The sequence below is a fragment of the Mustela erminea genome, chromosome 3 (assembly GCF_009829155.1).
Source record: "Mustela erminea isolate mMusErm1 chromosome 3, mMusErm1.Pri, whole genome shotgun sequence".
Classification (NCBI taxonomy): Eukaryota; Metazoa; Chordata; class Mammalia; order Carnivora; family Mustelidae; genus Mustela; species Mustela erminea.
The window spans coordinates 15,114,968-15,175,173 of NC_045616.1; the positions used below are offsets into that span (position 1 = coordinate 15,114,968).

Genomic DNA, 60,206 nt, shown 5'->3' on the forward strand with positions numbered 1-60,206 from the left:
AATGTAAACTGTGCAGAGCATACCAGGAACTGTAACTGTGTAAAGAGGTCACTGTGATTGTGGCTTTGTGCCAAGCCTTTGTCTAAAAAATGTATAAAAACCATATGTTCCCCTTGATCAGGGCTCTCAGCCTCTGCCTGATCTTCGGGTATGCTGCAGAGCCCCAGCATGCTGGAACAATAAAGCCCGTGCTGTTGCAGAAAGAGCTGCCTTGGTGTTGTTCCTCTGCGCCTCCCTAGGTTGAGGTCTTCTCGACCCTAACAGTCACTGCTCAGCAGGGAGCCTGCTTCCCCCTCTCTCTCTGCCTGCCTTTCTGCCTACTTGTGATCTTTCTTTCTGTCAAATAAATAAATAAAATCTTTTTTAAAAAGCAAAGAATATATCTTACCCATTTTGGTCTTCTAATCATGTCTGTCACATACTTAGCACTTTTTAAGTATGTATGAAATCAATGAAATTTATTTCATTTAAATCTAATGTCATCACTGGAGATCTATAAAACCTATGATTGTTTTGAGTTGCAAAGATTTTGTTACTATGTCACATTTTCATGTCCATTAGTGTCTAGCTTTTTCTCCTTCTCACTTTGACACAGAGTATGGTACAAAGATACATGTTTGAATCCTATGTACTTAGAGACTATATTTAGGTTACACTGTTTTCTAAATAATTAGCTTGCTTAACAGTAGTTTAATGACTATTAATTGAGAACTCAAAATAGCATGCTATTGCATTATGATCCGTACAATTGTTTCATCACCCGGTAGCAACCAGCTTATGATTTACGGGAGAAAATAACAGCACGGGAGACGGGGGAGGGACATGGATGGATAATAATAGGATTTGGTAGAGGTAGAGAATTTTGACCCAAACATCCAAGGAAACCAGATGGTGGAATAGAAGCATCTAGATAACACATATAACATGGTAAAAGATCAAGGATTTCCCAGTGTCGGTTATATTTATAGGTTCATAGCATTTTAGAATTAATAGGGACCATGGAGACCTTCTAAATTCAAAATCTCTCATTTACCAAATAAGGATACTGTGACCTGGTGAAAGTAGGTGACTTGTCCAAGTTAGTGGCAGATCAGGACTACATACCAGGTCTTTGGGCTGTCCAGTTTAGCATTCTCACCTTTTCTCTCCAGTGTGAAGTCTCTGATATCCAAAGATCTACACTATGACATACAATAGAACTTATCTTCATGAATCTTCTTTGTTTAGAACATTAGCTATTTAAAGCTTCTGGTGTAAAGGAATGTTTTACATTCTGAATTACAATTTCTCTATTCTATATGGTTTCTTTGCAGTGGTATTATCTGATATAGTAATTTATACTTCACCTAAAAGATTCCTACAATAATTACATTTATTAGGTTTCTGTGTTACATGCTTTATCTGATTATCACTGAAGAGTTAATCCTGGTGAAGGGTTCAATGAAAAAACTCATGTATGAGTTCTCTGATGTCGTGTAAGGTTTGTACTCCGACTGAAGGCTTTTCCACATTCATTACACTGATAGGGTTTCTCTCCTGTATGAGTTCTCTGATGCACTATAAGGGATGAATTCTTAATGAAGGCTTTTCCACACTGATCACATTCATAGGGTTTCTCACCAGTATGAATTCTTTGATGTTCAATAAGGTATGCACTCTGGCTAAAGGCCTTTCCACATTCATTGCATTCATAAGGTTTCTCTCCAGTATGAATAACCTGATGTACAGTAAGGGAAGACCGCCCAGTGAAATGTTTTCCACATACCATACATTCATAAGGTTTCTCTCCAGTATGAATTCTCCGATGTTGAGTAAGAGATGAATTCTTGCTGAAAGCTTTTCCACACTGATTACATTCAAAAGGTTTTACTCCAGAGTGAAGTCTCTGGTGTTCTATAAGGTATGTACTTTGACTAAAGGATTTCCCACATTTGTTACATTTGTAGGGTTTTTCTCCAGTGTGATTTCGTTGATGTAGGGTAAGGGTTGAGCTTTTACTAAAGGCTTTTCCACATTCACTACACTCATAGGGTTTTTCTCCAGTATGACTTCTCTGATGTACAATAAGGTGCATGCTCTGACTAAAGGCTTTCCCACATTCATTGCACTCATAGGGTTTTTCTCCTGTGTGAGTTCTCTGATGAACTGTAAGATTCATGCTTTGGGTAAAAGCTTTCCCACATTCATTACATTTGTAGGGTTTCTCTCCAGTATGAATCCTTTCATGTTGAATAAGGGATGAATTCTTACGGAAAGCTTTTCCACACTCTTTACACTGATAGGGTTTCTCTCCGGTATGAGTTCTTTGATGAACAGTAAGGTTCATGCTCTGGCTGAAGGTTTTCCCACATTCGTTACATTTGTAGGGTTTCTCTCCAGTATGAATTCTTTGATGTACAGTAAGGGAGGAGCGTTCAATGAAGTGCTTCCCGCATACATTACATTTATAGGGTTTCTCCCCAGTATGAATCCTCTGGTGCTTAAGAAGAGATGAGCTCTGGCTGAAGGTTTTCCTGCATTCATTACATTCATAGATTTTCTTTCCTACAAACATACTTTGAGCTTTAATTAATTCAGAATTCTGTTTAGTGTCTTCGCCACATGAATTCTGATTATGGGGCCTTTGTCCCACAGGAACACTTTGTTGTATATCAAGGATTGACCTCTGACTAGAACATCTTTTAAATTCATGACCACCATATGCCCGCCTCTCAGGGAGGGTTTCCTTATGAGTAAGGGCCACTTGGTATGGATGTCTGTCCTGGTTTTTCTCTTTTCCATCTAACCAATTATCAGGTTCCCACGCTTCCCCTAAAGAAGGCCAGAGACCTCTTTCCATTATTACCCCATAGGAAAAATCTTCAGTAATGGTGGGCTTTGTCGTTGATTCTCTGGTTTCAAGTCTTGTCTCCCAGTCTGGGGGAAAAAAAAAATCAAATATACATTGGTTTCTCTGCTGGAAGACAAAAAACTGTATATGATGGGAATGAAAGAAAGAAACTGAAAATAACTGTGGGGCACATGTGAGAGCTTTCAGAGATGTCTACAGTTAGGAAGAAAAACAGAAGGGAGGGAAAGAACAGTGAACTAGTTCATAAATAACAAAAGAACTAGAGGAGGTAGTAAGCAGAGAAAAGAGTAAGCCTGAGTATGCAGAAGGGATGGACACTGAAATCACTGACCTCTGGACATGGCTGAGTAATGAAGATGGAATGAAGGGGAAATACAGATAAGCTGGGATCGGGGCAGGCAGATCAGAAAGTCCTGGTATTCCCACCAGCAGTTTCTCCTCCCCTGCAGTGCTGCCTCTGATTCTGACACTAAATCTTTGTACAACACTACAGTGTGACACCGTCAAAAACTGTTGGCTCTGGAGTCAGACACACTTGGCTTTAAACCCTGGCTGTTAACGTACCCTCTTAACTAGTTGTTTCTCTGGATTTTAGTTTTTACAGATATAAAATAAAGATAAAAATAATCAGATGAGGATTAAGTGAGATAATGCATATAAACTACCCTTCAGGAACACACTTGTTTGGAATATAAAATACCACAACCTTCTTGAAACTTACAGGACGATCACACAATCTAAAGGTTCCCCTTACCACCAACTTTCAACAGGCTGTAAGTTTCTCATTCTCTTTAAGTAAGAGGGGCGTATAGGGCCCTACCATTTCCTAAATACCCATTCATTAGAGATGTGAACTGGTTGCAGGAAGAGGCAAAGCAGGATCTGTTGAGCTGCTTGAGATAGGGCCTTGAAGGAGGGACCTTGCGACCACTCAGACTTTTATTTTCTCACATCCCACTTCTTATCCTAGACAAAGCGGCCAGGGGAGATGAAAGGCAGAGGACAGAAAACTACAGTCTGAGAATCAGCTGTCAGCTTGATCAAAATTACGAGAGCCAAGATCAATACTGAACCAACAAAAAGGCCTGTGGACAGGAGGCTTTACTATGAAGCATGAGGTATGCATTAACTAAACCACCTCCTTGCAACCTGGCCTGCTTATGTAAAAAAAGAGAAAAAGTGGAAAGCCATGCAGGCTCCACTTCTAAAACACACACACCACTGCGTAACCCCAGAAAGGACCTATCCAATCAAGTGTGGATATCGACAGGCGACACATGAACTGGAGGCTGCCTCCTCCCGTCACTATATTACATCCAACTGTCCAACCAAAGCTCTACCCAGTAAGCAACATAAAGGGCAAAAGAGGAGCCATTCACACTGTTAGACAAATACAAACTCCAGACCAAACTGCCCTCATTCAAGATAAGTGATACACAGAAAATGACAAATTTGGAAACTATGTAGAGGTTTAAGAAATAAAATTTTTAAACAAAAACAGGAGAATGAGGAAAAAACCATAAAAACCACCTGGAAAATAAATACTGGAAGAATAATGAAATGCTTCCAGTCATCAAAAGGTATCGAAAAGGAAGTAAACAAAAACAGTGACATACTGGGAGGAGATCTTTGCAACACATGGCCCATACAGGACTAGAACCTAGATCTGGAAAACAGTGTCTGTGGAACACTAAGCCCACCAGAAAAATGGGCAAATGACTTGAGAAAAGGAGACATGGTGAGTAAACAAGCAAAGATACCCAATCTCAACAGTAGCCAGGAGAAGGGAGATTAAAGCTCCAGTGAGTAACATCTACTTGAGGGAAAAGAAAGTGCAGACTGATAGCTTCATATTTTAGAAAGATGTGTTGTAATGGAAATATCACATACCACTGGTAGAAATGTAATTTGGTTCAGGTGTTTGAGAAAGTTTAACACTACCTAGTAATGTAGGACAGGTACAGAGACTGTGATTTAGTAAACCCACTAGTAGATATATAATGTTTAGGGAATCTGCTTTGCAAAGGTGCACCACAATTCATAATTTTTAAGGTAACATTGTACATAAGAGCAAAAAACTGGAAACCACCCATATGTTACCAGCAATAGAATTGATAACTAAATTGTGAAATATTTATGACAACAGAATAACTGAAAACAGTGAGTGTTAAAAATGTCATGTTTATGTCTCCCCAAAACTCATGTGTTGAAGCCTAATCCCCAATGAGATAACTTTAGGAGGGGGAGGTCCTTTGGAAGTCATTAAGTCATGAAGGTAAAGCCCTTATAAGAAGTGACGCACATGACAGAGCTTGCTTCCCCTCTCTATGCTCTCTGTCATGTGCAGATGCAGTGTGAAGGCAGCTGTCCATGAAGTAGGAGGTAGGCCCTCACCAGGAAGCCAACCATGCTGGCTCTCATCTCAGACTTCCAGCCTCCAAGGAACTATGAGAAATAGATGTCTGATGTTAGAGCTACCAAATCTGTGGTGTTCTGTCATAGCAACCTGAACCAACAGAGAACATTAGCTAAAGCTATGTAAAATAATCAGAATGAGTAAATAATTTAAGCAAAGTCACACAAAAAAATGTATGTAGTAAGAGTCCATTTAGATCGAGTTTAAAAACGACTAAAACTAAATGTATTGTTTAGAGATTCCTTTATGGATGGCAGTACTGTAAGTAAAAGCGAGGAAAGGGAATTATCACAAATGTGAGAAGAATGGTTCTGTCTTGGGTAAGAGGACATGAATAAGGAGGCTCACACAAAGCATTTCTAATATACAAGCAATGTTCTGTTTCTAAATCTGGGGTCTAGTGCCTTAGTGTTTGCTTTCCTTATTATTTGTTCGTCTTTATCATCACGAACTATAAAGAGAAGCAGTATGGCATAATGGTTAAGACAACAACTTTCGAACCAGGCTACCTGGCTCCACTTAGCTGTGTGACCTTGGGAAGGCTATGTTAACCTGTCTGTGTTCCTGTTTGTTCAGCTGTTAAATGGCACCTAGTGTATAGTGTTGATGTAAGAAAAAAAATTAGTACTTATAAAGGCCTCTTCTGTGTAGACTTTTGCTAAATAGTATATGTATTGTCTATAGTATATTATATTGTCTATAAGACATTTCTTAAAATGAGAACAACAAAATATTTGCAATTTTGGAAAATACTAGTAATTTTAAGTTGAAACATCATTATGTACTAAAGAAAACTTAATAGACTCCATATATCTTCATGGAATTTGGAGATCTAATTTAAAAGTTAATTTTGGAGATTTGCTGCAGGAAAAGAAAAATGGATTACCAACAATTTTCTTTAAACTGACTGAAGCTATTGCTCCAGAAAGACAGTGAAGCCATGTCTTCAGGGACTGAGGAAAGATCAATGTGACTCAAGAATTGCACATGGCCAGTACTCCATACATGTTGTAGAGGAAACCAAAACACATTCTTAAATATGAAAGATTTAGTAATTGTAGTACACTGAAGCCATTCCTGAACTACTGCTTAGATATTTGATTTGAACAAAGGATTTATCCAGGAGTTCCAGAATGTCACTATCAGGATGCTACTAATTAGTAATATAATATGTTATATTATGTAATATATATAATACATCATATAACATTATATACTATATTAATATTATATATTACACAACATATATCTATTATATATTGTATATAATATATACTATATATTAATTATATGAATATATTGACAACATATATAACAATATATTAGTAGGACATGAGGGATGCTTCAAAAGTATTTGATAATATCCAACGTTGGATCCTGATTCAAAAACAAAAGTATAAGCAATGTATCAAATACACATAAAACACCAGAATTCACACTAACAACAGAATCAAGGAACAGATGCTTACTATTTAATAGTGTTCCCAAAGTGTGACCAGCACATTAGACAACTTAGAGGAGAGGAAATTTTACTTTTCTCAGATCACATGACTGTCTCCCTGGAAAACACAAAATTGTTAGGGTAACTGTACTCCGAATTAGTGAAGTGTTGAGGGGTTGGGATGGGAGCACTAAGGATCAAAAACTGTAGCTCTTCTAGGACTGGATGAGGTTTCAGATGCTTGCTACTTTGCTGTCTCATTAAACAAGGACCCTGTTAACATGCACAGCAATATGCTTGGTCATTGATTGTTAGCTGTTATCATTACCATGATTATTTTGTGTTAAAAAAATATATAGCCCTCTCTTCATTTTTTCCTAAACAGGACTTTGGAGTGATAGCTCATTCTCCTTATTGTCTTAGAATGTCTAGTTACAGGATTTATATATATAATCTTGGTACTCCTCAGGACATGAACAAGAGCCCCCAGGACCTTGGGAGAACACAGATCCTTCAGTCTTTATGGCTGACACTGGTCATAGAGGAGGCCAAGAGCCTCTACTGTACCCACTGTACCCGCCCCAAGAGAACTGGGGCAGGTACAGCCCTCGGGCAGCAGGTCCTGCTCTTCCTACGGCAAGTTTTTATTTCTTTTTGTCTTTCTTCAATCCCCTGTGTAGTTGGTAAGTTACTCCTTCCACTCCACCAGATAATTTCAGTATTCACCTGACTGGACTTCCTACTTAACACTCTCGCTACTTACTGTACAGTGCATTTTCCATCTAGCAGCCAGACTGACCCTCTGAACATGAATTATCTCTTCAAGAATCACTATTGACCCAGGTGCTGATTAGAGTGCTAATGATGAACAAAACACATTTCTGGCCTAAGGAACTTTTATTTCCATGAGAGGAAGAAAGGCAACCAACATAATAAATAAGTAAAATACTTAAAATTTAAGTGGCATGACTTTCAGAAAAAAATAAAAGCAGTAAGATGGAAGCAGGGAGCATGATGGGTGAGGGGAATGGTATGTAATTTCACAGAGAGTCTTCAGGAAAGACCACAGTGAAAAAGTGATATTGAAGCCAAGACTTTAGAGGCTAAGGATGGACTCACAGGACTATCACAGGGAGAGCAACCCACACAGAAAGAACCACCAGTGCAGAGGCCCCAAGGCAGGTGTGGGTCTGCGCTGTGTAAAGATCAATGCACTTTGGATACCTCTACATTTATTATGATCTTTCAGATTAGTTTTCCTACTGATGGAGGCAAAGACAGGGCTGTAGTAAACATGAAGGAGGCTCAGCTTAGCAGAAGGAACTCTGTAAATAGGGACTCCGTAACAGTATATAAATTCTGTGTGTTTGTGTACATACATGTTAATGTACACATGCACACACACACACAGACATAGAAACACACACACAGATTGTCACCCAGTACATTTCTGAGAATGATACAAAGTCATGTATAAAACACAAATAATAGGTTTCTACATTTAGGGGTAGTAAAGGGTGGCTTCCTGGAGGGCTTAAAATGTTACAGGATCCCTAACTGTATCTTATTTCATAGACAAGATCTTTGGTAATAGATTTTAATACTTTGCACATGTTCTTGTTTGTTTTCTTCATGACTGTACTTCACCAACTGATTTAAGTCTAATGACCACTGATTAGAGGCTAAAACCTCACTTCTTTCCACATTGCTAATAATTCCCATCTTTGTCTCAACATTAACAAGTTTACTAGTGATAATGCTGTCTCTAGCAGAACTTCTATCTGCACATTTTCTACTTAGCTTTTATCAAATATAGGCAATATCTAATTCAAGACCTATACACATGAAAACCTTTGTACAGAAAAAGAAAATAATTAACTGGGGTGCTTGGGTGGCTCAATTGGTTGAGCATCTGACTCTTGATTTGGGCTCAGGTCATGATATCAGGGTGGTGGGATTGAGCACCATGTCAGGCTCTGTGCCAAGCATGGATTCTTTCTCTCTCCCTCTGCACCCCACTCCCCCGCCACCAAACTCACTCTCTTTCTCTAAAAAAAAGTAAGAAAGAAAACAGTCATCTAAAAGAAAAATTGGGCCAGGACATTAAGGTTCTATTTGTCACAGCAAGGAAGGGAAGGAAAGTTACAACTTTTTTGTTTCAGAATTAGCATTAAACTTGAAGGCAAAAACAAAACAAAACCAGAAACCTGTGTTCAACTTCTGGCATGTCATTCCATCTCTGAACTGGTCTCTCCTAAGAGGGGGTGCTGCAGTACCTACCCCTTTAGATGGTTACAAAGAGTGAGTCAGGATGGCTGGACAAGAGCCGAGCACAGCACTCAGTCCTCCACACTTCTTTGTCTTGGTTTTGAACAGAAGACTAAAAGGTAGCTTTATCTGGCAATAACATCAAAACCTGGAAAAAACAAGACCCAGAGTTAGCACACCACCAATTTTCTGGGCTTCATCCTCTGGCTCCACTTTTCTGGGGCTTTGGTTTCTCCTCTCTACTCTTGTAAATACACTTGAGTTGTTTTGCTGGTAAGCAAACCAGAGGTACCCAACCTCCATCTTATCTCAGTTCTTGCCCTTTCTTCCTTGCCCTCTGACGTGAACCCTGTTGAAACAACTAGTTGTAATGTCTTTACTTGTTTGCTTCTTTATTCATATACCACAGCCCATTTCCCTCTGCAACAAGAGTGCCCTTCCCCACGCCACATCCTTAGCATCCTTCTGGCTAAGGCCAACAGCACCCTCCAGTTCTTGGTTGGCATGTTTACTCTCCCACTTCTTCTCTCTTCCCTTGGCTTTCCCTACATTTCTCCTCCTTTGATGACTCTTTCTGTCCCCTTCACTGGGGCATTTTTGGCCCCAAATCAGTCTTACTGTCCTTTGGGGTCCCATCCTTGCTGCTTTGCCTTTCTCATTCCCTCATCCTGATAATTAATAATGCTCATGATACCAAGTCACAGATAGGATTGTAAATTTCAAACCTGTATTTTCACCTAATTTCTAAAAATTCTACTTGATGTCATTCAGTATTCACTTAACAAACATATATTAAATACCTACTCTGGCAGGCAACATGCCAGGCAGGGGATATAAAGCAAAGTTAGCTCAATCATGACAATTCAGTGAGCCTGCATACTAGTGGCTAGACAGACATTCAGAGAGACAAGGCAAAATATAATGTGAAATGCAAGCATAAACAAATGAAGAGTCTTTAGGTTTGGCCCAACAGAGCAGCCTGAACAGTAAAGAAGAGAGAGGAAAACCCAGGATCAAGAATACATGCGTTTGCCTCCGCTGCCCCAATAAAAATGACAGTGGGATAATGAAAAAGGCATATATAAACCTACTAAAGTAATCTGGAGAACAAGGGGAAAAATGCTGCAAACATATACCAAAAAACGAAGCAAAGAGAAAACAACAACAACAAAAAGCAACCTAAATATTCCCACACAGACAAATAAATACATGCATTAAAAATAATGCTGTTAAGAAAGAAGGAACACTCAGGGGGTGCCTGGGTGGCTCAGTTGGTTAAGCGACTGCCTTCAACACAGGTCATGATCCCGGAGTCCTGGGATCGAGTCCCATATCGGGCTCCCGGCCCCATGGGGAGTCTGCTTCTCCCTCTGACCTCCCCTCTCATGCTCTCTCTCTCTCTGTCTCTCTCCCTGTCTCAAATAAATAAATAAAATCTTTAAAAAAAAAAAAAAAAAGAAGGAATACTCAGGACGAGAAGGTGGCTCATACAAATTTAAAGATATAGATATAATAGAAAAAATTTTTTTTTCCCAGAAAAGGACTGAAAGACTAACTTTAAGGAAATCTTTACATCTCCTGGCATTCTTCCCATCAAACAAGGCCATGTAGGATGCACCTGCTGCTCCCTGGACTCAAAATGGTTTCCTACATGGCCCATCACTTTGTGAGTTACCTGTTCAACATACAGCTTCAAAGAGAGGCCCTCTCTGATCACTCCTTCTACAATAAAGCTTCTGTTAACTGATCTAGTTCCCTTACACTGCTTGCTTTTTCCACATAGCACTAGGACTCTACGCTATTCATTCCCTCCCTTTCCTTTCCCTTCTCCTTCCATGCTTGCTTGCTTTATTAATTTATTGTCTACCCCAGTAGACTATAAGCTGCATGGGGAAGCTGCCTGTCTTGTTTAGTGCTATAGCCACAATGCTAGGAACAAGGCCTAGCGCTCACAAAATGTTTGTTGAATAAAAAGATTATTTACATAAGATTAAATACAAATAGCAGTAATCAAACCACAGAATCTATAGTAAAGGCAATTAAAGCTACCTTCAGGGATCATTTTATATCTAATAAATAAGCATTAAAAGGCATAAAATATCCAAAGTTGTGCAATGTGTGGCAGGAATCATAAAAAATACATCTTTTGACCCAGTGATTCTTGTAAAATCCTATTCTTTATTTTTTTTTTTAAAGATTTTATTTATTTATTTGACAGAGAGAGAGATCACAAGTAGACAGACAGGCAGGCAGAGAGAGAGGGGGAAGCAGGCTCCCTGCTGAGCAGAGAGCCCGACGCGGGGCTGGATCCCAAGACCCTGAGATGACCTGAACCGAAGGCAGAGGCTCAACCCACTGAGCCACCCAGGTGCCCCAAATCTTATTCTTTAGAAAGCTTACTGGAAACTGGCATTCATAAGATTCTTTTTCTTTTTTTCTATCAACATGTTCTTTTACTGATTTCTTTTATTGCTTTATACTTAGGTAGCCATATACTATTTATACAGAGATTTTAAAAAAATATGTGCCTATCCCTTTAATTTAAAAAAATGTATAAGAAGAAATGCTTTCATATTGAATAGAGAATAAAAGACTGTAAAAAAATTTTTTTTTCTTTCCAGAAGAAAGTCAATGATAACCTCTGACAGAAATTTCATTTCTAAGGGGGATTAAAAACCTGTTAACAAAGACTAAAAAAGACATTAAATGTTTAGAGGAGAATGGAATCCAGATTGAAACCTGAGGAATGAGAAAGGTTACTAGTGAAAATAGAAAAGCTAACGTCATCTTCATTTGTTTTCAAATGAAGACTAAAACACATATACAAGTTTGCAACTCAGGGAAAAAAAACCTCAGTTTCCTTTAAGAAAGCTGACAAACATTTAAATGAAAGAAGTCATGGATACAGATTACGGCTGAGAAGAAAGACTCATGAAACAGAGGAAAGAGAATATAAAGTGGAAGAAGATAGAAAGATAGGGATTCAAACTACAGATAAAGACAGAAAAGCAGTAATAATTGGTACATTTACTGATGTTCACAGCAATAAATAAGTGCTACAAATGTAGTACTCATTTGATCCTCCTACACTCTTCCCTCCATGGTGAGGGCTTTTGCGAGACGGATGAAGGATGAGTGACATGAGTAATGCAGAGACCTTTGAGGGAATAAATGGCAGGCAGGGTTGCTGTCACTCCAGGAGACCGAGGGAGCTCCGTGGGGATTTCCTTGGGTACACACTCAGTAACAAGTCCTTGCAGCCTGATGTGTACCTGGAGAGGCACACTCTTAAGTCCATTTGTCATCCAGCTCAGTTCTGCAAGTTCCAGCTGAGAAAACACATTTGGTTTGGAAAGCTGATGCCCTGCTCTGGGGGAGAGACAGTACATTTGGGTTCTGAACTGAGTATAATAACCACTCCTAGTACCTGTCCTTGTCCCTTCCCCATCCGGTCTTCTGAAGATCCCGTTTTCCATTCCATGTCCAGAGAGGACACCAAGCAACCATCCTAAAACAATGACCTATCAATGAGGATTGCAAGTGTACAATCTGTGGTTGTACAAGGTTGTACAAGGTGGCAGTAGGTGGGGAAAAATGTCAGTAGGGAGATTTTGAATTAGAACAAGAGGTCTTACCCAGTGAAACCAAGTCTCACTGTAGTTCTGTAGCATCACTGTCCCATACAAGTTCCTCTGAGCAGAATCCAAACAAAGTCACTCCTCCTAAGTGCAATCCACAGACACATCCCTGATGGTCACTGACTCCTGAAACTATAAATTCTTGCTCAGAGGATTATGCTAATAAAACCCCCTGAGGGAAGTGGGGGAAAAAAAAATCAGTGTTAGAAGGGACAGGATAGAGATCTGTGTGAGAAAAATGTCTTATCTGCCAAAAGAAACTAAACAAAAAATGTACATTATCATGAAATAACCAGAGAAAAATGTAATATAAAGTGCTTTGGGGTGCCAGGGTGGCTCAGTCGGTTAAGCATCCAACTCTTGATATTGGCTTAGGTTGTAATCTCAGGGTCCTGGGATTGAGCCCCATGTTGGGCATGGAGCCTGCTTAAGAATTTCTCTCTCCCTCTCCCCTCACCCCATCATATGCGCTCTCTCAAATAGTTAAATAAAATGAGTAAATAAAAAGAATGTGCTTTGACTTGTAAGGATGGAAGAGGAGGTATTAGAGAGTAATAGGGAAAGGTACTGAAGGCTGCCCTAGATTACCACTGGCAAAGAGTAGGTAGTGTTCTAATGGCCTCCCATTTACCCTGTTGGTGAAGGAGGGATCCCAAACCTTAGAGAGCACAAGATGACTGAACACATGACACCGAGCACCAGGCAGAAGAGGCTGACAGCAATTTACAAGTCACATGTTCTTATAGCCTGGGGAAGGAGGAACTACCTCCCCATGCGGGGCCATTCAGGGAGTGTACCTGTGAACCAGCAGGGGCTGTGGGAGGCAGGCTTTTTAGTGACAAGAGAGCAAGGTGACCGTAGGAAGTTGCAGTCGACCTGTCTGAACAATTTTGTGGGCTGGTAGGGAGGCAAAACCTATTAAGGTTGAGGACTGGGAGGGATTCACCGGTCTGGCTGATAGGGCAGTTAGCTAGGTAGGGTGCTTTCCCTGCTGGGCTGGGGCAGGAAGACCCAGGGGAACTCATAGCCAGGGCTTTGGAGCCCCATGAGGCTCAGCGATGTCCAGGCAGCACATGGAATTTCAGGCTTTACAATATAGGCAGAATCCCAGTTAATGGAGGGAGCATGTACATGGTACCTGCAGAATATGGTTGAGAAGTCCAAGAACACATCCAGCTTGACCTGAAAGTGGCATTTCAAATTTCTAAGCCCATTTCAGCCCTGTTCTCTAGCCCTTAGATTAGAAAGTAAAACACAATAAGCATTCAGTATCTGTTTAATGAGTGTGATGGTTAATTTTATGTGTCAGCTTGACTGGGCTAAGGTATTCCCAAATAGATAGTAAATTATTATTATTTCTAGGTGTTTCTGTGAGGGTGTTCCCAGTGAGTCATTAGACCGAGTAAAGATGAGCCTGCAGCAATGTGGGAGGGCATCATCCAATCCACTGAGGCCCAAAGAGAACAAAAACGCTGAGGAAAGACAAATTTGCTGCCTCTGCTTGAGTTGAGACAGCCCTCAGACAGTACTCTTAGCTCTTAAGCTTTCATACTCGGACCAGGACTTACACCCTCAGTCCCAGATCTCTGGGTTTGGAGTCGTGCTACACACTGGCTTTCCTGGCCTCCAGATTGCAGAGGGTAGATCGTGGGGACTCTTCAGCTTGTGGGTTCTGTTTCTTGAAGAAGCCTGGTACAAGGAGGGAGCACTAATTGAGTACTCATTGTTGTACTGAGCTTTGCGCTAATAGGAGAGTCACACACCTCACCCCATTAACCCCTATGACAACCTGCTAGATTGCTAGCAGTACAGTCATCATTTTACAGATGAAGAATCTGAGGATCAGAATGGCTAAATAATTTCTCCATGATCACACAGCTGGGACTCAAACCCCAGGCCATCTATCTCCTCGTGTTGTTAGAGGAAAAGGCCAACCCTCTTCAGAACAAGTGAGAGAGGGAGAGAGAGAGAGTGTGTGGTGGGAGGGGCGGTGGATATGGAAAGAAGTAAGGACAAGGAAATGGGGATAAAGCCACTGAGGAGGCTTTCATTTAAGGACAAAGAGTGCTGTGCTATGTAAGTGGGCAAAGGGGAGAAAAGTAGTGGAGAAAAAAGGCCTGGAAACCAGCGATGGGACGAAGCCCACCCCAAGAAATATGTGTATTTTACATCCTGCTCGCTGTGAACTTCTAGGAAAAGTGTCAGCACTGAGGCAGAGTTCATTATCTTTCTACCTCATTATTTCCTCCTAATACTTATTTAATCGATATATCAACATAATGTTAAAAATCACAAATATTGTCCAAAAATGTGAAGGTAGCTTCTAGAAGGACATAATTATGTGGCTGAATTTCCATTTTATGAAAGGAGAAAAAGGAACCAAGAAAAAACATCAGTTTAACAAATATAAAGAAAGGAAACAAGAAAGCATAATAAACATAAATCATTAAATAATCAGAAAAAAGACGTGATACTTATGTAACAACATACGTGAATGAGTTGACTTTCTCTATTAAAAGACAAAAACTCTAAAATTGGTTTCAAATATAGCACATACAAGAGATATACCTAAACAACATACCAGAAAGTTAAAAAGTGTGTATGTGTGTGGGGTGAGGGGTGGTAGGGTAGAGACAAGATACAGCAGGCCAGTGTAAATAAAAAAACGAGAAAAAAAGAAACTAGGAGGAGAACATATGAATATCAGATAAGATAGAATGTATGTGGGAACAGGAAAAAAGGTAACAGAAATAGGATATTCTCTTTCCAAAAATTAAGCCACTTTTTTTTTCCCCAATAAATTGCCTTGTTAGCTGAATATATTGGGAAAAATTAAAAGCCCAGATTCAGGGGCGCCTGGGTGGCTCAGTGGTTTAAAGCCTCTGCCTTCGGCTCAGGTCATGATCTCAGGGTCCTGGGATCGAGTCCCACATCCGGCTCTCTGCTCAGCGGGGAGCCTGCTTCCTCCTCTCTCTCTCTCTGCCTACCTCTCCATCTGTTGTGATCTCTGTCTGTCAAATAAATAAGTAAATAAATCTTTAAAAAAAAAAAAAAAAAGCCCAGATTCAGACTCCTATGGGCTATATGCCAGTATTCCCCACTTCCTGGATTTTTATCAGCTTTAGTACCGAGCTCCCAGAGCTTGTCTCTATTATAAAACATCCTGTGGGCCCCTGAGTTATATAAAAGGGCTCCTAAAGACCAAAACTTAATGATATTGCTCACAAAACGTATTTGTTGTTAATCCCTTCAGAGGTTTTTCCCTTTCACCCTTCCACTTAGTATGGTCTTTTCTCCCCAGCGCTACATTAAAAGCACAGCTTAACTCATGGTGTTTGAAATAAACAGCTTCATGGATTTGTCTCTTTCGTGCAAAGGTTTTCTTAAACCTAAAGACGCAGGCTTTTTGATATTGTTATCCTTTGAAAGACTGAGAACCAAATGGAATAAGTGGGGATATTTTAAGTGATCAAAGCATAATTTATAAAGAAGGTATGACAGTGATGAAGTTTGAGGCACCACAGCAACACAATATCTTTCTTCAGGTATAATTCTTAGCAATCCAATTGTTATTTTATTTTTTTTAAGATTTATTAATTGAGAGAGAGAGAATGCATGCACGAGCTTGTGAGTTGGGGTGGGGGTACACAGGCAGGGAGAGAATCTCAAGCAGACTCCCTGCTGAGCACGGAGCCCAACATGGGGCTTGATCCTAGGACCTTGAGATCATGACCTGAGCCAAAACCAAGAGTCAAATGCTTAACTGACTGAATCACCCAGGTGCCCCAGCAATCCAGGTTTTTTTTTTTATCTCAATCGTGTTTAAATCACAGTCACAATAGCAACAAAAAACCAAAACACCCCAGAATACACTTAACACTTAACAGAGATATGTAAGATCCTTGTAATCAAACTTAACAAAAGCCATTATGAATGATCCAAATAAAATGAAGGGTAGTTTTTTAATAGGAAGAATAAACATTGTAAGAGATGGCAGTCTTCCTCAAATTGATATAGATTTAATGGAATTCAAATCAGAATTGCATACTTTGTTACTGTTAAAACTTGATAAAAAGTAATAAAATTGGACTATAAGGGTAACTGTAAAAGAACAGTACTGTAATGCAAAATTTTGGAAAGAAAACCAAGGGAGAATTTGCTTTATGAAATAACAAAATAAATTCTAAAACAACAAATAAAATAGTGTGGTACTAGAGCAGAGATAGAGCAACTGAATGGAACCTAGAAAAACTTATGTAATGTATATATAAACATAGCATACATTAAAGGTAGCATTTCCAATCTATGGAAAGAAGCAGATTATTCAGATTACACCAGTTGGAATGCCATCTCTTCCAGAGTGCCACTCCGGCTCTACCCAGCTAAAACAGACATCATACTCCACCATGCCACCCTGCTATGTGGCCTTCACAGCACCTAACAATGTCCTCAGTAATTATTTCTTCTCTGCTGCCTTCCCTTTCTGAAAGACAGGACCTAGGAGAAAGGGACCGAGCCTGTCTCACCCACCACCATTTTCCCAGCATCCAGAATACTGCCTAACACGTGATAGGCAGGTGCTCAGCCCCTGTTGAGTGAACAGATGGACAACAAAATACTACACATTTTAAATGAAGTTATATTCCAATCTCACATTAATATATGATAAATTCCAGATAGCTTAAGGATGTCAGTTTAAAAGAATAAAATTAATAGAAAACGTAGAAAAATGTTTATATACTCTTAGGGTACAGAAAGCCTTTCATAGCACGATTCCAAAGCCAAACAAAGGGAAAAGGAAAGTTAACTGCATAAAACTCCAAAACTTACTTATAGCAGAAGATGTTATAGACACATTTAAGAGAAATGACAGGGAATAAATAATAATGATTTATGGCAAAGGATTAATGTCCTCACTGCATAAAAGCCTTCTTTTATATATAAACCACCCAGTATAAAACTGGGCAAGCATGTAAACAGGTATTTAAAAGGCCAGAAGAATGTGTGCCTGTGCATATTTTTGACAGTTTGAGACCTGCAACTATATATTATAGTCTTAAAATTTTTTTTTTACAACTACACAGCTAGTATGTATATTCATAAAAAGAAGATGTAGTTTAAAGGCAAATACAAGTCCTATCTGGGTGATTCATAGTCCAATGACCAGCCTAAAAAGGAAAGATGGAAAAAGGAGAACAGCTCCAGTGCTTCACTGATACCTCCCAGGTCCAAGTGTCAAGGTCATCCAAGACAAAGACTGAGGAACTGTTCCAGGTGAAGGGAGGCTAAGGAGATGTGACAGCTGAATGCCAGCTGTGATCTGGATTAGGTCCTGGACCAGATAAAGACCCAATTTGTGGCAAAATATGTGTAAGGTTTATAGGTTAGCTAACAGTACTGTGTCCACATAAGTATCTTCATTTGGTAATTATATTTTGGTGATGTAAAATGAGAGCTTGTTTTTAGGAAATACATACTGAGGTATTCAGAAATCAAACCAGTGATTGCCTGAGGCAGGGGATGTGGACTGGAAGGGGGTGACAACATTTTCTGGGGTGAAGAAACTGTTAATGTAGCTTGACTGGGGTAATGACTATGTTGGTGCATAAATTTGTCAAAACTCAATAAATAATATGCTTAAAATGGGTTATCTTATGTAAAATTACACCTGGGGGTGCTGGGTGGCTCAGTGGGTTAAAGCCTCTGCCCTCGGCTCCGGTCATGATTCCAGGGTCCTGGGATTGAGCCCCACATTGGGCTTTCTGCTTAGCAGGGAGCCTGCTTCCTCCTCTCTCTCTCTCTCTCTGCCTGCCTGCCTGTCTGTCTTCTTGTGATCTCTGTCAAATAAATAAATAAAATCTTTAAAAAAAATAAAATAAAATTACACCTGGGGAAAAAATCTGATCAAAAAACTTAATTAACACTATTTTAACTAAATAAAATAAAACCAAGGCTCCTGACAGCCAACCACAACCTTCATCAACCGAAATCTTCTGAATGCTCCCCCTTTAAACCTTCTTTTCTGGAAACTCCCTCTTTCTTCTGCCCATTTTTGTGAGTTATGATGCCTTTCGTAACTGAGCTTGATAATACTGAGGAGAGAGAGTAGGACAAACATAAATCACAACAGTTAGTACTTGTCTTCTTGAAGCCTTTTTTAAACTTGTTCTTTTGAATAAATAAGTGACATATCTGAGAGAACGCTAATACATGATCTTATGAATAGAGAAAAACACCTTGAGTCCTGTGGGATAGGAAACAAAGTTAAGTAAGCCTAACCATAAGAAACAAAACAAAACTTAGGGTCTCCTGGGGCCAAGTCCCCCTGATATCTTCTTTTTCCAGAGCAGCAAAAACTCCAGGTTCTAATAAAACTAGCAAATTCCATTTTCTTTCTTTCTTTCTTTCTTTTTTTTAAGATTTTATATATTTATTTGAGTGAGATGACCTCTCTTATGTTCCCTGAGAGTCCATAAACCCGATAAGCACCCAGACTATCTTTCATATGACTTTTGTTCCTTCGATGATGCTTGAATGGCACCAAAAGCTCAGTAGACCAGGGCTTCCAGCTGAATAAGGAAGTAGGCTGCTGAGGACAGAGCTGAGGTACACTAAAGCCCCCAACTAGGGGGGGATTTATGGGAAATATCTAACATTCTGAGATTGCAGTAGCCCCATCCTCTGCAGTGAAGCCCACATACGGTACAGGTATAAGTGCTAAGGAGTAAGGGAGAGGGTTTAGAGAGAAACATGCACTCACCTTAGCTGCCAGGGGCAGAGGCCCAATAGCCATCACCTTCTCTTTCCTTCCTGTGCCATCCTTCTAGGGGATGGGCAGGATCCAGAGGAAGCAGAGCTGAGGGAAGGAAAGGAAGCTATGAGAAATGAGACGCCTGCAAGAACAACAAATAAAATACCTACAGATCAACCAAATAAGAAATGTTTGGTACCTTCTTAAGGAAATGATATTTATATTCATGAAGTTTATTTTGTTAAGCTTATCTAGATATATAAAGGATGAACAGAGAAACATACCATATTCCTGGATAGGCTATCACAATATCTAAGTTGTCACTTCTTTGAAATTAATTTATAAACTTCGCACATTCCTAACCAAGTTATGCTTAAGTAATAGTATTTTAAGGATAATTATGGAAAATATCTTTTTTAAAGTTAAGTGCGTCCTTTAAGGACAGCCAGGAAACATTTGAAAAGGAGGAGTGGTGAGGGAGAACCTGCCCACCAGGTATCAGATAAGCTATAGTAATTAGAACACACTGATTGAATAGACTGAGTCATTCATGCACCAGATACAATGTTGACCACCTACTGTGTACCAGGCAAGATTCCTAGGGTAAAGGATAAATACAGCCATAAACAAAACAGATAAACAAGTTCTCTCCATGCCATCATGGATTATAGTCTAGCAGAGAAAAGGATCAGTAGAACAAATTAAAATCCTGCCAACACAAACAATTCCGAGAACATTTTGTATGTAAGAATTCAGGATATGAAAACGTAACCTCTCATCAGTGAAAAAAGAATGAATTAGTAACTTGGAACGAGGGCTTACCATTTGGAAAAGAATAAAAATTTGCACATTCAATCAAATTAAAGTACTAGAAGAAACTGCAGATGAACATTTTTGTGATAATGGGATAGACGGTCCCCTAACAATGATGCCAAAGACCCAAACATGAAGGGATTGTTTCCATGCCTAACCATGAGAAAATGTAACATTTCTACCTAGTAAGAAAACACTGTATTAGATACAGAATTCAAAAACAAACCTCAGCATTTCATAAAATATTCATTAGTGTTCAAAACACACATTTAAACAACCCTATTGCCTGCACCTCTCAGAAAGTTAGAGAACAGGAACACCCAGACTTGGAGTGGATCCATCAGACATCCTTATCTTGCAAATGCTTATAAACTACTACTGTTCTGGAGAGAGTAAGGTGGGAGGGTATCAAAAGTCTTACAGTATGATCCAGAAATTTTCATATGAAGAGATTTAAAGAATAAGACAGGAATGCAAAGATGTGTGTAGCTGGATGGCCTATATGGTTTATAACATGAGGGGGTTAAAAACCTGAGAAATAACGTAAAGGCCTAAAGGAAGGATTGAATATGACACACTTTTCACGCTCTTTAAAATGACACTTGTTTTAAAAAATTGACATAACTGTATGTTTTCAAAATATTAATTTTTTTTAAAAAAAGCTTATTCTCTACCTGATTCGAGTGGTATTTACACAGATAAAAACATTTGTAAAAAATCATGGAGCTCAATATTTGTGCTCTTTAAACCCCTTCCAAATGTCTGTCAAAGCTCGGTTTTAAATGTAAATGGAGAGGACACTAATGTCCACATCTTTGTGTAGAAACAAAGGCTTTCTATGTTTATATGCCAACATGCAGATTTTGAGTTTTCAAATAATTTTTTATTTGAAATGCTCCTCTGAATTTTCTAGTTTTCCTATAGTGAACTTATCCTTTTTGGGGGGCTGGGGGAGACGGAGGAAAAAAATGGCTTTAAAAAAATAAAACGATTCCCTGAAGCAGAAACCTGCACGGGGTCGACCTCCCCATTCTTAGATGGGTCAAGGGGGGTCCACGCCGGCGCCTCTTGGAATCAGAGACTGCAGATGGCGCGTCCGCGAGATGAGGCGGACACAAAGGGCAGGTGCTGGAGCCCCAAGACCGCGCACCAAGTGCGGTATCCCCAGAGACTTCTGAAGTGGGGCCCGGGGAAAGCCCGCGGCAGGGAGGAGCCCAGGGTCTGAGTGACTCCCAGAGCCCTCGGGCCCGGGACCGCTGCACCAGGTCCCCCGCCCTCACCGCTCCCGACAGGGGACGGTCCTCATCTCTCGGTTTTCCCACCCAGCCGGGCTCCCGGGGCGAGAGAGGGCGCACCTGGAGCTAGCGGCCCAGCGCCGCGCGGGGACTAAGAGGACACGGCCCCCAGACCATCCACCGCCAGCCACGCCCCCCAGGGGCCTCGCCCGGCCGTCCGGGCCTTTTCCTGCGTGGGCCTCCTCCTGACTCCAGTCCCATACGGAGCGTCTCACCCCGGCCCCACACTCACCCTCTCCCAGTAGGAGCGGGAGCAACCGGTGCGGACGCAGCCCTCCCCGGCGCGTACGCCCCGGGCGACGGACTACATTTCCCACAAGGCTGCAGGGGCGCGGCGCGGCGCGGCTGTCACTGCGCAGGCGCCAGCGGGAGGGAGGGGGCGATCCCAGCCGTAGGACAGTAGGCGTTTCCAGCATGGCTCCCTCGCGGTAGTGGGGTTTTGTCTTGGGAAGCTGGGGGCGGGGGGGGCCGGTTCCCCAAAGAAGTTCCTCCTGGTTAGAGCCTGTCGAGGCTTAACCCATACGAAGGGATGAGGGGGTAGAGAGCTTTAACTAGCCTCGTTTTACTCTTGTGAAATGACGAGCCACCTGCAAAGTTGTCGGAAGAAGGTAGTAACGTACCGTATACGTAGTGGGCCCCCCATGAGAGGTGATTATTATATTCCTTCACCTCCCTCCACCCCCCCACCGCTAGCTAGGCGCCCAAGATAGGTACAGTGTAGAATGCCGCGAAAAAGTCTAATTGAATGTGTGGCCAGAGTTGTTTCAGTTGGATCTGTCGCTGGCACTTGGAGAAATACATGACATTTGGGACCTGTCAGTACGGTAGCATAGACTGTGCTACTTAGCTTTATCAAGATAAATGCTAATTTTCTCTGCCTCTTTCTATTGCTGTGACAGAGACGGGAACAAACCAGATTCCTCTGAGTCCTCTTTCTTTTCGGCCACATTGGGCCCAGTCCTAGCCTGCAGAGCCCCTAGTTTTAGCAAGAGTCCTGCTAAGTCAGTTAGGTAGAAACCTCATTCTTGGTATCTGATCAGTTTCCTTTTTCCCTCCTCTTGATGTCTGCATCTTTGGCCTGCCTTTAGCAAGAATCCTATTGAGACAGGTTTGCAAGAATCCCCCAACTTCGCTGTCTCCTTTTGGTCATTTTCCATCCATTGATCCCTTAATCTGTTACTGTAAATCCCCTGCTGTCTTGGCTGTACTGGGAGTTGAGTTCAGTTTTACTGAAGCTTCTCTCCCCTATTACAGTAGTGCTGAATAAAATATTTCTTTACTACTTTTAACTAGTACCTTTATTTATTTAACTAACTTTGTTTCCTCTTAAGAGCTCTGTGAACTATTGTAAAATATTGAAAACTATGAAAGATTCCACAATTCATTTAATCAAGCTAAAGTACCCCAGATAGCACCAAAGTAAGTAAAAATATGTCACTACAATAAGACAATACCTTGAACCAGTTTCTCCACCACTACAGGTCATTCTTATGTTAGAAACCACATGGGGCGCATGGGTGGCTCAGTGGGTTAAAGCCTCTGCCTTCAGCTCAGGTTATGATCTCAGGGTCCTGGGATTGAGCTCTGCATTGGGCTGTCTGCTCAGCAGGACGCCTGCTCCTCCCTCTCTTTCTGCCTGCCTCTCTGCCTACTTGTGATCTCTGTCAGTCAAATAAATAAATAAAATCTTAAAAAAAAAAATCACATGAGCCTATTCATCATAGTTGTTCTGATAGAGAAATGGTCCTTGATAATAAAACTCACAAAATAGAATGTGCAGTTTCCAAACAAGTAGGCAGAAGGAATGGGAAAAGGGGAAGGGAAGACAAAAAAATAAAGTAAAAAGTAAAATAAAAGAAAGTAAAGTAAAATAAAATATCACATATGCAATAAACCCAGAAACAAAAATTTGGACAAATAAAAGGTACATAAGGATATGGTAGCAATAAATCCAGGCCTCTCAGTAATCACTAGATATGCACATGGACTTAACTTTCCAATTAAAAGAAAAATAATATAAGACTAAATTTTTAGAAACATAGCTTCATGCTAAAACAAAGATACACACATCTTAAAAGTAGAATGTTGGAAAAAGACACACCTGGCAAATATTAACCAAAGAAAATTCATGTGGCTACATTTAGTTAAATAAAAGATAGCATGTTAAGAAAATGTGTTACTAGAAATAAGAAAGATAATTCTATAACAATAAAAAGTTAATTCACCAGGAAAAATAGTAATAAACTCTTTTATATTTAACAATGTAGCTTCAAAATATATAAATAAAAATTGACAGGAGAATTGACAAATCCATTATAGAGGTATTTTTAAGCTGTCTTTATCAGTAACTGGTAGGAAAGCTGGCCTCCTCCCCCCAAAATGTCACCAAAGATAAGGAATTTCTGAACAGCAAAATGAGCAACTTTGATTTGATGAATAGACATATGGAATATTGCATTCAAAAATTAATGAAAACAGGGGCGCCTGGGTGGCTCAGTGGGTTAAAGCCTCTGCCTTCAGCTCAGGTCATGATCCCAGGATCCTGGGATCGAGCCCCACATCGGGCTCTCTGTTCAACAGGGAGCCTGCTTCCTCCTCTCTCTCTCTGCCTGCCTCTCTGCCTACTTGTGATCTCTCTCTCTGTGTCAAATAAATAAATAAAATATTTTTAAAAAATTAATGAAAACACATTTTTATCACATATTTTTTAAAAAATGACCTCATGCTAGGCTGTAAAGTTGTCTTAAATATTTCAAAGAATTGGTATTATAAAAGACACATAGTATCACAATGCCAATTAGATATTTTTCTTTAAAGATTTATTTATTTATTGTAGAGAGAGAGCACACAGGCAGGGGAAGGGCAGAAGGAGAGGGAGGGAATCTCAAGCAGGCTCCCAACTCCTCATTGAGCATGCAGAGCCTGATGTGGGGCTCAATCCCATGACCCTGAGATCACCTGAACAGAAATTGAAAGTTGGCAGCTTAACCCACTGAACCATCCGGGTGCCCCCCAGTTAGACATTTTTAAAAGGACCAGAAACTTCTTTAAAGTTTTAGCTAAAGGGAATATTTAGAGATTGGGCCAGTTATACTAACAGATTCCTTCTTTTACCATACTCTTCACTGGACTCCTCTTCATTGGCAGTTTTTTCAACTGCCCCTTGTTGCAGCAAGTACCTCATTGGTACTTGGACCCAAGGCTCAAATTATCACCCATGTTTCCTTAACTCAGGGGGACCCCCCCCTCTGTCTAGATCCTCTCCTCACTCTATCCTGGAAGTTCCGTGGGCTCTGAACTGGGGCAGCCATGGAGCTCCTGTCACTTGGTTCCTTCCTCCAGACGCCGTCCTGTACTCCTGTTGCTAGGTTTCATGTAGCTCTTCTGGCTTTTTATCCATCCAGTCCTGGAAGTCTGAATCTTGTGCTTTCATCACAGGCAGAACGGGAAGCTTGGGATTCTTTATTAGATTCTAGCTTACTTCTTAGAACATTAGATTATTATTTTCAACACTATGATTTCCCATATTTTAATAGATTCACAGGTAAGACATTAATAGACTGCCTCATGTTAAGATATCTTTTATTTTTTTAATTAGATGACTCCACTGAAATTAAAATTTTTTTTTTCAACTTCAGTATAGCTGACACAATGTTACATTAGTCCCAGGTGTATGGCATAGTGATTTGATGAGTTTTTACACTTGTTCACCACAAGTGTAGCTACCCTCTGTACCATATAATGCTATTACCTTATCATTGAGTATATTCCTTATGCTGCACCATTTATTTATTCCTGTGACTTGTCCATTCCATAACTGGAAGACATAATCTTCACTCCCCTTTACCCATTTTGCCCATCTCTCCCCTCCCCTCCCCGTCAGTTTGTTCTCTGTATTTATATTTATAGGTCTGATTCTGCTTTTTGTTTCCTTAGTCATGTGTTTTTGTTTTTGCTCTTTTAGATTCCACATACAAGTGAAATTATATGGTATTTATCTTTCTCAATCTGATTTAAGGAACCTTTATACACTGTTAGTGGGAACATAAATTCATGGTAGCCACTGTGGAAAACAGTATGGAGGTTCCTCAAAAATTTTAAATAGAAATACCATATGATCCAATATTTCCACTACTGGGTACTGACCCAAAGGCAAAAAAAACAAAACAAAACACTAATTTGCAAAGATACATGCACCCCTATGTTTACTGCAGCATTATTTACAAGAGCCAAGACATGGAAAGAGCCCAGGTGTCCATCACTGATAGAAGAATGGATAAGGAAGAGGTGGTATATATAACACAATGGATTATTATTCATCCATAAAGAAGGATGAGATCATGCCGTTTTGACAGCATGGATGGACCTAGGGCATTATGCTAATTGAAATATTAAAAACCTTAAGGCAGCAAAGGAAGAAAAAGAAACCCTGGGGTAAGAGCAGCCTTCTGGCCACAGCAATCTAACAGCCACTTTTCTTTTTCGCTGTATTTCCCACCCAGCCTTAGGACCTTCATGAACCCTAAGTTCCTGTCATGGCCCACAGGGCAGCTCTGTGAATGACAGGAGTGACTCTGGTACTTGGAGCCCTGTCTTTGCCCACACAACCTTGGTGAGTAGAAGGTAAATGAGGCCCCATACAAGGACAGATATCACCTTCCCTAAAACAAAGGGAGAGCCCTTTCAGACCAGGAATTCCTTAGTTAAAATCCTTTTGTATAGTCAGTTTTCAGATTTTTTTCATTCATGAATTTTAATATTATCCAGACATACAGAAGCTTCCTGACAGGTTTATGCATATAGGGATTGGACGTTACTTTGCCTGCTGATGCTGGTTCCTGACCTTCCCATTTAAGGATTTCTCATCTTCCAGCAGCAGACATAAAGGCATATGTGGACCGTACCAATGTAGAAAGAGTCTCTGAAAACCACCCACATATAAGGTGTGAGTCATGCCAAGGTACATCCACATTTCTCTATCCCTTTCAGGTCAGTTCTTGGAGAGACCAGGGAATCCAGAGTTTCCTACATGACTGGGGAGTCCTTGGAAATGAGTTTCATCTTGAGTCAAGGAAGAAGAATCACATCCTGACAAGGACAGTTGCTTTGTCCCCAAGCCCAGAGCCATAAAGAAAAGCTGGCAAAGTGTCCCCAGATGCTGATAAGTTTGTAGGATTTACATTGGACTGACTATACATGTGGCTAACAAGTGAACCCTGGCCCATCTTCATGGAGAAGGTCTACAGCAGACCCTGGGCCAGAACTGGGAGGAACATATCTCCTCAAGTAGGTCTCTTACATATTTGACTTTATGGCCCTTACGTGACCAACATGGCCTGGCCCTGCCACCACTCTGTGCCCTGAGCAGGGTGGAGAATTTTGAGACCAGCTTCTGGCCATGGTCCCATCTGCATGAGACTGGAAAGGACTTAACATTCTGAACTTGTCACTGCCTCTCTTTCTTGATTGCTCCTCAACAAGTGGAGCCCAAAGCAATGGCGCTATAGGGTTCTGTTGCCAGCCTGTTAAGAGTGACCTTGGCCCCTGTGGAAGGCAAAACTCAAGGTAGTGATCTGGGGTCAGAGGTCTGGGCCAGCCCTGAAAGTGTCTGTTCCATATAGTTCTTCCCTGTGCATATGGCCTTGTCCCACTTCCCAGGACCAGCTCCAGGGCTGGCCCATCTACGTTCCTGAGGGTCAGTTTGAGGTCCCTCCCACAATAAACTATATTGAGGACACCCAAGTAGTGGGATGGAAACCTTGGGTCCTGGCTGGTCACGTCTATACGCATTTTCTGTACTTCTGCTTGGAGACCTGCTTGGAGCATGTCTCACTCTGAAACAGATCTAGAACTTAAATTTAGAACTTAAAGTCATTTAAACCTGGATCCCACTTCTATTTGAAGGACCAGGGTTGCACCCATTGAACTGCAACATCAGAGGCTTAATATTATGTTGGAGAACGTTCACTAAAATGATCTAGCCAGTTGTTAAAAAAAAATAAACCAGCAAATAGAAATAAAGATCTGTGGAGGTGGTAAGTACTCAGATTTGCCACAGTATTATCTACCATATTGCCACATATTATGTACAATGTCCAGTTTTCAACAAAAAATATGAGACAGGAAATATGTACACTGGGAAATAAACAGGCCCCAGAAACTGCCTGTTAATAGATGTTGGATTAAGCAGAAAAAGACCTCCAAATAGCTGGAAAATACAATTGAAATGAAAAACTTACTAGAGGGTCTTAACAGATTTGAACTAGTAAAAGAAAGAATTAGGCAAACATTGATAGAAATTATGTAATCTGAAAGAAGAAAGAAGAAAAAAATGAAAGGAGACTCAGGGAAAATGTGGGGCATGGTAAAGCACACCCACATATGCTTAAAGGCAGAACCAGGGCAGAGAAGGGAGAAGAAAAATATTTTGAGGAAATAATGACTGAAAATATCCAAAATTTATTGAAAAACAAAACCCCACAGAGTCAGGAAGCTCAACAAACTCCAAGTAAAATGAGTTTAGAAGAGATACACAATTAGATATATCATATTAAAAATACAAAGAGACATTAAAAGTATAGATTGTTCTAGGCAGAGCAATCTGTACTTTTAATGCCATTCTGATCAAAATTCCACTGGTATTTTTCAAAGAACTGGAGCAAATAATCTTAAAATTTGTATGGAATCAGAAGAGACCCCGAATTGCTAAGGAAATGTTGAAAAAGAAAAACAAAACTGGTGGCATCATGTTACCTGATTTCAAGCTTTACTACAAAGCTGTGATCACCAAGACAGCATGGTACTGGCATAAAAACAGACACATAGACCAGTGGAACAGAGTAGAGAGCCCAAATATGGACCCTCAACTCTATGGTCAAATAATCTTCAACAAAGCAGGAAAAAAATATACAGTGGAAAAAAGACAGTCTCTTCAATAAATGGTGCTGGGAAAATTGGACAGCTATATGTAGAAGAATGAAACTCAACCATTCTCTTACACTGTACACAAAGATAAACTCCAAATGGATAAAAGACCTCAATGTCAGATGTCAGATGTCAGAATCCTAAAGGAGAACATAGGCAGTAACCTCTTCGATATCAGCCACAGCAACTTCTTTCAAGATATGTCTCCAAAGGCAAAGGAAACAAAAGCGAAAATGAACTTTTGGGACTTCATCAAGATCAAAAGCTTCTTCACAGCAAAGGAAACAGTCAACAAAACAAAGAGGCAACCCACAGAATGGGAGAAGATATTTTCAAATGACAGTACAGACAAAAGGCTGATATCCAGGATCTATAAAGAACTCCTCAAACTCAACACATACAAAACAGATAATCATGTCAAAAAATGGGCAGAAGACATGAACAGACACTTCTCCAATAAGACATACAAATGGCTATCAGACACATGAAAAAATGTTCATCATCACTAGCCATCAGGGAGATTCAAATTAAAACCACATTGAGATACCACCTTATACCAGTTAGAATGGCCAAAATTAACAAGGCAGGAAACAATGTGTTTTGGAGAGGATGTGGAGAAAGGGGAACCCTTTTCCACTGTTGGTGGGAATGCAGGTTGGTGCAGCCACTTTGGAGAATAGTGTCGAGATTCCTTAAGAAATCAAAAATAGAGCTTCCCCATGACCCTGCAATTGCACTACAGGGTATTTACCCCAAAGATACAGATGTAGTGAAAAGAAGGGCCATCTGTACCCCAATGTTCATAGCAGCAATGGCCACGGTCACCAAACTGTGGAAATAACCAGGATGCCCTTCAACGGATGAATGGATAAGGAAGATGTGGTCCATATACACTATGGAGTATTATGCCTCCATCAGAAAGGGTGAATACCCAACTTTTGTATCAACATGGATGGGACTGGAAGAGATTATGCTGAGCTAAATAAGTCAAGCAGAGAGAGTCAGTTATCATATGGTTTCACTTATTTGTGGAGCATAACAAATAACACGGAGGACATGGGGAGATGGAGAGGAGAAGGGAGTTGAGGGAAATTGGAAGGGGAGATGAACCATGAGAGACTATGGACTCTGAAAAACAATATGAGGGTTTGGAAGGGGCAGGGAGAGGAAGGTTGGGGGAGCCAGGTGGTGGGTATTATGGAGGGCATGTATTGCATGGAGCACTGGGTGTGGTGCATAAACAATGAATTTTGTTACACTGAAAAGAAATTTTAAAAAATAATAAAAAAAAAATACAAAGAGACAAGAGGCACCTGGGTGGCTCAGCGGGTTAAGCCTCTGCCTTTGGCTCAGGTCATGATCTCAGGGTCCTAGGATCAAGCCCCACATTGGACTCTGCTCAGCAGTGAGCCTGCTTCCCCCTCTCTCTCTGCCTGCCTCTCTGCCTACTTGTGATCTCTCTCTGTGTCAAATAAATAAATAAAATCTTTAAAAAAATACAAAGAGACAAAACCAAAGGGATAATTTTGAATACAGCAGGAAAATAATCACTCATCACCTAGAAGAAAAACAGTAAAAACAGCCATCTTCTTATCAGAGACAGTGGAGTCTACAAAGCTGTAGGCAACATATTCAAAGAGCTCAGAGGAAAAAATCTGTCAAACAAGAATCACATATTCAGCAAGGCTATCTTTTTCTTTTTTAAGATTTTATTTATTTATTTGACAGAGAGAGAGAGAGAGGGAGAGTACATGCACAAGCTGGGGAGAGGGAAAGGGAGAAGCAGGCTCCCCACTGAGCAGGGAGCCTGATGTGGCGCTCCATCCCAGGACCCTAGGATCACAACCTGAGCCAAAAGTAGATGCTTAACTTGACTGAGCCACCCAGGGTGCTGTTAAGCAAAGCTATTTTCAAAGGAAGACAAAATAAAGATGACCCTTATAAACAAAAACAAAATTTGTTGCTACCAAACCCATCTTGCAAAAGATTAAAAGGAAGTTTTTCAGATGATAATTTAAATTGGCATGATAAAACAGAATGCTGGAAAAGGTCATTGTGTAGTTATAAGAGATAATATATATGCAGATTTCTCACCCTTTTCTTAACTTATTTACAAAGTAATAATATCAAACAATATGCATATAATGTATTGTCAGGCCTAACTTTTGGAATCTATATTTGTCACTAACAGCACAAAGAAGGTAGTGAAAGCAAAGCTGTTTGGGGCTAAGAAAATTACTTGAGACAGTAACTGGAATCCACAAAAACAAATGAAGAATACCAGAAATGGTAAATAATGATGTTAATATTTTAAAAAGCTATAGTTACTTGTTTTCCTTTTTTTGTGTGCGCTTCTTCAAAAGTCACATTACTTAATAATTATAGCAATGTACTTGTTGGGTTTGTAGGTTTTATAGATGTAGTATGTCTAACAATAATACCACAAAAAGGAGTGAAGAGGAATAGTTGTATAGTGGTAATGTCTCTGTATCTCACTGGAACTAAGTTATAATAAATCTGAAGCTGATTTTAGTAAGTTAAGATGTAGAAGGTAAGCCTAGAGGAAACATTAAAGAAACAACTTTAAAAATTATAGTGAAAAAAATCCTAGAAATTAAAATGTTACTTTGTAAAATTTCTGCTTACTGTAAAAGAGGAATAGAGGAACAAAAAATACATAAGACATGTAGAAAACAAAAGCTAAAATGCAGTTGTAAATAAACTATGTCCCTAAAAGTCTTAAATGTGAATGGATTACAACACATTCAAAAGGTAAGATTGTCAGTCTAGATTAAAAAAACAAACAAACAAACAAGGTTGAACCATATGCTGTCTACAGGAGACATATATTAGATTCAAAGATACAGACAGATTCAAAGTAAAAGGATGAATAAATAGATTTCAGGCAAAGATCAATCACAATAAAGCTGGAGTAGCTACACTAATATAAGACAAGATAGACTTCAAGACAAAAAATGTTGGGGTGCTTGGGTGACTCAGTCAGCTAAGTCTCCAACTCTTGATTTTGGCTCAGGTCAAGATCTCAGTGTTGTGAGATCATGCCCCACATTGGGCTCTGCACCAGGCGTGGAACCTGCTTAAGATTTTCTCTTTCCCTCTCCCTCTGCCTCTTCCTCTCGCCAGTCTCTTTCTCTCTCTCTCAAAAAAACAAACAAACAAAAAAAGGTACTGGAGATTAAGAAGGACATTTTATAATGATGAAAAAGCCATTACATTAAGAATATATAATAATTCAAGGGGTGAGCCATTCTGCATTTCTCTCAGTAATGTGTGATTATTCTAGTTGTATTATAACCTTGCCTGCACTTGGCATTGTCAGTCTTTTAAATTTTAGGCATTCTGGTGTGGGGATGTCGGTGTGGGTATGTATGAGATGGTGTCTCATTGTGGTTATAATTTGCTTTTCCCCAATAATTAATTTTGAATAGCTTTTTATGACTTAATTAACATCTGTGTATCTTCTTAAGTGAAGGACTCAGATCTTTTTTACAGGCCTGTTTGTCTGTAAATGTTCTTTATATATTCTGCATTAAAGCCCTTAATTAGAAAAGAAAGCATAAGAATTAAAAACATACATGCATCTAATAACAGAACACCAAAAACATTAAGCAAAAACTGACGGAAAAAGGGGCACATGGATGGCTTAGTCAGTTAAGTGTCTAACTCTTCATTTTGGCTCAGGTCATGCTCTTAGGGTCATGGGATCAAGTCCCATGTTGGGCTCCATGCTTAGTGGGGAGTTTGCTAGAGATTCAAACAAATAAATAAATCTTTAAATATGTATCATTGCTTAGGATTGGGGGGTATAGAGGGAATGGGACAGTGATAGTGGAGTGTGGGGTTTTATTTTGTTGAGGTGATGAAAATGTTCTAAAATTGCTTGTGGTGATGGTTACACATACCTGCGAATATACTAACAACCCACTAGTCCTTTGGGCAAGCCTCCAGAAAGCAAGACCACTGACTGCACAGTCGATGTTTCTCTTTCCCTCTGAAGGAGAAGCCCAGAGCTGGGAGTTTTCTCCTGAATGTGCTTTGCTGGGCCACACAAGGGACGTGGCTGGGGTTGGTAAAATGTCACCAGTTTCACCATCCACCCCAATGCATTTCTTATTGGCTTTGCACTCACCTGAGTACTGCAGTGTCTTAACTGCTTTCTGGAGTTCTCAAAAGCAGTTTGTTCCATATCTTCTTGTTAGACAAAGTCTCTGTGGGAGAATGAAGGCCTGGGCCTTTCTAGCCCACCATTTTGTGGACATCATTCCTCTGGGTTCATAGATCTTTTATTATGTTGTACCTCAGGTTTCTGCTGAAAAGTCTGCTTTTTCAAAATTTTTCCCTTTATATGTAAGGTGTTATTTTGCTCTCTAATCTCTTCCAAGAATTTTTTCTTTGACTTTAGTTTTCAGAAGTTTATACGTGTTTTGGTTTTATGTTTTTTAGGGTTAACTCAGCTTCTTGAATCTATAGGTTTATGTCACTTGATAAACTTGGGAATTTTCAGCTAAAAATGCTTCAAAGACTTTGCAGGCCAATCCTCTTTCTCCCCTCCCTTCTGAGCTCAGATGATGTATTAGATCTTTTGTTATGGTGTCACAGAATCTGTATTTTTTTTGTCTGTTTTCTGTCCTTCGTTAAGACTGAGTAATTTATACTGTTTTATCTCCAAGTCCGTAGATATTGTTCTCTCCATCCAGTTCTGCTCTCGAGCCCACACAGTGAGCTCTAAAATGTCACTTACAGTATGTTTTCAATTCTAAAATTTCCATTTGTTTCTTCATTTCTTCCATTCCTTTGCTGAGACTTTAAATTTCTTAGCTGAGACCGTTTTTTGTTTCACGCATTTGCATAATTGCCCACTACAGTATTTTTATGATGGCTGCTTTCAAATCTTTGTTAGATTATTGAAATATCTGTCACCAACTTGTTAATGTCTGTTAATTGTCTTTTTTTCATCCAAGTGATCTTCCTTGTTCTTGGGCTGAGAAAAGTCTTTTGTTGGGGAAAAAAAAAAAGTTGTTGTTGAATCCTGGACATTTTGAATGTAGCTGTGAAAACTGGATCTGATTTGAACCTTCTGTCTCACCTGGCTTGCTTTGATACTGCTCTAGCAAAGGAAGAGGTGGTGCTACTTCATTATGGCCATGGGGGGTAGAAGCCCAACTTCCCCATTTGTCCACCTTCCCAAATACTTAAGGAGGTAAGGGTTGGGATTTCTAATTCCTCACTAGGCCTTCACTGACATTATTCTGGCTGAGGAGTTAGAGGACCCTGTCACTATTCTTTTGGCCTCCAGTGACACCATAAGGTGGGATTGTGGCCTCATTACTGCTGGGCAATAGCCAAAGTTCCAGCTTTGCTCTAGGCCTCCTCTGACACCACCCCAAAAGGGAGGGAGAAGGGATGCTGTCTTACTATTGGGTGCAAGAGGAGAATGTCCAGGTTCCCCACATGGTCTCCACTATCGTTGCTAAGAAAGTGGGGTGTTTATTGCCAAGCCAGCATGGATGCATGTCCTAGCTCTTGGCCATTTCTGACACCACCCAGCAGGGTTTTATGACTCCTCTTTACAGTCTCACAAGGAGGGTGGGGAGTCTAGGGTCCCCACTCAGTCTTTGCTGGTATGGGTAGTGATAGGACTAGTTTTTTTCTGTGTTGTTTGGCTGAAGTAGAGTGGTTATTATCTAAGAATTTTTTGTCTTGCTAGGGATACCCCTTTCTTGGCCCTTTGGTTAAAGAATACAGGCTCTTGTTTGGGCTATGCAATATTTTTGTGTGTCTGTGTTCCTGGTTCTTCAGCTCCAAGTCTGGGGTATATGAAGCAAAAGACCCCACAATCACCATATCATTCCTCTTTTCCTGAGGTTCCTACCTGACCTTTCTTCTCTCCACTTTTCAGTCTTTTTATGAGTTTTTAGATATACTTAATGGGAAAAATAAGGAAAATTATATCTCTCTACTCAATTTTCCCACAATAATTCACCTTTAGGTTGAAATTTTTAGTTCATAATGTATAATTTAATTATTTTATCCAATAATATGTGCCAGTAGTATTACTAACAATTTGATAGATGAGAAGAGTATTTCTTTGTAGTTTTTTTTTTTTTTTTTTGTGCTCATCTCAACATTTCTACACAAAAAATGCGTAAGATGTAAATTTAAAATTTTGAGTTGATCTACACTGTTGGGGTCCATGATCAAAGGAAAGAGACTGATACAAAGCGAAGGTCAAGCAAAGCTTTATTTCACGCCAAGCATCAAGACTCAAACTGACCGGTCAGGGCTGTCTCTTACGAAAAGGTGACAGCGACGACCCCGGCGAGGCCGCTCCCAACATGGCTGCTCTGGATGAGGCCTCTCCCTAGACGATGCTGCTCCTGACTAGGCCGCTCACCGAGGAGGCCTCACATCGAGGAAGCCACTCCCGGAACGAAGCTGCTCCCGCAAGGCCACTCGGCAAGGCCTCCGAGCGGCTGGACCGCTGGCGGCTCTCGTGGCTCTCACGGCTCTGACAGCTCTGACAAGAGCTCTGACAGCTCTGACAGCTCTGACAAGAGCTCTGACAGCTCTGACAGCTCTTTCAGTTCTTACAAGAGCTCTGACAGCTCTATGTCTCTTACAAGAGCTCTGACGGCTCTGACAGTTCTTACAAGAGCTCTGACAGCTCTTACGGCTCTTACAAGAGCTCTGACGGCTCTCCCAGCTCTGACGACTCTCCTACTCCTCTGACGGCTCTCCTTCTTCTTTGAGGGCTCTCCTTCTTCTCCCAACGGCTCTCCTACTCCTCCAAAGACTCTCCTACTCCTCCCCAGCCTCAGCCTAGCAGACTAACCTTTATAGGGATGGTTGAGCCCCGCCCCCACACAGGTGGCCAATGGGATTTAAACTCACATCAGTAAATATATGCGCTCCCCTCTGATTGGATGTCTTCACCGGGCCTGACCCGCCCTTGTATCTAGGCTTTGCAAGTAAGTTCCCATGGGAGGGGCAGGGTCAATCCAAATTCACTGCATAGGGTCAATCTAAGTTCACTGCAACAAAATGGCTCCCTCTGGCCAACCAGGCCCTTACATACACCATTAGGAATTGTAACAGTAGATGAAACAACATAGTGGTATTTATATAGTTGAAAAGGCCAGAGGCTATGTAACTTGAAGCAGAATGGGGGTAGACAAATATGCAAGTCTCTTGATGCTTTGTCCAGTGTTCCAACAAGAAGTTACCTCTCAAAATGAAAAACTTTTTCTTATAACTCTCAGAAAATCTATTCCTGAAACAGTTGGTTTTGTACCCGAAACATACTGATCTACAATACTAACTGAATTGTATCTTCTGATTTTGAAAGTATAATTGTACCTTGATTTTGAAAATCTAAAAGCTTAAAGCTTCATAAAGTCAGCTTTAAGAATTTTATCACCTGGGGCATTTGGCAAAAGACCAGAGCAATTGTCAGGCATCAAGAATGGAGCTACCCTCTGTTTTCTGTACTGCTCACTGAGAACAATTTTTCCCAATGCCTACTGCCAATAACCTGTCTTTCAGCTAGTTTCACAAGGACCTAAAGGATCATATCCCAGCTATGGTAGTCTCAGACAGCACTCAACGTCTCTGATAACCTAATTCAAGCTTTCATTTCCAATATTATTTTTTCTTTTCTCTTATCAGGAGCCCCCTACACCAGCAAGACTAGTTTCCCGCTGGTTCCTACAGATGCTGTATTCACTCTCGCTCTGAGCCTTTTGTTCCTATAGTACACTTGCCCTTGCCTTTCCCTTCCTCTCCAGATACTAAGATTCCATCCACTCTTCAGATTTGAATGACTAAAAATTCTGCTCTCAATTCTTAGAATACAGTCTTCAGTCAGTTCTTCAGACTTGTATTTATTAAGGAAGAAACCTGATCTTATACACACATACACATATATGATGATATATTATAACCAAGTAGGATTAATTCAAAGGAATGTGATATTGGTTAACATAAAAATTCAATCAACGTACTTCTCTATTAAAAGTGTGAAGAGAAAATAAGGTCATGTTGATCCAGTGCAGAAAATGAATATGACAAAATACCACCATTTGTGATAAACAAACAAACAAACAAACAAACCTCACAGCACAGTAGGAATACAAGGGAATGTCCTTATTCTGATAACAGATAACCACAAATTAAAGCTCACACATTAAATGGTAAAGTACTGAATGTTATTATTTGTATTCAACATTGCACTGGCTTGCGCCATATGGTACTATAATGTAAGAAAAGAATTTAAAAGGTATTATGAGTAGAAAAGAAAAAATAAGATGGCCATTATTTACAGATGATGATTATATATGCAGAAATTCCAAAAGAATATACAAATAAGCTATTGGAAGAAAGTGAATTTATCAAGGTTACTGGATATAAGGTCAATATACAAAAATCAGTTGTATTTCTATGTACTAGTAAGAAATAATTGGAAAATGAAGTTTAAAAAATACTGTTTACAGTAGTACAGTGAGCACGTCGTGTCCTCTCATGATTCCTTGTCATTGCACAAACTTTTCCTCTGATGTGAATGCTTTTCCATCTACCTCCACACACCTACCTGTCGAAATCCTACATTTCTTTCTAGTCTCTCTTTCTTCTTATAACTCCTTATAACTCTTAAACCATTCTTTCTTCCCCTTCCTAAGAATTTTTTTTAAGGTTTTATTTATTTGGGAGAGAGAGAGCCAAAGATAGTGAGAGAGCACAAGCAGGGAGGAGAGGGAGAAGCAGACTCCCCACTGAGTAGGGAAAGCAATGCGGGACTCTCTCCCAGGACCCTGGGATCATGACCTGGGCCATAGGCAGAGACACTTAACTGAGCTACCCAGGCACCACCCCCTTCCCAAGTAGTTTTTAAACTCCAATTCATGAGCAAATTTTCTTGAAAAAGCAAAAAGTAACACAAGTGCCAAACATAGAAAAGTGATAAAGGTGGAGATTTTGACCCAAGAATGTAGAATGAACTCAGAGCCATGACTTTCTAAAAACATCTGCAAATCACAGATTGAAATTCATTAACATATTTTAGATACCCAACGACCCCAAAATTGCTACTATAATTAATATCTCTAAAAAATGAATCTTTCTCCCGCTTTATGGAAGATAAGGTCAGCAGGAGGAAATTCCTTCACCTCCAAATCAAACAGGAACTTATCTGCATTCTCATCTTTCTGTAGGCTTTTTCCTCCACCCTAAGGTTAATTTCATTACCTGTGCTCTAACCCTGATTCCCTTAGAACATTGCAGACAATTTGTCCCACCTAATGCTCTCCTTTAATTCACCCTCAGCATGTTGTCCCATTAACCAGAAATCATTTTCTCCCCTCTAAACACAGCCTTCTTTTCTTCTCTTCCTTTAAGCTTCTTGAAACATGTCTGAAACAGCCCACTAGTTCTCACCTTCCTATTAATAATCCAACCTAGAATAATCTGGCTTCCATTCACCATAAATCACTGTACAGTCTCCAGTACTGTCCTGGTTACCAATTCCAGTTTACTCCTTATTACTTGATTTGTGGCACCTAACACTACTGACCATCTGATGACATTCATTTCACATTTGGGCTCAGTGACATCACTCTTCTGGCTTTGGAGCCATTTCATTTCATCTAGTTCAATTCCTCCTCTTTGACTAGCTTTGACCAGCTCCTTATATATTGATGTTTTCCTGGGTTTTAACTGTGACTCCTTTGTTTCTCATTCTAATCCTGTTTTCTGCTGACCAATTTCATATACCGTGGTTTTGACTACCAACTCTATTTTAATTACTCCTAATACTAGTCTACTGGCTCATAATTCCCTTTTGGATCCATATGATCAACTTTAACATGTGCCAGATCACACTGGTTCACTCCTGTATCTTAACTCACCACTCCCAATTATTTGATTGTAAAAACCGTATTTTACCATGTTAATATTTGTCACACATTCTTCACTTCCCCTGCCCCCTGCTTGAGTTTAGACCCTCATTTACCTATCATTCAAGTTACTGTCACAGCCCATACTCTAGGCTCCAGTCTGCTCAGTTGTCCTCAACATCCTAAACTCATTCTCCATACATTATTGTCAGAGCAGTTTCCTTTATGATATCATCTTTCATCAGTTCCATAATTCAGAATCAAATTCAGGTTCCTTAGAATGGCAATTAAGACCTTTGGTTATCTAGTATCTGCCTCCTTCTCAAGCTTCAACATCTGTCATTCTCATTTCTTAATAGATGTTCTACAAATGTGCCATGCTGTCATGTACCTGGATCTTTGCATGTGTGGCTGTCTCTCTTTTAAGTACTTATCTCACTCTCTGGAGAATTCCTGTTCTTCCAGAACTGGGCTCAGGCATCCCTGTCTCTGGGACACTAAATCTGATCAAGCTCCCTTGGTTAGACTCCATTCCTTCTTTCTGAATTCTGAGCAAATGTCTGCAAGATGTTCTGTAACACGGTACCTCTGTACCATCTCTTTCTCCGTGAAAACTTCAACACGTTATGATAATTTGCTTATTTACTCACTAGTCCCTTCAGCCCCATCCTCTCAATTCTTGACTTCTTGAAGATTAGGGCCTGTTTCCTTCTTCTCTACAATTTCCAGTGCCCGGGATGGTAACTGGTTCAACCCTGGGATTAAGCAAATATTTACTGAGTAAACCATTTCTAAGGCTTAGAATTATTTCCTTTATTTGCTTTTGCAGTCTGAATTTTTTAAAAAATTTGAAAACCTCAAGTAGGGAAAACATGCTTTAATTTCATGAAATGGATTTCTTTAAGACTTTGCCACAGTGACATATTCTTTAAATTATTTCTTAAGATTTCTTTTGCAGCCAACTAAAAAAATATTAATAGGCTTAACCTTGAAGTGACTGCCAAACAAACTATATTTTTTCTACTTAAATTAACATGCTGTTCAGAACACAGCAACTGAGGGGTATAGCTCAGTGGTAGAGCATTTGACTGCAGAACACAGCAAGTACAGTTCAACAATAAATGACTTCAATGCAACAAATAAATGCAATTCTGAGAACAAAATTAGAAATTGTGCAAAAATTTTTCGGGAGCCTGTTAGATGTAGTTTGGAAACAACTAGAAGAATAAAGGAGTAAGAGAACACCTTTTTTTCCTTTCTCTTTTTTAATGAAAACCGTGCACAAAGTTTGACAACAATTTAGGAAAAGGCAAATTCCAGAGACTGAGGTAGTTTCCAGGGTTTTTGTTTGTTTTTTTTTAATCTATTATTTGGTCTACATATGCATATATTTTAAGATCAGTTCTGTTTGCTATTAAAATGTTAGTTCTAATAAATATGCTGCTGGCTTATACAGTTGGTGTCTTTTTAATGAGAAATCCAGCACTCCTACACCCAGATTTTTCTCATGTTTATACATCACATATAGTATATGATACTGTATAAAAAGATAGAAGAACCCCACTTTACAGATGGTCAAAATTGTGGTTTTGCAATCAAATTACAATTGTGATTCCCTTATCTTAAGATATTTTTTAAAAGTGACAGGTATGAAAGTTTTCCACATATTTATTACATAGTCAGAGTTCTTTATCCTTAGAATTTAATATCTGATGAGACAAAATTAAAATAGAAAAGTTTTCTCATGATCATGGCATTTATTAAATCCATCTCAAGTATGTATACCCTGCTGAGCTTTGGTTTAAGGCTTTCACACATGCAAATCTACTTTCAAGGAATCCTCTTCAATGTGAATTTTATAATGATTAGTAAGGGATGACCTCTGGCTGAACAGTTTCCCACATGCATTACATTCATAGGGTTTCTCTCCAGTATGAATTCTCTGATGTGCAATAAGTGATGAGCTCTGTCTAAAAGTCTTCCCACACGTGTTACATTCGAAGGGCTTTTCTCCTGTGTGAATCCTTTGATGCTGAATAAGAGCTGCACTTTGGCCAAAAGAGATCCCACATTCCAGACACCGGTATGGTTTCTCTCCTGTATGGATTCTCTGATGGTTGCTAAGGGATGAGTTACACCTGAATGTTTTCCCACACTCATTGCATTTGTAGGGTCTTTCTCCGGTATGCATCCTCTGATGCTGAATGAGAGCTGAACTCTGTCGGAAGGTTTTCCCACACACTTTGCATTTACACGGTTTCTCGCCAGTGTGAATTCTTTCATGAATGATAAGTGTCGAGTGGGAACTTAAGGCTTTACCACACTCGTTACAGTTATACAGTTTCTCACCGGTATGAATTATCCGGTGTCTGTTAAGTCGTGAAATAGAAGTAAAACCTTTTCCACATTCGTTACATCGATAGGGCTTTTCTCCAGTGTGAATTCTTTCGTGCTGGATAAGAGATGCACTCTGACTGAAGGCTCTCCCACATTCACTGCACTTAAAAGGTTTCTCTCCCGTGTGAATCCTCTGATGATAACGAAGGGATGAGCTCGACTTAAAGGTGTTGCCGCATTCATTACATAAATAGGATTTCTTTCTGAGGTGAATTCTCTGACATCCAGGAAGGGATGTGCTGGCTGCCTTCCTACCTGGATTGTATCTATGGGGATTTTCTCGAGCGTGGATTTTTTGATGTATAAAAAGGCCAGACCTTCTGCTGAAGGATTTACCACATTCTTTACATCGATAGGATTTCTCCACAGTGTGGATTCTTAGATGTTTGCAGAGCGATGCACTGTGGCTGAAAGCTTTCCTACATTCTTTACAGATGTAGGGTTTCTCTCCAGTATGAGTTCTTTGATGCTGAATAAGAGCCGAACTTTGGCTGAAAGCTTTCAAACATTCCTTACATTTAAACAATTTCTCTCCAGTGTGGTTTTTCTGGTGTTTACGAAGGGAAGAATTGTGAATGAAGGCTTTTTCACATATATTACATTTATACCGCTTTTCTGCTGTTTTGATTTTTGGTTGGCTAAGTAAGTTTGAATTCTGCTTGAAGCTATTTCTTTGTATTTCATATTTTGAGGGTGTTCTTTCTCTAGCAACCCTCTGTTGCTTAACAAAGACTGATTTCAGGCCGAAATTTTGGCCAAAGTTGCTATTTTTATGGTTTCTTTCTACAGGGAGGATTTTTGTATGGGTGATTGAAATTATTTGTAAACTTTCATTTTTGTCCTTTTGTTTCTTTAATCTGTCTTCATATATACAGGGTTTTTCTGATAGGAAACTCCAGGGTTCATCCCTTTTGAGTCTTTTCCTTCTTAGCCCCTGAAATGATGAATCTTGGGTTTGAGTTGACTTTGTAGTTTTAGGACTGCTCTTACATCCTGAAAAAAAAAAAAAATCACTAATGATTCACACAGTTGGCTGAGACTTAATGTGTAGAAAGAATAAATACTAATGATATTTAAATAAGGGCTTGCTTTCTGGCTAAAAGATACTAGCAAGAGGAAAAAATAGGAAAGTAACACATATAAAATAATAATGGATGAAGGCAGAAGGACTAGGGTAATTAAAAGAATAAAGGAAGCTCATTTAAGGAAGGCAACCAGGAGAATGAATGGCCTTTTACATTATTTATATGCCATTGTTAAAAGACTTAAAAGACTACATTAAAAGACTTTTACATTATTTATATGCCATTGTTCTCATTTATGTAATGTTTCTAATGTTGAATGTCATTACTCCTTTTTCTACGTGCCAAACTCCTCTGTAGCCTTCAGATTCAGTTCCAATGTTAATTTTTCCATGTACCCTTTTGTGAATCCAGCTCCAACAATCCATTGCCCTTATTATTACCACAGTAAGTGGTATTTTACAAAGTAGGTACCTAAGGGGAAGAACTGTGAGTATATTTAGAGACAGTGAGAAAGCCTTCAAAAAAACTCAGCACCACTGATAGTAAAAACATTAAAGAAAATAAGAATTGATGGATAGTTCCTCAATATGCTAAAATACATATAGTTTGGCCCTAAAACCAGTATCCTATTTAATGAAGAAAGACTAGAAGCATTTCCGCTATGATCAAGAACAAGGGGTGCCTAGCTGACTCAATAGGTAGAGCATGTGACTTTTAATCTTGGGGTTGTGAGTTTGAGCCCCATGTTAGGTATAGAGATTACATAAAAATAAAATCTTAAAAAAAAAAAAAGAACAAGACAAGGATGCCCATTATTTTCACTTCTATTCAACATTCCTAGTAGATGTCTTAATCAATTCAGTTACATAAGAAAAACCAATTAGATGCACAAGGATGAGTAAAGAAGAAATGAGGAAATAAACCTACCACTATTTGCTGGTGTTATAATACCCTATCTACGTAACTCCAGAAAATCAATGATAAAACTTGATCAGTGATGTAGTAGATATAAAATTAACATGCTGAAGTCAATAATCTTCATTGGCACTAACAAAGAATTGGAGGAATGAATTTACAACAAATATTAAAAAAACTTATTATGAGGAAAATTTTTTTTTAAAGATTTTATTTATTTTATTTGACAGAGAGAGAGATCACAAGTAGGCAGAGTGGCAGGCAGAGACAGAGGGGGAAGCAGGCTCCCTGCTGAGCAGAGAGCCCGATGCGGGGCTCTATCCCAGGACCCTGAGATCATGACCTGAGCCGAAGGCAGCGGCTTAATCCACTGAGCCACCCAGGCGCCCTATGAGGAAAATTTTTAATAGCCCTGAATATTAATATACCTAAACAAATGGAAAAACCTCTCCTATTCTTGGATAGAACCACTCAATGTTATAAAAATATAATATTTTTTAAAAAGTATGTAAAGATATTTTAAGTCCTATATAGAGATAGGACTCAGCTTACATTTGAGGACAGATAATTCTTTGGTGTTGGGCTGCCCTGTGCATCATCCTTTCTACCACTCCCGCCCTTCCTCAAGCTGTGACAATCCACAATGTTTCAAATTTGTGTGTGTGTGTGTGTGTGTATGTGTGTGTGTGTGCTTAAAGTTTTCATAATAAACTAAAAACTAAATCTTCTTCCACTTTTCTGTCATTCCTTGCATAAGAGTGAGTGGATTAATCCTTTTCCTCTTAAAGATCATATCTAATAAGAGACTTGCAATTTTAAAAGGTTTCTGCACATGAATTTAAAAATATCAATATACAAAGGAAAATATCTTTAAAAAAATACTTTCACTTAAAAAAAATATACTTCCTAAGTAAAAAATCAGAATGCTTACAGTATGATAAAACTTATTAAAATAGTAAATACCAAAGCTTTCTGGGTAACTGAAGACAATGGTAGGTGGATAGTAAGCAAACTGTCAAACTTCACCAAATGATAAGAAATAACTTTATAACTGTGAGACTTCTTTTTTTGTTTATTAAAATTTTTATTTAAATTCTAGTTAACATATAGTGTAATACTGATTTCAGGAGTAGAATTTACATATAACACCCACTGCTCATCCTAACAAGTGCCCACCCATCACCCACTTCTAAGTGTTGATGGAAGGTTTTACCACACTCATTACTAGCTAACTGTGAGACTTCTATCCAAATCCTCCTCTTCCACATTACTTGAGAAAGAAGAAAGAAAATGCCAAACCTTGTAAAATAAATGTGAGTCAAAAGAGTAGTAAGTGGACATTAAGGAAGATGGCAGAGTAGGAAGCTCCAGGATTCTGTTTCCCCACCTAAGACAACAAATGAACTGGCAGAATCTGGCTGCTCCAATGATTTTGAAACTGTGGAATCTAACTGAAGGCTGGCAGCTTCTAGGGCAAAGCCTGGTTGATAAATGGTAGGTAGTTTCAGTCGCTAGCCCCTACCCATGCCTCAGCCCCCAGCTCCATGGCAGGCAGCTATACTGACAGTCCTTAGGTGGCTTGCAGAAGCTAGGGTGAAAAGAGCCTTGTTCTTCAATTACTGTAGATCTGGGTTCTGACTGAGGATTATTGCTTGGGGTCATGGAGGTACAGACACAAAGGCAACCTGCCATTGTTGCCCCACTGGCTGAAGCAGCTGCCAGGGGATTTAAGGGTCAGAGCCTGTCTTCTCCCTACCCTCTCCCATTCACATTTTACCTTTTTCCCACATTGGGCAATCATTTAAGTATAAGGACAACCAAAACTAACTGCATACATGGGAAATTTAGAAAGTCACCATACATGCCAAGGGAAAGGTAGAAGCTCAGAAAAGACATGAGAATACCTTTGGTTTATATCTCAGGCCGGTCCATGGCACAGAGACCCCTGACAACAATAAAAAATTAGTTATATGTAAAAATACATGTATTCATATATACAACTATCATTTTTCCCTGTTGTAAAGTGATTTTACTGAATTGATTTGGACATACTGTAGGTCAAATAATATTTTCCAAAGATAACAATTATGGACTTTTAAACTTGACATAGGATTAGTAGCTTCAGCAGTATTAGTCATATTCCCCATCAACAACATGATAAAATAATTCAGTTATGTAGGAATACAGAACTCTAGGACTAGCTGGAAACGTGGAAATCACTTAGCATAATATTTTCATTTCATGAGAAAACTAGACTCAAATATTAAGCAATTTACCCAAATTCAAATATCTTATAGTAATAAAGCTGGCCTGGAAGAGGCTTTCCCAAATAACTGAAGTAGCCCTCTCTTTGTGAAAAGGAGGAAATATATGAGAAGGAAATCACTCTGGGGAAGGGGAAGAATCTAGTTCCCAGAGTTATGACATTATAAAATTCAAATGTCTAGTTGGCAACAAAGAATCAGAAGGCACACACACAAAAAAAGATATGACTCATTCAGAGCAACAAAATAAATAGACAAAAAATATCTATGAGGAAGAAATAAAGATGGATATACTACACAAAACCTTTTTTTTTTTTTCTTAAGATTTTATTTGACAGAGAGAGGCAGCAAGAGAGGGAACAGAAGCAGGAGGGTGGGAGAGGGAGAATCAGGCGTCCTGCTGGGCAGGGAACTCAATGGGGGGCTCGATCCCAGGACTCTGGCATCATGACCTGAGACAAAGGCAGATCCTTACTGCCTGAGCCACCCAGGCACCCCACACAAAAACTTTTAAACAACACTTTTCAAGATGCTCAGGAGAGCTTAAAGAAAGATATGTAAAGCCCATGAAAATGAATTTTTCAAAAAATGAAATATCAATAAAGAGATAGAAAAATAGAAAACACAGAAAGAAAGCAAAATGAAATTCTGGAGTTGAAAAGTATAATAACTGAAAATTTCACTAGAGAAACTAAAAAATCAGATTTCAGCAGGCAGAAAAATCAGTGTACTTGAAGATAAGCCATATTAAAATTACTGAATCTGAGGATGAACAACAAAAAATATTGAAGAAAGTGGAGAGATCCTAAGAGATCTGTGGGACACCATCAAGTGGACCAAAATAGCATTGTGGGAATCCTAAAAGGGAAGAGGAAAGAGGGGAGAAGGATCATTTGAAGACAATGGCTGAAAACTTCCCAAATTTGATTTGAGAAAGGAATCTACAAATTTATGAAGCATAATGAACTCCAAAAAGAATAAAGTCAAAGAGACCAACAATGAGACATATTATCACCAAACTGTCAAAACCCAAAGCCAAAAAGAGAATATTGAAAGCAGCAAAAGAGAAACAAGACTTATACAAATGATCTTCATTAAGATTATCCGATTTCTCATCAGGAACTTTGGAAGCAAGAAAGTATTGGGTTGATATAGTCTGTGTGCTGAAAGAAAAAAAAAAAAACCTCAAAAGGGAATTCTCCATCTGGTAAACCATCCTTCAAAAATGACAAAGAGGGGCGCCTGGGTGGCTCAGTTGGTTAAGCCTCTGCCTTTGGCTCAGGTCATGATCTCAGGGTCCTGGGATTGAGCCCCACATCGTAGTCTCTGTCCAGCAGGGAGACCACTTCCCTTCCACCCCCGCCTCTCTGCCTACTTGTGATCTCTGCCTGTCAAATAAATAAATAAAGTATTTTTTTTTTTAAATCATTAGGCTGTGCTTTAAGGCACACAATGTATAATGATGCAGTCTGTGACAACAGTAACTAAAAGGGGATGAGGATGCAAGTATATAGAAGCAGAGATTTTATACATTATTGTACTTAAGGTGGTATAAATTCAAATCACAGTGTTATGAATTTTGGATGTTAAATATAAGCCCAATGCTAACCAAAAAGAAAATACCTACATAATATATATAAAAGAAAATTGGAGGGGAATTAAACTATTTATCAACTAAACACAAAAGGAAACAGTAATGCAGGAAATCAGGGACAAAGAGATATAAGGTGTATAGAAAAAAAAAGCCAAATGGCAGAAGTGAGTCCCTTATATCAGTAATTACTTCAAATATAAATACATTAACTTAATTATCCAGTCAAAATACAGATATTGGCAGAATGGGGGAAAAACCCATAATCTAACCAAATCTTATCTATAAAAGACTGGCTTCTTTTCTTTTTTCTTTCTATTGAAGAATGATTAACATACAGCTATCTAAGTTTCATATACAAAATAATGAGTTAGCAATTCTGTACATTACTCAGTGCTTATAAAATGGATATACTCGTGGGGGCTCCTGGGTGACTCAGTGGGTTAAGCCTCTGCCTCAGCTCATGTCATGATCTCAGGGTCCTGGGACTGAGCCCTGCATCCAGCTCTCTCTGCTCAGCGGGGAGCCTGCTTCCCTTCCTCTTTCTCTGCCTGCCTCTATGCCTACTTGTGATCTCTCTCTCTGTCAAATAAATAAACAAAATCTTTTAAAAAAGTAGGTGCACTCTTGATCCTCTTTATCTCTTTCACCCCTCTTCCCACCCACCTCAACTACCAGTTTGTTCTCTGTAATTCAGAGACTGTTTTTTGTTTGAATAGAAGATTCACTTTAGAGCCAAAGATACAAATAGGTTGCAAGTGAGATGATAGAAAGCTACTTCATGCAAATAGAAGCACCAAAAGAGAGCTGGACTGGCTATACTAGTATCAGATAAAATAAACTTTAGGAAACAAGTTATAAGAGACAAAGGATGATGTATAGTCATAAAAGGTTCAATTCAGCAAGAAGACATTAAAATTACAAACATTTACATACCTAATAACACATCCTCAAAACACATGAAGTAAAAATTTACAAAACTGAAGGGAGAAATAGTTGGAGATTTCAATGCCCTACCTTCCATAAGGAATAAAACAACCAGACGAAAAGAAGTAGTAAGGGACTTGAACAACACAATATACCAACTGGAACTAATGGATACATACAGAACGTGCTATCCATCAAAAACAGAGACAAACCAAAAAACAGACTTAACTACGGAGAACAAACTGATGGTTACCAGGTAGGAGGTGGGGGGTAGGGGGAATTGGTGAAACAGTTGATGGGAATTAAAGAGTACACTTCCCAAGATGAACACAGAAATGGAGAGAAGTGTTGAACCATTATATTGTACACCTGAAACTATTATAACATTGTATGTGACCTATACTGGAATTTGAAAGGGAGGAAGAAAAAGAGAGAGAAACAAACAAACAAAAATGGGCAAAGGACTTAAACAGACATTTGCCTATAGGAGATATATCGGTGGCCAATAAGCACATGAAAAGACCACTTAACATCATTAATCGGTAGGGAAATATAAATCAAAAACCACCAGATACCACTTTAAATCCATGAGGATGGCTATGGATAACAGAAACAAAAGAAACCAGAAAATAACAAATACTGGCAAGGATATGGAGACTTTGAAACCCTAGCTCCATTGCTGGTGAGAATGTAAACTAATGTGGCCACAATGGAAAATGGTATAGTAGTTCCTCAGAAAGTTAAGTAGAGAATTACCAAGTGATCCAGCAATTCTGTTCCAATGTACCCAAAAGAACCAAAAGCAGGGATCCAAAGAGGTATTTGCACACTCACATTTGGAGTAGCATTATTCACAAGATCCAGAAGATGGAAATCATCCAAATATCCAGACCAAATGATAGACCATGTGTGGCGCAGACATGTAATGGAATACTGTTCAGCCCTAAGACAATGGAATGCTGACAGATGTACAATGTAGATGAACCTTGAAGACACGATGTGGAATGAAATAAGCCAGCCACAAAATGACAAGTGTCCTAAGATTCCAATTCTTTTTTTTTTTTTTTTAAGATTTTACTTATTTATTTGACAGAGATCACAAGTTGGGAGAGAGGCAGGCAGAGAGAGAGAGGGAAGCAGGTTCCCTGCTGAGCAGAGAGCCCAACATGGGGCTCGATTCCAGGACCCTGAGATCATGACCCAAGCCAAAGGCAGAGGCTTTAACCCACTGAGCCACCCAGGCACCCCTATAAGATTCCAATTCTATGTGGCTCCTAGGAGTCGAACACAGAGACAGAGAACAGTGATTAGCAGGGGCCTGGAGACAGGTGGGTGGAGAATTAGTGTTTAGTGGGAAGAGAGTTTCAGGAAGGGATTAGAGAGGACTTCTGGCACCTGGATGGTGGGGATGGTTGCACGGCCTTGGGAACGAGCTGAATGCCACCAAACTGTACACTTAAAAACAGTCAAAATGGCAAATTCTATGTTACGTGTGTTTTACCATAATAAAAAATTATGAGGGGACAATAAGAAGTTTGGCAACACTAGATAAACTGGAACCTCCATGCCTGCATAGCGGGTGGGAAGGTGAAAGTACAGTTGCTCTGGAAAATGCTGTGGTGGGAGCTCCAAAGGGAAAGAGGGCTCCCTACCTTTTCCTCAAAGCATTTCTTTGAGAAAATTTGCATTTCTAAATCCTTCCTCTGTGCTTTTGATATGAAATGAATATAAACCTGTGAACACTATAAGCCTCTGGGAACTTTATAGCCTAAGGATGTTCTTGGTTGTTAAGCAGGCTCCACCGGGTGCAGAGCCCAATGTGGGGCTTGAACTCACAACCCAGAGGGCCAGACCTTGGCTGAGATCATGAGTCAGATGGTTAACTGCTTAACCAACTAAGCCACCCAGGCCCCCACCAAGGATGTTTTTCTTAAGCTCCTGGGAGCCATCTCTTTGAAATGTAAACATCAAGAAGGAAGCCAGGAGAGGTTTTCTGAAGGGAAGTGAGGTGGCCTGATTTACCTTTTTTTTTTTTTTTTTTTTTTAAAAAGATTTTATTTATTTATTTGACAGAGAGAGATCACAAGCAGGCAGAGAGGCAGGCAGAGAGAGAGAGGAGGAAGCAGGCTCCTGCCGAGCAAAGAGCCCGATGAGGGACTTGATCCCAGGACCCTGAGATCATGACCTGAGCCGAAGGCAGCGGCTTAACCCACTGAGCCACCCAGGCGCCCCTGATTTACCTTTTAATAGAGCATTCTTGCAGCTATGGGAACAGGTTGGTGGCAGGAAGGAGGTGCAGGGCCAGCAAGGGTACTGCTGGGGAGAGGGGGCAGGGGACAAGGACAAGGCTGACTAAACACAGTAGAGGCGCCTATGAGTATCCGCTCTCCGCTTTCACCTCCTCAGAGATTCTTCTTTAAACCCCCGCCTGCTGGGTCGCTGCGCTGCTAAGGGCAGCACCTTTGTGCAAGTTAGAAAAAGAGGCCCCACCCTCTGTGTGGGGCAGCCCCAGGGACCCCTCCGCTGACCACGCAGCCGGGTTTCAGTCCCCCCACCAGGCTTCTTGCGCTGAGATGACAAAGGAGGAGAAAGTGACAGGAAAGAAAAGCACATTTTCACTGGAAGGTTAACTGTTTACCCAGATCATACCCGCATTTTTAAATTTTAGATTTCAGGACTATTTCCGCATTCGGGCATAGAGCTAACTCATGATGTAGCGGCTGGTTTAATGGCCTCATTACAACTCTTCCGGCAAAGCACCCCCCGCAGGTGTGCTCCCTTCTCAGCAAGAGACTCAGAGGAGACACACACCCCTCCTGCCAGCGTCTTCACCTCTCACTTCAAACATCTCCCCCGTGACCCTTTGTTTTTCTGTTTTTCCTATTTGCGAATAGCTTTGAAAAATTTTTTTAAAGGGGGGGGGGACATTGGGAGGCCGCTAGAGGTGCCCCGAGTCCACCCTGGAGCATGGGCTTTTCGGTCACCAGCTGCGGGAGGGGCAGGTTTCAGGTCTGTCCAGAGTTAACCACCTGAGCTACATCCAGAACACCCCATCCTTCACGCGTGCTTAGGGTGAAGCCAGCTGCACTCCGGAGGGAAGCCATTCCGAGGCTGCATTAGTCCTGGCAGATGGAGACTCGCCAGGGGTGCTGGACGGACAGACAGACACACGCAGGCACTCCCGGGGCGCCCCGGGGTGACTGCCATCTCTGCAGGAGAGGAGGTGCATCCTGTCCAGGGACATGCACGTACCAGTCGGCTGCACTGTCCTTCCTTCCTCCCGGCGCCCACCTGTGGTCCACCCTCAGGGACATGTCCCCAACACCGAGGAGGAGGCTACTGAGGACTCCAGCCCCGTTGCCCGGGGGCCCCAGCGTCTCTCAGCACAGCTCCAGACTCCAGACTCTGGTCACACTTTTACTCCCCGGAACCCACCAATGACTCACTTCACTAAGAGAGATGCGTTCCTGGATGGGAGGCTCCCGAGGTGCGGGGAAAGGGACAGAGACTTCCTTCTCTTCCTCAGATCTTTCCTGCCGGCTGCCCAGATGCCACCCTGCCAAGCCTCGGCTGATTCATGGATTCCTGCCTGCTCTAGGCACTTGACGGCGGCCTCTACCCACTTCCCAGACCTCGTGTCTTTCTCCCAAACCAGAGTAAGATAGACAGACAGACACACAGGTGGTTTCCACAGCAGAAACCTCAGAGTATGGTGGGAAGCAGGCTCCGTTGCCCTGGGGGCTTGGGGAGGGAGAACACCCAGCCTGCAGCTCCTCTGCGGGGCCCACGGATTGAGAGGCCATCACTGACGCATCTGGACCTGACAACAGCGGGGAGGAGCCCTCACTTCCACACCAACAGGCCCCCCCTCAGCCTTCAGGCTGCTCTCAGCAGTGTACACCTGGGGCCCTGGTAAGACTACTTCCTAGTCCCCAGGCTCCTGGCCTGGCTCTCAGACACAGACCAGATCCTGTGTCCAGGCTCCCCCGCGCTGTGTGGGATCTGGTCCCTGCAGAGCTCTCCTGGCTCACGGCAGCACCCACTGGCTTCCTTTCTCTGGAATCAGGTGGACCTTTCCTGTGGCTGGACCCGGCTCCACATCCTCCGATCCCACCTCCTTGGGAAGCCTCTGCCTACACCGCCCCTTCTGCTGCGCACGCTCACACACTCTGCAGCCATCCTATGGGGTCATTCTACACCCTGTGTGCGCTCAGTGCACCGTCACTTGTCTCCCCACCCAGCCGTGACCTCTAGCCGGCAGAACCTGCATCTTTCTGTCCAATGTTGCATGGCCAGTGCCCAGCACAGAGCTCACGTACGTACCATCCATTAGGGGACAGGAAAGTAGGGGATGGGGACTCAAACTTGGATCCTCCCGCACTCATCAGCTCTCTGTCCCCAGCTTCCCTGTCAGCTGCCTCTCCCGTTATTCTCCTCTGATGACTTCTCAGGCTCAGCCAGAGTCGTCTTTCCTAACCCACCTTGTAAACGGTGAGGTTTCCTGGGATTCTGTCCTCTGCTCTGTGCCCTCACCTGGTCAACTTGAGGCATCAAATGCCACCTTTGTACTGAGGGCTCCCTGACCTGCCTTCGGAGTTCCCATAGACCTCATACAGCTGTCGACCAGCATCTCTCCCCAGGCATTCCTCCCCAGTGAGACCCATCCCACAGCAAACTCACCCTACACCCTTAACAAAGGGACCCCCTCTCCCTCCCTCCGGACCCCAGTGCCCATACCTTTGTCCCACCCTAGAAACATCTCGCCTACCTTACTGCAAGTGTTTCCGGGAAGATTCCCCATCAGCTTTTCCCTCACTTTCAATCTACCCCCCACCATGCTTCAAAGTGACTATTCTTATTAAACTCAAATTACATAAGGATTTCATCAATCTATTCTCTACGAAATATTAAGATTACATACAACTAAAGCCCTCTTTCGTCCTGCCCCTTCTCAATCCCATTCCATGTGGAGCTCCTGGCACCAGCTCAGGTGTGTCCCCCCAGCCTCTGTCTGACTTCTGCACACATTACACACGCACATACAGCCACGTCATCGCCCTTCAGCACCAACAGTGACACAGCAGTAGCTGCCTCCTGCACCATGCCAGCTCTGTCCACACCAGCTGCTCTTGTCTCCGACAGTGGCCCTCGACGCAAGAGCGGTGACTCGCTGCAACTTCTCCAGCCACGTCCTTACCAGAGGACATTTACACTATTCCACATTTAAGTCAATTTTTCTAAAATACCCAGAACTCCAGTCTTCCGCTGAAAATCTTTCATTTCCATGGGACGGTCCCATGGCGGAGACTCTTGTCAAAGCCCAGTGTAATGCAGCTTAGCTAGCTTTCTGACACCCTTTCCTTCCTCGGTTCCTTCTCTCACATACCCTGAGCCTCGGTCAGACTGATTCTCCGCCATTCCTTAAATACACTGTTTGCTGACTGAATCCGCGATGTGCAGCCCTCCGCTGAAAACAGGGACGAATAAGAAGAGCTCCTGAGAGATTCATTTGGGAAGTGATTACCAGAGAGTAAGAGAAAGCTCGTGTCTGGGGCCTGAGTGTCCCCTCTCTGCCACTTCTCCAGGACAGAGGCCCCGGAGAAATCTTCCTGACCAACATCTCTGAGCTGAACCGTCCACTTACCTCAAGACTGCTGCCTGCGCCCATCCCCCACCGCTCGGTCCCACCCACTCACCTAGAGAGGGGCCTCCAGGACTTTCTTTCTCTACCTTCCAGGGATCTTCTCCTTGCTGCAACAGGGAGATCACTCTTGGTTTGGAAAACAGGAGTCCTGCTCAGAGACAAGAAAAAGAAAAGAGAAAGATAAGACTTGGTTTTCTTTAGACTCAAAGACGCATCATGGATCTGAGTGGAAAACGCATGGGATGGTACAAAGAGCTCCACTGGGGTGTTCCAGCCATGCCCCCGTGACGTGAGGGAGTGTGTGAGGGGAAAGGCAAGGGGCCTGTAGGGTGTGGCCTTGTGGGAAGTAGCTGCAGGTTAGAGATGCCGGATACACAGGCAGCTCTGGTTACTGGAGTACCCATGGCTTGCCACAGAAGAGGGAACATATTAGATTTACAGACTAAATGTTTGTAAACAGGTACCCACACCAAGTGCCCTGTTTAAAATGAGAAAGCACCATCTGACCCTCTTTCAAAGATGGATTATACACATTTGTCAGGCTGGAAGGGAGAATTGGGAAAGGCTGGCGGCAGGGTAATGAAGACGGTTGAGGGATGCTTTCTGCTGTGAGCTGAGCAAACAAATCACAGAAAATCACAGCAGGAAATGTTGCCTAACTATGAGGGAATTTCTAACATACAAGTATGTCAGCTATCCCACATGTGGGACAAATCCATGCCTATAGTGGGAAAGAAGCTTTAAATATTTATTTACAATGTGCATAACCCCAAGGCCAAATTCAGCTGAAAGTTCCTGATGCCCCACGGCTTTTATGCAGGGAAGCCGGTGCTGACTTATGGTACTGTCTGACTTGTTCATCTACAGGGAAAATTCCCTTACCCAGTGAGACCAGGTTACTGTAGTTCTCCAGCATCACTTCCTGGTACACGTTTCTCTGAGAAGGACCCAGCTTCTTCCACTCATCCCGTGTAAAGAGCACAGCCACATCCTCGAAGGTCACCGACACCTGTAATGACAAGCCATCCCAGCTCACCCAGGACCTCCCATCGCACAGGGTAAAAGTGGTGGCAGTTGCTGGGGAGGACGGGCTGCCATGAAAGGCTTCTGATGTCATTCTTGTTTCTTAAGGTTTCAGGTTATTTCTTGTTCAATGAACCATTGGCCAGTGACAAATACATACTGAGCTGCATAAAGTCTTACCAGGCCCAGTATTAACCACTATAAGGAGATGCAGGGAGGAATTAAGACCACTGGAATGTTAATTAGAATAATCTTGCAGATGGGGATATGATAATACATATTAAAATCTTTAAAATGTGTTTATTCTTTAACTCACCAATTATTATATTTCTACTATAATGAGCAGTACACAAAAGTGCACACAGAGCATTTATCATGGTTTTAGTAATACCAAAAAAATGAGAAACAAGCTAGGTCATCACGGATGATGAAGGGCAGGGTCACTAACAGAAGGCACTCTCTGAGTGCCACTGAAGCTGGAGGACAGAAATAATGGAAACTGAAATCTCTCTCTTCTCCCAAATGCTTTATACAGGCCAGGTACAATCCCTAGAGCTTTCTATTGATCTTTCTTTTTTCTAATTCAGTTACCTATTAATCTTTAATATAATCTTTATCTAAAAGCCACAACAACCCTAAGAGAAGATATTATCACTGTCTCCATTTACATGACAGAAAAGAGCCACGGAGAGGATAAATTTGCCTGAAGTCTCACAGCTAGTCAGTGGGAGACCTGGGATTCCAGTCCAGGGACATGTCCAAGGCTTCATTCTTAACTGCAGAAATGCCTCCCACAACCTATTACATAGAGCTATTAAATAAATGAGATAATCCATACAATGTAATTAATACCATGTCTGGGGCCTACCAAAGCTTCAGATGTTAGCTATTGTCACATCAATATAAAATACTATGCAACCAGTGCAACTGATGGTTAAGTCAGTATCTGTTAAAAAGACATCTATGATCATGTTAAATACAAATATTTATATTTGTTATATATCAGTGTGTAGTTTGTACTCATTTCTGATAAAAGTTTATATATATATATATATATATATATATATGAGAATGATGCTGAGAGATATATAACAAATGATTGGCAGTGATTATCTCCAGATGGTGGGGTTAAGGGTGATTCTACTTTCTTTTGAATATATGAAAAAATTAACATACATATGACCCTTGAACAAGGAGGGGGTTAGGGGCCCTGACTTCACACGCAGTCGAAAATCTACATTTAACTTTGGATTCCCCCAAAACATAACTACTAATAGCCTACTGTGGACTGGAAGACTTCCTGATAAAGTAAACAGTCGATAAACACATATTCTGCATGTTATATGTATTATATACTATATTCTTACACTAAAATAAACTAGAGAAAAGAAAATGTTATTGAGAAAATCATAAGGGGCGCCTTGGTGGAATCAGTTGGTTAAGTCTCTGACTCTTGATTTCCACTCAGGTCATGCTCTCAGAGTCATGGGATCGAGCCCCACATCATGCTCTGTGCTCAGCACAGAATCTCCTTGAGATTCTATCTCTTTTCTCTGTCTCCACTCAACTACTTGTGCTCTCTCTCTCTCAAACAATAAACCAAAAAAGAAGCACAAGAGAAATACATTTACAGTACTCTACTGTATTGATCGAAAAAAATTCATGTGTAACTGAACCTGCCCAGTTCAAACCTGTGTTGCTCAAGGGTCAATTCTACACACACATGTATCTACACGTCTATGCATACATACATGCATATTTTATTCTCTACAATGTTTACCATGATTATAAAATATCTATATGGTAAGAAAAACACTGAATTATTTACATATTGGGGAGGAATATAAGAAATAATTTTTGCTCTCAAAGAATTTACATCCAGCTGGCAGACAAGATAAACACCTTGGATCAATGAAAGAAGAATGTGTACTTGGGCAGGACTGTATACCATCTCCCAGCAATATCCTCATTTTAGAGATGAGGACCAGAAGGTCCAGGACAGTCAAGACCAAAGGCCACCTACTTTACCAGCAGCAGAGGCAGGACAATAATTAAAGTCTTCTGTTAAGCCAGCACTTGGTATATTCTCTCTTTGGTCTTAAACGCCCATTGCCGGGCTTTACCCACAAGCCCATGCAGTAGGGGCACATGGGAGCAAGTGAGGTTAGGGAAAATGCCACATGCATTCACTCCCCTGCAGGGTTGGAGAAGATTCTGGGCAAGAGAGCAAGGTTAGTCTGTGGGAACTGGAGGGGAAAGCTTTGAAATATGCACTGGCCAGTCCCAGCCCAAAGATCAACCACCACAACATTTCATGGGCCCCAAATCAACACAACAGTGGAGAAGAGCTCTGGCAACACGGGGTTTGGGGCTGCCCTGGGATCTGAAAGAGGCACCAGGGGAATGGCTGCGTAGTGACAAGCCTGGACCCAGAGGCCAGACACACTGCACTGGGGTTTGAATTTAGGTTACTGGATGTCTCTGAGCCTCAAGTTTGCTATGTGAAACATGGGAATGATCATTGCTGCGCGAGCGTGGGCATGAAAACAAAGGCCACACCCTCAGGCAGACACCCAACACTGTGATTGTCAGATGCAGATGAGCAATGAAAGGACAAGTCCCAGCAATACGGTCCAGCAGGTCCCATCTGTCGACATGAGTGGTATCATCACTTCAGTAACACCATCCGGCTCCCATGACCACCCCTTGTTGGGTGTCTGCTAGTGCCCAGCCCTTATCCAAACACTTCCCATGCACTGACTCGCGTGACCCTCTCACCTGTCCCATGAGGTCAGCATGTTTGTTATTCCCATTGTCCAGGTGAGGAAACAGGCACATCTGTCCAGGGCCCACAAACAGTAACCAAGGAGATGGGTTCAAGCCCAGCAGTCTGGCTTTAAGCTCTGCTTCCTACCCACCGGAGACCCTGCCTTCTCCACTCCTGATATCCTGTACACCCTCCATGCTCCCTCCTGGGGAGTCTTCTCTCTGCCCTTGGAGTTCAGAGATCTCTCCAGCTGTGTACCCTCCAACACGGCTATTCCTTGTTCAAGCATGGCTCACCTGGACTGGGTCCCTCCCCCATTTCCAACAATAGAAGGGTGAAAATGGCAGGTCGAGAAAAGTTTTCAAGAGAGTACAGAAATAAAGAACATAATCCACAAAGTAAAGAGGGAGAAAAAATGGACAATGATGGGTTGGAGAAGCCTAGGGAGGTTATCCTTAAAAAAAAAACAAAAACAAAAACAAAAAAAAAACAAGGGTAGGAAGGGAGACCAGGGCGAACCAAGGAAGCAGGGCCAGAAAGGAGCTGCCGTGTGTGTGTGTGTGTTTTGTCCCCATGTGGCATCTCACCTATCAAGTTAGTAATCATACATTGAATTGAGACTGATGAATAAAAAGAAGTGTCTGGGGGCACCTGGGTGGCTCAGTGGGTTAAAGCCTCTGCCTTCCGCTCAGGTCAGGATGTCAGGGTCCTGGGATTGAGTCCCACATCGGGCTCTCTGCTAGGTAGGGAGCCTGCTTCCCCCCACCCCCCACCCCCGGCCTGCCTCTCTGCCTACTTGTGATCTCTGTCAAATAAATAAATAAAATCTTTTTAGAAAAAGAAAAAAGAAGTATCTGTTAGGAAAAGAAAAGGGAAACACTAGACATGGATTGTCAGGGAGGAGGCAAACATTCCCTACAGAATCCACCCTCCCGCTGGGTGGACTGACTCTTGAAGGAGGAAAGGGCTTGGGCTCCAGGTCCTGCAGAAGACTGCATGCAGCAGAGAACTTTGATTTGAGAATTAAAAAAAAAAAAAAAAAAAAAAAATCTGTCTCTAAGACCAAAGATGTCAATGAACTCACATGAGATCTTGCTTCCCTCGGTCCAAGAGCCATATCTTCTTTCTGGGCTCTTCCCTGAGGATGGGTAGAGTCTCCAGAAGACAAATCTGAAAGAGGAAAAAGGGAGCCAGGACGGAGAAGCCCCTTTTGGTTTCCTCCTCTTCTGCTTTCCAGCCCTGAGAATCACCAGCTCTGAAATCCTTCCACCACCTGAGAACTGAGGCCACGTGCCCTCGGAGAGGGAAGTCAGAAGGAGCTGGAGCTGGACAGGCCCAGACACACGCCAGCCCAACGTGGGCCGGGGCCCAACTCTTCCCCCTGCGGCTCAGAGAAAAAAGACTAGGACTCCAGCTTCAGTAGCAGCAACAACCCACTGAACCTGCCCCAGGGGCCAGGCACGGCTCACATCGTTCAGTCCCGCAGCATTGCTGCCATTGTCCACGCCTATTTTACAAATCAGGAAACTGAGGGCAGAGTGGGAGCCACTCTCCCCAGTGCACACAGCCAGTGAGGGTGCACCGGGATCCGTACCGCGCGTCTCCACAGCACCGGCTCTAACCTCACCGCCGGCAGGGTACAATTCTTCTCCACCTCAAGCTGCACCCGCCCCCAACTCCTCCCCCTGTTGTCAAGGAATCTCCTTCCAGGTTTTTAGAGAAAAGTGCTTGGGAAACGGATGACAGCAGTTTTCCGACGGCGGCCGGAGGGCTGCCGTCTGGGGGAGCAGGCACAGAGACCGAAATCCTGGGCTCCAGTCCAGATTCTGCCGTGGGGGGAGAGGGAAGCCGGCAACTCACTTCTATCGGAAAACACATCTCTTAGCCTGCAGCCCGGGAAGGCAGTAGCGCCGGGGAGGGGTGGAAACACAGTTCCTCGCGTTCACTGACAGCCGGGAGCAAATCCAAACGCCGGCAGGGCAGGCAGGTAGCGCGCCGGGCACGGGTCGGGAGGGAGTAGGGGAGTGACCGGGGCCTGGGCAGGTGGGGACAAGTGCCCGACCTGCCGCGGTCAGGGGCACGTCCGCCGGACGGCTGGTGCGGTGGTGCCAACCTTTGGCCCCCATTGCGTGCTCCTACAAAGGCCCCACTGGCGCGCCTCCGGCCTGTGTCCCGAGCCCCGGCGCAGGATCCTCCCAAGGCCGGGGTCCTCCCCTCTGTCCCGCATTCCACCGACCTTCCGCCGCTCACCTCGCCCAGGCCTCGGGGTGTCGGGGTCTGCGCCTCCTGGCAGTGCTCCGCAGGCGGAGGCTCCGGCACTGCCCGGATGGACAGCAGCCCGGGGTCGGGACCCCTTCTCCCGGTCTCTAACCTCACTGGGCTGAACTCAGGCCGGGAGCCTTGCGCTGCAAAAGCCGGCTGTCCAGAGAGGCGGGGCAGGGGGCGAGTTAGGGACGGCCGCTAATGCCCCTGGGGAATGTAGTCCAGGCGAGGACCTATGCATTCTGGGAAGTGTAGTTCTCCGCTCTGGTCTGCGAGGCTGGGAGGGGCGAGCCTGTCACCTGCCGAGTTCCCGCTTCAGGGCTCGTGGTCACACCGCTTGGGCGGCGAGGGCTCTGGCTCCCGACTCCCCGTGAAGGAAACGGTTCGCCGAGGGCCGTGTCTTGTAGCTGTACATCGGCACAGTGACAATAAGGCAAGTAGACAATCGCCGAGAACAAACCTATTTCCCCTTCGGTCATGCAGCCAATGTGTTTCGAGGACCTTCTTGTGGCAAGGGCTGCCATAAGTGGTTGGGAATGAGTGAACAAAACAAAGGTCGTTGCTTTCAAGAACTTTTTGGGGGGAGTTGGTAGGAAGCACAGTAAGCCATGGACGTAATTCTGTGACATTTTTAGAAGATAAGCGTTATGGGGAGAAACAAAGGAAAGCGGGGTGGTGGCATCTGGGCGCGTTCAGAAGAGTGAGTGGGGTCCCCTGGCAGCAGCGGGGGTGAAGGGAAAGGGCATTCCAGGGGCGGAGAAGCCAATGGTTCTCATTTCTTCATAATGGGAGCGCGTCCCATTGGGGAGATTTTATAAATAGGGAAAAAACAAACAAATAACAACAACAACAAAAAAACGAAAGAAAAATGTACCCAATGCCACTGCCCAAAAGTGGTTAACGTTTTGGTGAACATTTGCTGCCGACCTGCTTTTAGCAAAATGGAATCTTGCAGATAGCAATTGTAACTTACTTTGGTTTTTTCCTCACATAGGAATGAATGTACCTCGGACATTTGAATTTGCCAGTAGATAATTCTCCCTGAGGAATGTTTTGAATGGCTTCAGTGCCTTCCATTATGGCAAA

General features: G+C 41.6%; 2 protein-coding genes across 8 annotated transcripts; both read right to left on the bottom strand.

The window, feature by feature from the left end:
* Nucleotides 1-398: 398 nt before the first annotated feature.
* On the bottom strand, nucleotides 399-21,795 carry ZFP2 (ZFP2 zinc finger protein). Of its 5 annotated transcripts, none has more exons than XM_032335337.1 (5): nucleotides 21,706-21,795; nucleotides 19,375-19,470; nucleotides 8,989-9,124; nucleotides 6,737-6,826; nucleotides 399-2,916 (listed from the first exon to the last, which is right to left on the bottom strand). In XM_032335337.1, exon 5 carries the CDS (start codon nucleotides 2,837-2,839, stop codon nucleotides 1,451-1,453), a length of 1,389 nt encoding a protein of 462 aa, XP_032191228.1. In that variant the 5' UTR covers nucleotides 2,840-2,916; nucleotides 6,737-6,826; nucleotides 8,989-9,124; nucleotides 19,375-19,470; nucleotides 21,706-21,795; the 3' UTR covers nucleotides 399-1,450. The 5 variants fall into 5 exon arrangements, 4 of the variants coding, with proteins under 4 accessions (XP_032191228.1, XP_032191226.1, XP_032191227.1 ...); XR_004283809.1 differs by lacking the exon at nucleotides 399-2,916 and adding an exon at nucleotides 6,606-6,644; XM_032335335.1 differs by lacking the exon at nucleotides 6,737-6,826.
* Nucleotides 21,796-39,551: 17,756 nt separating this feature from the next.
* Nucleotides 39,552-59,314, bottom strand: LOC116585929 (zinc finger protein 354B). 3 transcript variants are annotated; one of them, XM_032335340.1, is made up of 5 exons: nucleotides 59,109-59,314; nucleotides 57,943-58,028; nucleotides 53,951-54,077; nucleotides 53,121-53,216; nucleotides 39,552-41,695 (listed from the first exon to the last, which is right to left on the bottom strand). In XM_032335340.1, the coding sequence occupies exons 2-5, from the start codon at nucleotides 57,973-57,975 to the stop codon at nucleotides 40,116-40,118; spliced, it is 1,836 nt and encodes a 611-aa protein (XP_032191231.1). In that variant the 5' UTR covers nucleotides 57,976-58,028; nucleotides 59,109-59,314; the 3' UTR covers nucleotides 39,552-40,115. The 3 variants fall into 3 exon arrangements, with proteins under 3 accessions (XP_032191231.1, XP_032191232.1, XP_032191230.1); XM_032335341.1 differs by having other exon boundaries at nucleotides 59,095-59,314; XM_032335339.1 differs by having other exon boundaries at nucleotides 57,943-59,314.
* Nucleotides 59,315-60,206: the final 892 nt, after the last annotated feature.

What these genes read in the sequence shown, in the direction of transcription:
- ZFP2 (XM_032335338.1), bottom strand. Translation starts at nt 2,839, where the DNA reads ATGGAAAGAGGTCTCTGGCCTTCTTTAGGGGAAGCGTGGGAACCTGAT.
- LOC116585929 (XM_032335340.1), bottom strand. Translation starts at nt 57,975, where the DNA reads ATGGCTCTTGGACCGAGGGAAGCAAGATCTCAT. An exon ending in CAGTAACCTGGTCTCACTGG is followed by an intron (nt 53,217 to 53,950) that starts GTAAGGGAATTT and finishes GTCTCTGAGCAG; the next exon opens with GACTCCTGTTTTCCAAACCA. An exon ending in TCCTGGAGGCCCCTCTCTAG is followed by an intron (nt 41,696 to 53,120) that starts GTGAGTGGGTGG and finishes TTTTTTTTTCAG; the next exon opens with GATGTAAGAGCAGTCCTAAA.